General features: G+C 36.7%; 2 protein-coding genes and 2 long non-coding RNA genes across 8 annotated transcripts in view; 1 reads left to right on the top strand and 3 right to left on the bottom strand.

Annotated features, from left to right (window-relative positions):
- Positions 1 to 6939: 6939 nt before the first annotated feature.
- On the top strand, positions 6940 to 9444 carry LOC133296303 (protein FLOWERING LOCUS T-like). Its single transcript, XM_061495264.1, has 4 exons — positions 6940 to 7195; positions 7315 to 7376; positions 8419 to 8459; positions 9002 to 9444. Exons 1-4 carry the CDS (start codon positions 6989 to 6991, stop codon positions 9226 to 9228), a joined length of 537 nt encoding a protein of 178 aa, XP_061351248.1. The 5' UTR covers positions 6940 to 6988; the 3' UTR covers positions 9229 to 9444.
- Positions 9445 to 42062: 32618 nt separating this feature from the next.
- On the bottom strand, positions 42063 to 44588 carry LOC133296310 (uncharacterized). The gene is made up of 3 exons (XR_009749488.1): positions 44276 to 44588; positions 43163 to 43259; positions 42063 to 42325 (listed from the first exon to the last, which is right to left on the bottom strand). It is a non-coding gene; the product is annotated as an uncharacterized LOC133296310 (long non-coding RNA).
- A 1387-nt stretch (positions 44589 to 45975) lies between these two features.
- LOC133296309 (uncharacterized) lies at positions 45976 to 48351 on the bottom strand. 2 transcript variants are annotated; one of them, XR_009749487.1, is made up of 6 exons: positions 48188 to 48351; positions 48001 to 48084; positions 47475 to 47554; positions 47182 to 47225; positions 46461 to 46606; positions 45976 to 46370 (listed from the first exon to the last, which is right to left on the bottom strand). It is a non-coding gene; the product is annotated as an uncharacterized LOC133296309 (long non-coding RNA). The 2 variants fall into 2 exon arrangements; XR_009749486.1 differs by having other exon boundaries at positions 48001 to 48351.
- Positions 48352 to 68196: 19845 nt separating this feature from the next.
- Positions 68197 to 72089, bottom strand: part of LOC133296308 (uncharacterized) — a 9165-nt gene continuing 5272 nt past the window's right edge. The window contains exons 5-8 of one of the 4 annotated variants that reach the window (XM_061495269.1): positions 70307 to 70460; positions 70117 to 70206; positions 69970 to 70002; positions 68197 to 68570 (exon numbers count right to left, since the gene is read on the bottom strand). In XM_061495269.1, coding sequence (XP_061351253.1) covers positions 68454 to 68570; positions 69970 to 70002; positions 70117 to 70206; positions 70307 to 70460 — 394 coding nt within the window. In that variant the 3' untranslated portion in view covers positions 68197 to 68453. Of the gene's footprint in view, positions 68571 to 69969; positions 70207 to 70306; positions 70461 to 72089 lie in introns of all 4 variants that reach the window. The other 3 variants (XM_061495270.1, XM_061495268.1, XM_061495267.1) reach the window with 3 other exon arrangements.

The raw sequence follows: 72089 nt of genomic DNA, 5'->3' as shown, positions 1-72089 counted from the left end.
ACAAATCAAAGAAAAATTATAAAATGCAATTAGAAGTATCCAAGTGTCCAACAGGCATGGATACATGTTCAACACTAGTCTGCTGATTATTTTCAAGTGTTCATTCTTCCTTAGTATGGGATGACTGGGGCAAACAAACAACCTCAACAAAAATCTAAAATAAGAGTAAAAATGTTGGGATCAACCACTTCACTTCTTTCAATTTCTATATAAGCAGCAGAGAATCCATATTCTAAGATGAGTTGATAGTGTTGGGGACCCACCAAAGCTAATTTTCCTTTTAATATTCGAACATTAATATGCGGCCAAAGCTCTTCCGTTCTTACACGGAAAGGGAAGAAGTTAAGGGTGACAGGACGCGATAAAGTTTAAAAATTGATTCACACTAAAGTCACCTTCACATTCAATCTTCATTTCAGATTCCTCATGTCTACATAGATATTGGAGGAACCGAATGAGATAAACCAATTGAGGACACTATGTAAAGATAGTTTCAACCCAATAGTTAGTGCATGAGAACAGAAGTACTACAAGATACTTCAATTTTCATTGAGAACCAGCCGCTTGTTAAAATGGCATAGGATGTTCCAATATAAGTCATTTTCAATTTTAAAGCTTCATTTTTTGTGATTACTAACAAGTGATACTGTTGTAAATAATATTGATTTAGTTATTATTTAGTTTTTATTTAGTCATTTATTGTTGTATTGGGCCAAGCCCTTTGTTGTATTGGGCCAAGCCATTAGGTTAAAAGTAGGTCAAATATTCTCTATAAATAGAGAACCCTTTGTACAGATTATTTACAATTCTATAATATATTAGAATACCCTTTTTCAAGTTGGTATCAGAGCTCTCGATCTGAGGGCTTTGCTTCCGCACATATTATCTTCTTTTTTAACAAAACCCTAATTTCTTTGCCTCTTGCCGCCATTAGCCGCCACCGGAAAATTTTTCCGGGGACCTTTTGGACCAAGGGGACCATTGTTGACCTTATTTTTCCTCCGATCTATCATTCTACGCAGTGTTCCTCCGCCACAAACGACCGAAACACCTCCGACCGCCTCCAATCAGATATGTCTTCACCGTTTGGTCCACTTTCCGGCGACTTTTCAACCGCGACCACCCACAGACAGGTGCGCGCTCATCGGACGACCACACCAGAAAAATCTCAGCCGGCGAAGCCCATCCACGCGCTCTCACGCGCCGCCTCTTTCCCGGCGAGTGAATCCCACGCGCAGATCCTTTCTCCGGCGCGTGCGGCCGTGTTTTTGGACCGGACCACCACCATTCTTCTCGTCTTCTTGTCTTCTGTCTGGATCTGTAATTATTTTTCTGATCAGAGGTCATTTGATATTCTGTTTGGTTGATTTTATCGCTGGTTGTTAACTTTTTTTTGTTAAAGAATGGGCGAGCATGATAGTTCTTCTATCTTATCTGGTAAGAGCACACGTTCTATATCTCTTCTTGCTTCTTGCACTGATTTTAAAACCTCATGGATTTTGGATTCTGGTGCAACTGATCATATGGCTTGTCGTACTGAGTTGTTTTGTTCTTATCATCCTACTGTTGGTAGTCATACTATATCCGTAGCTGATGGATCCCATAAATCAGTTATTGGTTCTGGTAACATTCAAATTCAACCTTCCTTGTTTCTTAAAAATGTTCTTTATGTTCATCAGCTTTCTACTAATCTTATCTCCACTCAAAAACTTACAACTGATTTGAATTGTTCTATCACATTTTTTCCTTCTCATTGTCTTATTCAGGATCTTACCACGAAGAAGACAATTGGAGTTGCTAATGAACAGGATGGGTTGTATCATCTCCTTCCAGACCATGCTAGCAAAAATCAGTTATTAATGACACGTCATCCTTCTACTGCAGAGTCTATGATTTGGCTCCATCACAAGCGTCTCGGGCATCCACCATTTAGTCTTTTGAAGTCTATGTTCCCCTCTCTGTTTCTCAATAAGTCGGTTGAGACCTTTCATTGTGATGTTTGTGAATTTGCAAAACACCATCGAGTGTCATTTCCTTCTAGCACTATTAAAAGCAGGGAACCTTTTTCTCTTATCCATTCTGATGTTTGGGGCCCTTCTAAAGTGCACAGTGTTTCAGGTGCTAGGTGGTTTGTTTCTTTTATTGACGATTGTACTCGGATAACATGGATATACTTGATGAAAGACAAGTCTGAAGTACCAGAGATATTTATTCGGTTTCATCACATGGTTGAGACTCAGTTTGGTAAGGGTATTAAAAGACTCAGATCTGATAATGGTACTGAGTACGTCAATCAACGCCTGTCACAATTCATTTCAGACAGAGGTATGATTCACGAGCTCACATGTGTTTATACCCCTCAACAAAACAGGGTTGCTGAAAGGAAAAATCGTCACCTTCTTGAAGTTGCTAGAGCACTACTTTTTCAGACATCTGTTCCTAGTTCTTATTGAGGAGAAGCAGTATTAGCTGCAACTTTTTTGATCAACCGTTTACCTTCACGGGTCCTTAACAATATCCGTCCTATTCATTCCATGACTTCCTTCTTTCCTTCTGTTCCCATATTGCAGATCCTTCCACCAAGAGTGTTTGGATGTGTTGCCTTTGTCCATGTTCATAAACAACATCGGAGTAAGTTGGATCCTAGGGCTCTTAAGTGTGTCTTCCTTGGTTATAACCCTTATAAAAAAGGGTACAAGTGTTATCATCCACCAAGTCGGAAATTTTTTGTTTCTATGGATGTCACCTTTCAAGAATCTGAATCTTATTTCCTGGGTCCTCATCGTCAGGGGGAGAATAGTTCTTCAGAAGACTCGTCCCCTTCCTTCTTTGAGTCTGGATCAATCTTCTCTCTTCCTAGTGTGTCTGCTCCTGGTGTGTCAGAACCTTCAAATACACCTGAGATACAACCCATACTGTCTCACCAGCAACCTCAATCGTCTGAACCACTGGTAGGTCCTGAATCTCCTATTTCTTCTAAGTCTCCTGAATCTCCTGTTTCTGATTCTAATATTATTTCCTCTCATGATTTGTCTATTTCTTCTGATATCTCTAATGACTTACCCATTGCTTCTACTTCTGATGACTTACCTATTGCTCTTAGAAAAGGAAAAAGATCTTGTCACAAGAAAACTTGTTCCTCCTGTTCCTCTTGTACTCAATACCCTATCTCCCACTTTGTTTCCTCTGCTAATCTTTCTGTGCAGCACAAAAGCTTTGTTTCAGCACTAGATTCTATTGCAATCCCAAAATCAGTACATGAAGCCTTGAAAGATAGGAATTGGGCTCAAGCCATGCAAGAGGAGATGAATGCTTTGGAGAAAAATAAAACATGGGAGGTTATTGATAGACCCAACGGAAAGAAAGCAGTAGGGTGCAGATGGGTTTATGCCCTGAAATATAATTCTGATGGCACTCTTGAGAGATATAAGGCTCGATTAGTGGCCAAAGGTTACACTCAAACCTATGGCATTGATTATGAAGAAACCTTTACTCCAGTTGCAAAGATGAATACAGTGAGAATCTTGTTATCCCTTGCTGCCCATTACAATTGGGATATAAATCAATTTGATGTGAAAAATGCTTTCCTCAATGGTGAGTTAGAAGAAGAAGTCTACATGGAAATCCCGTCTGGTTTTGATTCTGTGAAGGGGGAAAATAAAGTTTGTAGATTAAAAAAGGCCTTGTATGGATTGAAGCAGTCACCTCGTGCTTGGTTTGGAAGATTTACTAAGGTTATGATGACCTTAGGATACAGACAGAGCCAAGGAGATCACACTCTTTTCTTCAAGCACTCCCAAAATGGGAAGCTTACTATGCTCCTTGTATATGTTGATGATATTATTATCACAGGTGATGATTTTGTGGAGAGACAGATTCTGCAAACACGGCTTGCCTCTGAGTTTGAAATCAAAGACCTTGGGAAACTGAGATATTTCCTAGGGATAGAAGTAGCTCATTCAAGCAAAGGAATTTTTATCAGCCAGAGGAAATATGTTCTTGATCTTCTCAAAGAAGCAGAAAAGCTCGGGTGCAAACCCTCTAATACTCCTATTGAGCAGAATCACAAGATGGGCTATGAAGAAGAGAGTCCTCCAGTTGATAAAGGACAATATCAACGGCTAGTTGGGAAATTGATATATCTGGCCCATACTAGACCAGACCTAGCTTATGCTGTTAGTGTTGTCAGTCAGTTTATGCACGATCCAAAAGAAAAACACATGCAGGCAGTAGAGAGAATTCTTCAGTATCTTAAAGGTACTCCTGGTAAAGGATTGTTATTCCGACGTGATGGCAATCTATCTTTAGAAGTCTACACAGATGCTGATTATGCTGGATCCGTGACTGACCGTCGTTCTACCACTGGTTATTGCATGTTTCTTTGCGGTAACTTGGTGACATGGAGAAGTAAGAAACAAGATGTGGTTGCCAGATCAAGTGCAGAAGCTGAATTTCGAGCTATGGCTCAAGGCATTTGTGAGTTACTGTGGCTGAAAATTGTTCTTGATGATCTCAAAATAAAATGTGAGGGACCTATGAAGCTGCTATGTGATAATAAGTCCGCTATTTGTATAGCTCATAATCCAGTTCAACATGATCGGACTAAACATATTGAGGTTGACCGCCATTTCATCAAAGAGAAACTTGATAGCGGGTTGATTACCACTCCATACATTCCCACTGGGCGTCAATTGGCTGATCTATTAACAAAGGGGCTTCCTTCAGACAGATTTCAAGAACTTACTAGCAAGCTGGGAATGATAAATATCTATTCCTCAGCTTGAGGGGGAGTGTTGTAAATAATATTGATTTAGTTATTATTTAGTTTTTATTTAGTCATTTATTGTTGTATTGGGCCAAGCCCTTTGTTGTATTGGGCCAAGCCCATTAGGTTAAAAGTAGGTCAAATATTCTCTATAAATAGAGAACCCTTTGTACAGATTATTTACAATTCTATAATATATTAGAATACCATTTTTCAAGTGATACGTTTATTGCAAAGGTTTGTTCAAAGGGTCACATTTTATATTAACCAATTATTAAACTCAATTAATTACTCTTTTAGCTACAAAGTAACAAAAAACTGAAGTAACTTGATTCAACTGAATTAACCATTTCTTAAACTGATACTCACATGCCTGAATTATAACATTCCACGTATCACATCTTATGAGGTATTTCAATTTTCAACCACACCACTTGTGAGTTGGATAGAATTTCCCTTTGTTGAGGAAGATCTTTCTTGGCAAGTAACTGTTAAGATATAAAAAAAATTTGTTTGGGAAAAAAAAATGTATGATTTTAATTTGAATAAATTTTTTTATTAGTAAATGCTTTGTTATCCAAATACAAATTTTAGTTGAAATTGATGGTTTGTTTAAGTTATAAATAACGCTAAACTTTCTTCTTCTTCTTTTCATTTTTTTTTTTTTTTTTTAAAAAAAAGAACTAGGGTCTTTATTGGAGACCAATAAAGAAGTGTTTTTTTTTTTTTTTTGGTACAATAAAGAAGTGGTTACAGATCATTGGAATTTTATCTAGTCTCTTTGTGTCACATTAGACCAAATGCATATAAGAAAATTACCAAGACTTTAAGGCTTTAGATCATTGGAATTAAATAATCTGTCTCCTATATAGTTTTCTGTAACATGAAATACTAGAAACGTAAAAAAAAGTATATTTCTATTTTGGTAAGCAGTATTATTTCTTGTTTTTTATTAACTATTCAACAGATTTATTGACTGACAAAAAATTAGTAATGAAGCATACCAAAAAAAAAAAAATTTAGAAATGAGATGTGAAAGGCGAATTTTTTTCTTTATCAATAATGATGGAAACTTTGTCTTATTCTAAATCAGCAAACATGTGGGAATGAATTGTCTCGTGTGTAATTGAATATGATCCCTTTTGTCATATTAGAAAATGTCGATTGTTTATAGACAAATTAATGATTTTTACTATTCAACTCTCTATCCCAATACTTTTTTTTAAAATTTCTAATCACCGATGTTTTTTTATAAATGGTTAAAATCTTCTCGCTGATTATGTTAAATCACACAAGACATAATTCCTTTCATGAGATGAATGAGGTTGAAGTGAAACCAGCGTCACCCAGCTGTAAAGCCCGGAAAAGCAAATTTTAAAAGATGTGTGTTAGATACGGACATGTTCTGATACGCGAGCAATATTTAGGGACACACGGTCAATGCTTCAACACACATTCGACACATTTTTTTTAGATCTAGATTTTATTTTATTAACTAAATATGAAAAAATAATTCATGAATTAATTTTTTTCTGTTATAAAATTTGACATGAAAAATTAACAAGTTACCAAAAATTATTTTTATTTATATTTATATTATGAAATTTGAATATTTGATTGATTATATTAATTAATATGGACTGTAATATATATTAAATATAACTTATATTATATATTAAGAATATTATTTAATATTAAAATATGTTCCAACATGTCAAAATATAATATTTTTTAAAATTAATATATTGACATCACTACAAGAAAAAAGTTTATTTGTGACAAAAATTTTCATCACAAATTTTGTCACAAATGACAATTTTCGACACAAATAATCAAATTTCGTCACAAATAAATTTGCGACTTAGAAATTTGTGACGAAATTTCATATGTAGTGACGAAATTTGTGACACTAATAAGATTTTTTCTTGTAGTGCATGTCATATCTAACATCCCATGTCATTGCAATATAGTCGGCCAGCACAAACTGAGGATAGTGAATTTGAATCATATTTGAAGAGATCGAAAGTGTCAATGAGCTAACATCCATTCACGTGGGGTCCTTGATATTTTAACGACAAGTGACACCATGCCCCATGTAACAGAAAGAAACAAAAGTAATTGACATGTATAAATAGCGCCGTTGCGGTAGGTCATGTAACCAAACAAACGAGTACTATAAAAGAAACCAAATTTTGGTAGGGTAGTGTCAATTGTCCCCCAGTCATGCCTAGTAGTAGTAGTACTAGGAACCCTCTTCTTGTTGGGCGTGTGATTGGAGGTGTATTGGACCCTTTTGAAAGTTCTATTCCTACGAGAGTCACCTACAACAATAGAGATGTGAGTAATGGCTGTGAATTCAAACCTTCCGAAGTTGTCAACCAACCAAGAGTAAGTATTGGTGGTGATGACCTCAGAAACTTCTATACTCTGGTAATTATGTCCCATGACTCATTCTACTGCTCTCTCTCTCTCTCTCTATATAGTAGATGTTAAAATTAATATAGTGGTTTCTAGCTTAATCCTATTTGATTTCATTTCTTTCACCACAGATTGCGGTGGACCCAGATGCACCTAGTCCAAGTGACCCCAATTTGAGGGAATACCTTCATTGGTGAGCGACAAATTGTGCTTCCAACATGCCTTATATATATAAGAAGAGGTAGGATCCTTTGACACCGGTGTCAAATTTGAAGTTTGACACCTCATCTGAGAGCCGTTAGATCAAAAAAGATCAATGGCATCACATGCTTACAAACCAGAGTCGTTGATCTTTTTTGATCTAACGACCCTCAGATGAGGTGTCAAACTTCAAATTTGACACCGGTGTCAAAGGATCCTACCTCATATAAGAATTCGTTTATAATTTTTTTTTACAAATTACACTAAGTATGACTGGTCAGACATAATATAGTTTGTAAAAAAAAATGTTTGTTAATATAACCCTACTTATATATATATATATATATATATATATATATATATATATATATATGATGATCCTCTGACATTAGTGTCAAATTTTAAATTTGACACCTCATTTGATAGCGGTTAGATAAAAAAAAAATCAACGACTCTGATTTGTAAGCATATGACACCATTGATCTTTTTTTATCTAACGGCTATCAGATGAGATGTCAAATTTGAAATTTGACACCAGTGTCAAGGGATCCTACCTCTATATATATATATATATAGGGAAAAATATTTCTATAGCCACTTTAGATAAGGTTATCTACAGCTACCCTTTTTAACTAAGTACGACCGGTCGTACTTAGTTATAACAATAAAACTGCTCTTTTTTTCTCTCTCCTCAGACATTGTCGGCTGACGTGGCGGAGAGAGAAAATGCACTTTTAATGTACGACCGGTCGTACTTAGTTAAAAAGGAGTAGCTGTAGACAACCTTATTTAAAGTGGCTGCAGAAAAGTTCGATATCTTATCCGAGTGTCGTTAGATCAAAAAAGATCAACGGCGTCACATACTTACAAATCAAAGTCGTTAGATCAAGACAAGATTAACGACTCTCAGGTGAGATGTAATAGGATCCTCTATATATATGTCTCTTGTGTGTGAACTGATTTTCTACCTTTATACTTCAGTTTTATACTTCAGTTTTGTAATATTATACCTCTCTTTTCTCAATGTATTTCAGGTTGGTAACTGATATTCCAGCAACTACTGGGCCTACTTTCGGTATGTATGAATTTTGTACTTGACAACTTTGATAGATTAATAGATCAAAAAATTCAATCATTTATTATTAAATTAATAGTCAACAATTAAATTGATTATTCTTTTCGTTTTACAAGTTGTCATTAAAATTATTACATTTGATCTGTCAATAAGAGATGGATGGAATTTTTACATGGCATTTTCACGTTAAAATAACACATTAGAGAATCAATTTCCTACTTAAGTATTAAACCTATCATTTTTGTGCTTAAAACTTTCCAGACCATTACAGAAAAAAAAAAAAAAATCTTAATGCTAAACTGAAATATATTATTACATGATTATATTTTGGGAAAATATTTTCTCCTTTTAAAGAAATTTTTTTTTCTCATGTTAGTGACTCATACCATAAGTGGGTCCCACCTTGAAACTTTTTCTCTCTCCACTATTTTGTGGGCCACACTTATATTATGAGTCAGTAACATGAGAACAGTTTTCTTCTTTAAAAGGAGAAAATGTTTTCCCTTATATATTATAATGACACGTTTGCATTATTTGCACAGGTCATGAGGCTGTAACTTACGAAAATCCACGACCCTTGATGGGGATTCATCGTATTATCTTTGTGTTATTTCGTCAACTGGGTAGGCAAACAGTATATGCTCCAGGATGGCGCCAGAATTTCAATACTAGAGAATTTGCTGAACTTTACAATCTTGGATTGCCAGTTGCTGCTGTCTATTATAACATTCAGAGGGAGGGTGGCTCTGGTGGAAGAAGGTTATATTGAAAAGCTTAATTTAGCTAAGAAAATTAGATAATTGAAGAAATAAACCAAGTCCGAAGCTTCCATAAGGGTTTTGGATTCAAAATCAACATATACCAAATCAATATGTTCAAAAGATATATTAATTGTTGCTTTGTAACTGAGTTTTGAACATATTTGGTTCATAATATGTATTAATTATCAATTGAGAAAAGTTAAAGATATATGTAAAAGTCGAACATGAGCTTAGCTCAAATTAAATGATAGAATATGTATACTTTGGCTTCCCATTTTAACCACTACGTTCCGATATATTATTTCATATGTACGTAGTTGCAATGAATATCTTATGTTATAATTTTACTCTTCCGAAAAAAAAATAAAAAAAAATCAACCAGAATCAGAAACGATCAAGGACCATGCATAAAGTTGAATATAAAAGCGCTTATAATTAGTAGATATATATATATATATATATATATATATATATATATATATATATATATATATATATTTTTTTTTGGAATATCTTAAACTTAGGCAAGTTGCTTTCTACGTAATAAGGTGGGCTTCGTGTCGTTTCTGGATTGGTGCAGATGTACAAAATGTTCCTTAAACGACAATTGGTCTAAATGAAATGAATGAACCGAATTTAACCTTAATGGCATGTAGGTTTTAACATATATAAGGTGGGCTTCCTGTCGTTTCTGGATTGATGTAGATGTACAAAATGTTCCTTAAACGACAATTGGTCTAAATGCAATGAATGAACCGAATATAACCTCAAAGCATCGTATTTAGATACGAAAGGTGAAGGTACAGATACTTTGAAGGTATTAACTTTTTTTGTGTGTGTCTGTTATGTTTCAATTTCATCGTACAACGTTGAATTTTGACGGAAATTGCCTATCACATTTAAGCATCTTACTTTTGTAAAACTTAATATCTGGTGTTTTTGTTAGATAGTTTTATCACTGGATCATTGGCCCAGATTCATGCTTCATTTATTAATAAAAGATAAAACTAGTTTATTATCCGTGTGTGATGGACGCAGAAAAAAAAAATCAATTTGTTTGTTTCGTAAGAGTTAACGTAAATTTTAAATAAATTTTACCAATAAAAGCTTTTAGGACATAATTATTAAACAAATAATTAAAAAATAAAATAGATAAGGGATTTGTAACTAAATATTGAATGATGTCTATAATAGACTCTAAGAATGTTATAGTGACTCTAAAACTCTGTAATAATAAATTTCTTGGAAGAGATTTCAGGGGTGTAACACCCCGCGTATACCCAGTTTGTTAACATGTGATCGTATTAAGCCACGCTTAATAAAATATGCGGAATAACTTTTTTTTCTTCAATTATGACGCCATTAACTTAGCCAAGTTGAATTACTTAACCATTTTCATAAAAACATTGTCTGTATGTAAATTGCAAGGACAATTAACTGAAATACCTCATAAAATAGATTAACTATGTGTATCTAAATCACGGAACTACGACACATAGTCCGAACCATAATCCTAATACATTAAAACAACCCAAGTCTAAAATAGCAAAGTCAAGTCAACGTGGCATGGACAATCCCATGCTCACCAAAATAAGACAACAAAGCCCAACGAGGGTCTCAACATCAATAATCATAAAGACTGTAAGCATAAACAACATCCAATAACCAGTCATGTCAGCATACAACATATATCAATCAACTAAGTTCTGGCATCCTGCCGCCAGAGGTCTCAATCCCAGCATTACCTGAACCTGAAATAGTGCCCCAAACGTGGGGTGAGATCTCTAAACAGAAATCTCAGTAAGACAAGGGTCCTCAAGGATCTTCCACCCCAAACTCACTTATATGTTCAATATAAGTTCAAAAGCAGATAATAAAATAAGTTCCAAAATAGTGCAATGCAGCAGATAATCATGTCATGTGTGTTCTAACAATTCTACTGATAAGAGAAGTGCAGGAATACGTCTATTACCCACACAGTACCAACCTATGTTGTACCCGCCTACAGGACCACCCCATGGCCTTCTGTATAGGCGTAACACCACATGCATATCATAAGCAATTGCACATAACAGCTCAATAGCATTTCAACAAAACAGTACATGAAAACACATCATGCATATAACCATACCCCCATGGGACATGGTGGAACCAACAATGGCTAAACCGAAGACACGAAAGCTTACCTGTAGTGCCAAAATCCTTATCCAAAGGCTTGGTATAAACAGACACACCGACAGTCACACAGTCCGACAGATGCAATCTGTTTTATGTACAAAATATCATTAATAAACAGATTCTACAATTTCATGACATTTAGACTACACTTTCTTTTTCGTTTAGCGTACTGCAGGCTTCTCCTAAAGCTCCCAAGCACAAACTGTCTTTACCATTTTTAAAATTTCAGTTGTAAATATTTACCAAATATCCTGAAATTTTAATATGTTAAACTAGACATCTCAAGCTTTCCAAAGACATATTTTATGTCTCAATCGAAGTTGTATAACTCTGGTTATGATTTTCGCAAAGTGACTGTTGCAAGCTGAATTTCCAGCAGCCAAGTCGCGAGTTAAAACTAACATTGAGATCAAACCACTTATCCAATGGTACTAAATGTTACAGGGTTGTAGCTCTATGTGTTAGCTACACATAGGTCCAAACGGAACCCAATTTGGAGCTCTGTAGCTCGAGATATTGAATTTTTAGCAAACTATGTTCACTGTCGATTCCTGTACTCAGGTACCAGGGTATGTACCCGGGTAAGTTGCTGAAGAACATCTACTAGGGTAAGGTTGAAGATCTACCCGGGTAGAACATCAGCAGAACCCAGATTTTGACCAAAAATGCCAATTTTCGCAAACCAAAACCACAATTTATCATTTTTAAGGTTCATAGAGGTTCAAGTTACCCTTTTAACGTATGTTCTACCTAGTAGTCCACTAAGTTATCATTTTTACTCCTTGTTCTGTCTGAAAGACAGAGATGTCCAACCGGTGGATGGTATATTTTATGTAGGATCTAGGTGTCCTCTCTCAAGTATCTATGAATGAGATACCCTTGAGCGTAGGCCGATCACTGTGCACAATAATAATCGACATAGTCAAGGAGTGAGGTGTGTGCACAGTGACAAGCTAAGAGAGAGAGTTTTGAGAGTGTGTACCTTATTGATTTAACCCCGTATTTATAGATGGGTTACCTGAAGGAGGGTACTTCTGGGCCTCTTAGGAATATTGGGGGCCCAAGTCCAACTACTTAGCTGTCTGGATAGGATCGTCATCAATAGGAGATTCCCTTCCCTTTGTGTTGTCCTTTGTTGGTCCTTCTAGAATATGGGCCTTTGTCAGGTCCATAACAGTTGCCCCCCAGCCCGGTAGTTTGGTTGTCCAGGCTGCCGGGATGTAATAATAGTAATCTCTTCATTTAATTCTGCAAGTCTGATTTCTTATCAAAACTTGGATGTGCTGCTTTCTTAACAATAATTTTGATTTATCCGCAAGAACTTGATAATCTAAGGGTGTCCCCCTATCTTCCAAGATTATTTACCTCGGCTAGAACTCACGTTCTTGCTATTTTTGCAAGACGGGTTCAATACCTTGGCATTATTGGCCGGGCTAGAACTCTCAATCTTGCCCGTAGGCAAGACGGGTTCAATACCTCGACGTTTTTGGGCCGGGCTAGAACTCTCAATCTTGCTCATTTTGGCAAGACGGGTTCAATACCTCGACATTATTGGCCGGGCTAGAACTCTCAATCTTGCTCATTTTGGCAAGACGGGTTCAATACCTCGACGTTTTTGGGCCGGACTAGAACTCTCAATCTTGCTCATTTTGGCAAGACGGGTTCAATATCTCGACGTTATTGGCCGGGCTAGAACTCTTGTAAGAACCCGCACCGTTAATTAAGGAATTTAATTAATAAATTACGAGAAAATAGGAAATGATTCCATAATTGACCCTAATAATTATTTATGAGGCTTAATAATCGTAATAAGTGATTAAGAATGCTGAAAGTTGATTTTCGGAATAAAAGTGCAGATACCGGTTCTGCTAGTCGGTATAAATGCGTGCCGAAAAAGTATCCCGGAAAATCAATGCAAGTGCATGATAATTACTAGAATAATATGTAGGACTTTTAAAACGAGTTTCAAGTCCAGATAATGAGAACTGGTGCTGGAAACTGGTACTGGCTTGGAAAAGCGCGTACTGGAAAAGTGCTCAGAAAATTATAAGAAAAATATGATAAATCTTAGAAAATTATTTAGTTTCATAATCCAAAGTTTGGGATTAAAATGCTAAGCGTAGCAATTAAAGTTAACATTGTGTGTTTAAGTGGCTTGGGCTATATATACCCTTTGTAAGGGCACAAAACCCTAGAAAACAGTTTCTCTACGTGAGTGTGTGAGGGTGGCTGATCAGCTTGGCTGACTTGTGGGGTTTCTTCTCCATTTTGGGTCCAAGACACTTCCTTTCTTGATTTTCTTCACACTTTCACTTGGGATACACTTGGTGAGGGTGAGAGCTAGGCTTGGGACTCTATTGCTGGTCTTTTCTGAGTTGAGAGAGCTGCTGTGTGTGAGGTTTTGAGGCTGACTTGGGTTGGTTGTGTGTGGAAGCCTTTGTTTTGGCATTGTGAGGTCCAAGAAGCTTCCTTTGTGTTGAAAGGTCCAAGCTTGTTGATCCATTTTCGTGCACCTTGTTGAGTCAATCTTGAAGGGCTGATTGTGAGCTCCAAAGAGCAGCCTCTTCTTCTGTTTTGGCCTTTGGTATGTATACCAACCTTTAATCATGAGTTTAATGCTTAAAAATGAAAGCTTGATGCATGTTAAGGTTAAAAGATGATAACTTGTTGTTGGGTGAGGCTTAACACATCTAGAAATGCATGATTAGGTGTTTAAAATCGGTAAAAAGGGAACCCTTGAGGGATATCTTCACGAAAATGCAGAAACTGCATTCTGTCGTGAGATATCCGGATATTTTTCGAACTGATATCCGTATATTGGATATCCGGATACGTGGTTTTGGGATATCCGAATATTGGATATCCGGATATGTGAATCTGTATATCCGGATATTCTGGGATTTCGCAGAACAGCAGCTGTGCTGTGTGTACAGTAGGCTATTGGGGGTTTGTGGACCCTAGTTTGATGAAGTTGAACTTCTGTATTTAATGGATTAAGCCTGAATCATGAGATTAAGGGCTTGTGGCTTTGTTAGAAGCTTTAAGACTTGAAAACGTAATGAAAAGGCGTTGTCTTAATATTGTATGCTTGTGGTGCATGTTGTTGATGTATTGTTGGTCCATAACAGATTGTGAATCTTCTGTGTTTGGACTTTGAGCTGTGGACTCTTGGCTTTTGGAGTTAGCTTGCAAGGTAGCTTTCGTGTCCTCGGTTTAGCCATGTTGTGGTTCCACCATATCCCATGGGGGTATGGTTTATGCATGCTGTGTACATGCTTTTGGATATTTGATATGTTGATTGAACTTTACATGTAATGGCTTTTAATATGCATGTGTTGTTTCATCTTGACGGGAAGCCTGAGTATGTAGCGCCATACAAGACGGTGTACTGGGGTGAATGCAAGTGGTACTTGCACGGTGTGTAGGTGATAGACGTATACCTGCACTGTCTCTGGCCAGTAGATTAGTATTGACACACATGGCATAATTATCTGCTGCATTGTATTGTTTTAGAAATGATAAATGATAAACTGTTTTTGAACTTATATTGCACATGTAAGTGAGCTTGGGGTGGAAGATCCTTGAGGACTCACTGACTTACTGAGATTTCTAGATTAGAGATCTTACCCCACGTTTGGGGAATGCTTATTTCAGGATCAGGTAGTATGGGTACTGATGCCTCAGGCGGCAGGAGGCCGGAGCTTAGCTGATTATGTTTTACTGCTTATGTTAGCATGACTGGATTTGGATGCTGTTTATGTTTTCCGCTATTTATGATATGTTGTTGAGACTGATGTTGGGCATGTTGCCTTATTTGAGTGAGCATGGGGATTGTCCATGACACTTTCTGTTAGTACTTGTAGTTTGGAGTTGTATAACTGTTAGATGGTCCGGTCTACGATGTTGTAGTTCCGTGACTAGAGCCACACTTATATTATCTATGATATGAGGTATTTCAGTTAGCTGTTTTATTGCAATTACTTACAGGCGATGTTTTATTAATTGTTTATTAAGCAAGTTGGTAATGTTAATGGCATCATAATTGAAAAGAAAAAGTAATTCCGCATTTTAATTAAGCGCAGCTTAATACGATATTATGATAACATTACCGGATATATACGGGGTGTTACAACTCTCAATCTTGCTCGTAGGCAAGACAGGTTCAATACCTCGACGTTTTTGGGCCGGGCTAGAACTCTCAATCTTGCTCGTAGGCAAGACGGGTTCAATACCTCGACGTTTTTGGGTCAGGCTAGAACTCTCAATCTTGCTCATATTGGCAAGACGGGTTCAATACCTCGACGTTATTGGCCAGGCTAGAACTCTCAATCTTGCTCGTAGGCAAGACGGGTTCAATACCTCGACGTTTTTGGGCCGGGCTAGAACTCTCAATCTTGCTCATTTTGGCAAGTCGGGTTCAAATCCTTGACTTCATAATATTTAACTCGGCTTCTTGCCAGAGTTTCATTTACCCCAATTTTTATCTTGGGTTTTTATTGCAGATTGGGGTGTCCCCCTATTCTCCAAACCAAAATTTTGTTCTGAAATGTTGATTCTTGGATGCCCATAATTAAGCTTCCACGTTCTTCGAGTTTGTTTTGTATGCTGGCATTCTTGAACTTAGTAGGTAAAGAAAGTTTGACCGCATTGTAAATGATTCTCAATTCAGCTATAATGCCTTTCTTCTAAAAAAAATGTGGCTTATTGTATACTGCAGCCTTCGACCACATCGAAACACACAATGTATATTCATGTTCGATTGGCTTCACAATGTATATTTAACTCGGCTTCCTTCATCGCTTTAAGATAGCCATCTGCTCATTATTTTTAACGTGAGGCAACCATCTGAGTTGAGTTGGTAGGAACTGGAGTTGATTTTGTATCTTTTGATGCAGACTTTTTCTTTTGTTCTTGCTCACTGGATTATATTTCTAGCCGTCCATCTTGTTTGTTCACTGCAGATCTGAGTTGGGTTCCCCTCAACTTTCTTTTCTTTAGAGCTTGTTGCATTAAAACTTTGTGAGACCCCTTCACTTACTCCATAGGCAATGCCACCAACATATCTTTTGATGTCCGAGGATTTCATTTACAAGCCGAGGTGCAAGAATTGTTGACCGGGTTGCAAGATTTTTTTAAGTAATTACTATTAATCCTAGTCAAGCTAGGTTAGGGTATCTCCTGCAAATATTGTCTGCACAGTAGCTCATTCACGGTTTGTTACATGCCATCACAATTTGTGCAGGTAAATTGGTGCAGAGAATTTTGTTATTGCAATATTTCATTTATAAGTACAAATAAAATTTTACTTATGCTACCATGAGCTTACTTGTGATCTCGGCCATATAAGTTGGGTTTATCTTCCATGTCGGCTCTATGATATTATTATGGCACAAGAATTATAGATACCTTTACTATCATGGAAATGAAACATAATAATTGACACATATAATAATTTCCACAGGTTTATCTAACTCATATGTGCAGATAATTTGGTAATCTGAATTTGGGAAAAATAATAATTGGCATAGGATGACTTATCTATTGCATTTGCATGGCGGGGTAATCAGCCTTGGAAGACCATAGTCGTGGAGATTATCTCCCCAAATTGATTTTAAACTGCTGTCACTTAACTTTAGCATTCCGGTATATTTCATCTTCTATAATTTGAGCATATGAGTTGGCATCCCCAATTTTTCCCAACCTCTTCTCAGTTTCTACAACCTTCAAAATTTCCACAGCTTCAATAAGGGCTTGATTACATGCAATAGTGGCTTCTTTGAGCCAACTCTATTTCCTTCTTGGCAATTGGTACTCAATAATGTCATTGCTACATAGCACGTGATTTCCTATCTCTTGGGAGTGATCAATTATTTACACAATGGATCGATGAACTCATTATGTGGTAGTAAGCATGCTCGCAGCCAAGCAAATTTTGCCATATTAACCATGTGGGACCCACTGGTGGTCCCACGGGATTGAAGATCAGACATCCTGAAATTACTGCCGGGGTTAAACACCGACATGCATTTCTCCATGAGTTGAGTTGGTGAGGTAATGAGCCCGATGTCGGTCAAGTAATTCACTTGGCAAAGAATTTCAACATACTGGTGGCCTTGGCCAAACACCAATTTACTGACGAATCAATTTGGTGTTAAATACCTCACAAAAAGTATCATTAGTTCATGTTGGAAATATATAAGTTTTTTCGGCAAGATATATAGACATTGCATATCTGCAGATATTTTCTTTCAAACTGATGGTCATGCTTTACTTTTGCAATAAAAGTAAAAATATCATTTGTATGCATCAGATATTTAATTCCTTCATCGCGCAATTTTAGACAAGTGTCAAGAATGGAAAATTACAGATGAATAGATATGTAAAGCGAGAAGCATATTATCTGCAATTGTGTATATAAAAAGAGTATGATATAAAAAGAGTAACCTTTCCTGGTTTGATTTTCCTTGAGGATGGTATATCTTGACTCTAATGGTATGCCGAGCTGCTAAATTACTGACAGCCTCATCCGATCATAACTCGGTAATAGAAAAGCTTTATCCACAAAACATGCATATTTGAACATAACAGTGATCATCTTTCTTTTGAGAAGCTAAGAGAGAGGCACGCTTGGTGATCGTAGATCACCGTTTCAAACAGAAATATTTTTATTTCTTCCTGCATTAAGACAAGAATTGTGGTGATCCTACTGGCCAGTTGTGGGAAGCCATCAATGCTTTTCCTTCTCCACGTGTAGATTTATTTGATAGAGGCATCTACCCATATCTTATTTGAAAGAATAAAGTATCCTCCATCAATGCTTTTCTCATATATTATGGCTTAACAAGCATATCTCCCGAATCAAGGCTTTTGTTATTGTCGACCCTGAAAACGGCCACCTGGATCTCGGTGATGAATATAGTAAGTTGGCGTCATTATTCTGCTAAGCTATCTATGTTCGATATCTTGATGTCTTTGATTTGGAAAACGGATGTCCATTCGGCAAATACTTTCCATCCCGTCACAATGTTCTGTTCGATCTTGACAGCCTGGTTGCCGGCGTTCCCTTGCTTGTATGTTATGTATGTTTTGTCCATATCAATAAAAGACATAGACAACCAATCAGTGTAGCAGTTATTTTTAATCAAATAATATGAAACAAAAGACTTGGAAAACACGGTAAATGAGCTGTTGTCTTTGACAGAGGTAGACTTGTCAACCTTCTGCCTTCAAGTGATTCAACAAGAACAAATGATAATATTCAATATTATAATAATAAATCATTGAAGATGCCGTCTGAAAGGCCATGGACTTCCTTCTTTAGTCTGAGGTTATTACTTCACCTCATGTTATCAGCTGTAAATTGCAAAGGATCTATTAGCTCCTAATCTCTTATAATGATCAAGCCTCATTTTGCATCTCTTACTGAACCAAAGGATTTATCATTTGTGTAGCAGTTGAGTTTAGGAAACTGCACCTCGAGGAAGCTTATTATGCTCCTCGCCGCCACACAACATTGATGATAATAATATGTAGGACCAAATATAGCAAAAATATGAGCACCAGATAGTGTGATTAATATCCTAGTATTTATTTCTTTTATCATTCCCACTGTGAATGTCGAGGTACTAAGCGTCACCAAACATCCTAGTTCTTGATATTTTCCTTTGTTTGACTTATCTTCTCAAACACATATTTTGCTTTATATTATAATTTTTAGAATCATAGAATGACATGTAAGATTGTATGCCATACCAATAAATAAGACAAAGAGAGAGATTAGGATAGAGGTAATTCAAACTGTGTAATTTGACTTGCTGTCGAAGTAGTATGTTTGCCAGTCAATGCTCCATCGCTCCTCATGTCAATTGACACCTCCATTCCTCGTCGTGTTGGGCTGACCACAAGCTATACGACCCTTCTTGAAAGTTGTTTGTCAAAGGAAGAAATCATGGCAAGAATTGGACCAGTAGAGCTTGAAGGTTGCCAACAATAGCAAGAATATTTTCATTATTAGAAATAAAATATATGAATGATTGCTGATGATTAGCTTCAAATTATTCTTTCCCAAAAGAGTGTGCAAAAATCATGCAAATGATGAAGGTGTAATTAGCATGCTGAGGCCTTTAAAATGACAATAATAGCATTGATGTCACTTTGCTGGTAGTCCCACAGATATAAGAATCTCACGATTCATCATTGTTGTTTTATATCATTTTTTTTTATTTATAAACTAAGATATTAAGTAAAAATATCAAGAAAAGAATAGCCTTGATATTACTTCCCTGGCCTTACGAGCTTGAAGATTGGTGACAAATGGTGACAAGTTACCATGAGACACAGAATATGCAGCATCACAACCGAAACTCGTCACCAGGTATAAACCCCAATTCTTATTAAGACTAATAAAAAATTTGCACGCTCTAGCCCATGTGCCATGGTGCCTCGTAGGTGCCATCTCGATCTCGGAGAATCTTGTCTTGTATGGCTTCGGGATGCCATTTTGATGTAGTTGTTGGTATTGTGATTGCAGTGCTAAACGTATCCATAACAATCAACTTTCCCAACCTGTTTCTGCATATCAATATTTTCTATAAAAAATAAAATGCTTAGTAGCTATATGCAATAAAGCAGTAATTTATGAGTTGGTTTCTATACGTCATATTGGGAAAATAATTATGTAAAGATAGCACACACAAAAAGTGATCTGCTTATCTCATCAAGTATCAAATACTGTGTTTTTGAACAAGAATACCAGCATCGTGCCTTTTAATGTTGAAGGAATCTAATCCTTTTAAATTTCAGTAAAACCGGAACCCGTGACTGAAGTTTACAGTTAATATTGGTTTTATTGAAGATAATTCCCAAATAATTCATTATTTTAATAATAGACCAGAGAGCCCATAAAAAGTATTGGAATAGCCAAAGGTTATAAGCCAATAAACATTGATTGGAAAGATCAAAAGATTTCCATACTTTACGTTGAATGACACAGTACATTGATGTCACATAGATATAATTCAATGAAATGCAAATTGAATTCATTTTTATGACAAATTAATGAATTGTCTTTTCCTTTAGTAGTCATGTAGATAAACGTTTTGGATCCCGACCATCAAAATTTGAAGATGTATTAAAATCAAAAATTTATTTATAATCAATTAATAATTTAATAGTACTAAATAAGACATTATTGTAATTTCTAACATTTTAGCAATCAGCAATTAATTTAGCAACTGATGCAATGAATAATTAAAAACATAATAATTGGCATAACATCATTCCAACCATTCAATCCCATTCAGATTGCAATCAAATATGGCTAAAAGCAAGGTTATTAATATAATGGATCATTTCCTTTATTTTAAAATATTTTGCAAATCGAGGAAAGATGACCCCCTTTTTTATTTATATATTAATATAATTTCACAAAGATGGATACTTTTCTCCAATATTTAAAAAGGTGGATCCTTTATTTGAAAAACAAATTTAGACAAAGGAGGAAAACTTAGCTTTTACTCCTTGCTTGATTTGCTCCTTTTTTTTTGTTAGCCATGATCTCGACCACAGTCACGATCACAGATCTCAATTTCGGCCATGATCCCGACAATGGTGGTGGTCATAATCTTGATCTCGGTTTCATCATGCTCGTTGAGATTGACTTTCATATCTCGGATTGCGAACTCTGATCCGCCTTGACCGGTTGATTGTTTTTGTTTTTGTACTTTTTGCCCATCGTATTAGGATTTGGATGCGGCGGCGGCTACTGCGCTTTCACCTTTATTGGGTGGGAATCGAAGTTTATCTTCCCCACAGACGGCGCCAATGTTCAGTCTGAAAGACAGAGATGTCCAACCGGTGGCTGGTATATTTTATGTAGGATCTAGGTGTCCTATCTCAAGTATCTATGAATGAGATACCCTTGAGGGTAGGCCGATCACTGTGCAATATAATAATCGACATAGTCAAGGCGTGGGGTGTGTGCACAGTGACAAGCTAAGAGAGAGAGTTTTGAGAGTGTGTACCTTATTGGTTTAAAAAGTGGAATTAAAATAAAAAAATCACAAAAAAGTAAACCAAAAATGGGCCTGTGCAATTTCCACGCTTCTAGCCTAAAGGGCTCTTGCGTGAGGAGGCGTGTTGAGATATATAGTCCCACATTGATTGGATGGACAACTAATATGGCCTATATAAGGCCTTGGGCACTCCCACCCCTTGAGCTAGTTTTAAAAAAAAAAACTCTCTCTTTTAGCTTGTCACTGTGCACACACCCCACGCCTTGACTATGTCGATTATTATTGTGCACAGTGATCGGCCTACCCTCAAGGGTATCTCATTCATAGATACTTGAGAGATGACACCTAGATCCTACATAAAATATACCAGCCACCAGTTGAACATCTCTGTCTTTGAGACAGAACACTCCTTAAACATGTTCAAAACTCAATCTTTTCAACAAAATTAAAGAGAAAGGGTTGAGAGGTATACCCAAGGCTTCTAATACAGAAAAAGAAGGATCTTTGGAGACTTTGATGCTACCATCAGCTACTGCCCAACCTCATCCACGAAAATGGTCTTCAAGTTTGATTTATTTTCCATCAAGAGTGCCTCTAGGTGGTCAATGGTGTGTTTGATGTTTCTTGAAGGAAAAACTATGGAGTTGTGAAGAGAGAAAAGGTGGCAGCCAAAATGCACCTACGTAGTGTTCCCAAAAATCTGCCTAGGGTTTTGTGTTTTTAGAATTTATAGGCTCATTAAACTAATCTCACTGTATTAGCATTAATAGCTACGCATCATCTGATTGACCTTTCCGGTACGTGCTTTTACTTAGCCAGTATCAGTTCTAGTACCAGTTCTCGTTATTTTGACCTGAAACTTGCTATGTCAGTCCTATATATTATTCTAGTAATATATACACACTTTTCATAATTTTATGAGATACTTCATCGGTACGCATTTATACCGTGGACCAGAACCGGTATCTGCACTTCTCGTCAGAAAAACGACTTTCAGCATTCTTAATTACTTTCTATAATTATTTAAGTCTTCTCATAATTATTAGTGTCAATTATGGAATTATCTCATTAATTTCATAATTATTTAATTAAATTCCTTAATTAACGGTGCGGGATCTTACATTCACCCCTCCTTTTTAAGGATTTTGTCCTCAAAATCATAAACATACCTGTCTAGGAAGTCGGGATACTTCCGGAGAAGCACGTCCTCTCGCTCCCAAGTACACTCATTAGGATTTCTTCTTATCCATTGCAATTTGACCATCGGAATGATCTTGCTCCTCAGCTGCTTCTCGCTATGATCGAGAATCTTGAGTGGTCCGACGGGAGTTTTCAAGTTCTCCCGACCTCCACATCATCTGGTTGCACCACGTGCGAAGGATCTGCTACATAGTTCTGAAGCTGAGACACGAGAAACACGTCGTGGATGTTGGCCAAGTTCGGAGGAAAGGCAAGCCGGTATGCAACAGGTCCTACTCTACCAAGTATCTGGTATGGCCCAATGAATCGTGGGCTCAGCTTCCTCACTCCGAGGGCACGACCAACACCAGTGACAAGTGAAAGTCTCACAAACACGTGCTCACCCTCACTGAACTCCAGTGGACGAGGTCTCACATCATAGTAACTCTTCTAGCGATTCTGCGCCTGCTTCAACTTTTCCGTGATCAACTGGATCTGCAGGGTAGTATCTTGGACAAAGTCCAAGCCAAACAACTCCTTATCTCCAACCTCAGACTAGCAGGTAGGAGTCCGATACCTCCTACCATACGCCTCGTAGGGTGCCATGCCCAGGCGAGCATGAAAACTATCGTTGTACGAAAACACTCAACTAATGGCAGGTACCTATCCCATGCTGAGCCCTGCTCTAAGGTGCAAACCCTCAACATGTCCTCCAATGTCTGGATAGTCCGCTCAGTCTGTCTGTCAGCCTGAGAGTGATAGGCTGTACTCAGTCTCAACTGTGTACCAAAAGCCTCCTGCAGCGCCTCCCAGAACCAAGATGTGAACTTTGGGTCCCTATCACTGATGATACTCTCGGGCACCCCGTGAAGCCTCACAATCTCGCGAACATTTAGTCTGGCCAACTGCTCAGTAGTGAAGCTCATCTTAACTGGAAGAAAATGGGCAGACTTGGTCAATCTGTCCACAATGACCAAAATAGAGTCAAAACCAGCCTGAGTCTTCGGCAATCCCACCACGAATTCCATGGAAATGCTCTCCCATTTCCATTCCGGAATCTCAAGAGGTTGAAGCTTACCAGACGGATTCTGGTGTTCTATCTTTACCTTCTGCAATTCAAACACTTGGACACATACACAACTATGTCCTTCTTCATACCCGGCCACCATAAACTTCTCCTCAAGTCCTGATACATCTTTGTAGCACCAGGGTGTACCGTGAACTGGCCCCTATGGGCCTCTGCCATAACCTCGTCGGTCAAAGGACCTCGAGGAACCACAATTCTCTTCTGGAACAACAAAAATCCACCCTCATTTCAAGACACACCGTCTTGGTTCTTCACGTAATCCAGGCACTCTCTCTGCATTTGCGCCTCTTGGATCTCCTCCATAAGCTCCTTCTTGACTCTCACAGTCTTCGTCTCGAGAAGTGCACCCTCATACAAGGGAGTCACCGTCAAGACTCGAAACTTCTCAATACAACAAACGTCATTCGATTCACTGGGGTTCCCAGTCACTCTATCAAAAGAGATGTCCTGACCCCTCATACTCAAAACCACACCACAAAACTTGAGTGAGTTTGGTCCCATTCCATGACTCTAGCCTCGTCTCAACTTATAATTTCTAAAATTCAACATTCTCAAACTAAAATAACATCCTTTATGCAGTATGAATTCATATCATGTTCTTTTCAATCAATACATGTTAATTAGTATTCTAATTCACAGGGTAACGTACCTTAGTTCCCGTACACCTGCAAAAGTTTTCAATTCCAATAACATAGTAAATAAATACTCTATGCAACAGTATACCTCAATCTCCAGGGCCTCTGCAAAACCAAAAGTCAATCACGGTGAAATAACATCGATACATTACCACGATTTATCATACTTATTTCATGTTTAGCACTATCCATGGTATCAACATGCCAACTACATAGGAAACATATCCATAATAACATGTGAACCTAGAGTCATGGAAACCACTCAACTCACCAAAACTACTTGTACATGCACAAGATCACGCGTGGCCTTGCCACGAAATCCAAGTGTTACACACTTAGTTTTCCTTGACGAGAATTTTACATTCTCAAACAAAGCACCATCATGATAAAGTAATAACGTAAGGCATCTTACCCATTAACCAAAAATGACCGGTGCTCCCCTTGGAGACACGCTCGGTCAGGTGAAGTCTTCCGCCGAAAGACCCACAAAAGCTTCTTCAGCTCTGCCAACCTTGATTGCGACATCCGGTATAGAGCTAATGAATTAAGCCCCACACCAGGCAACATTTCAATGGAGAACTCTATCTCCCGCTGTGGCGGAAACTCAGGAACCTCCTCAGGACATACCTCGAGGAATTTCCTTACCAAAGGGATGTCAGTGATATCCTCCTGTGCCCCACTCACCAAACCTCCCAACATGACATATCTGAATGCCCCTGCACTCAAGGCTCTCCTAGCCTGCAACAATGATATATACGGCGAAGAACTGGCTGTGGAGTCACACGGAGACATCACCACTTGCTAGGCACAACAGTCAACCCTCACATAATTTCTGGACAACCGATCCATGCCAAGAATAATCTCTGCGTTGGCCATCGGCAATCCTATCAGATCCACCGAGAAGTCACGGCTATGCCAATGAAACACGACATCTCGATGTACAGTGGTAGAATCACATCCTTCTCCGGTGGCGGTAGTCACCCGCAACGGTGGAGAAAGAACATACATGGGCAACTCAAGCCCCACAGCAATCGGGATTGCAATGCAAGAAAGCGTATCCCCGGAATCAGACAAAACAACAACCACAATTCCACACACAATTTCCCAACAGCCCGTCCGTACCAAAATGATTCCATGTTTGACCATGGGTAGACAATTAAGACTTGCTACACAGTCTCGTCCATCCGAAAAAATACCACATCCAATAAATAGATGAAGCATCGCATTTCTCTTCCGTAGTGGTAATAACCCTCAGAAATGGAGAAAGTTCACTTATGGGCAAGTCCAGCCCCACAACAATTAGACTCACAAAAATAAATGCGCCGTCCCTAATTCAAACAATACATCACCATAGTACCTCCCACAGGAATTATACCTCTCGCAAGGTACAGAGCTCGGTCCACTTGCTGATTATCCGACGTAAAAACTCGGTCGGTCTCTGGTGGTGCAGGAACCATCTGGAATGGCGTCACATGAGCAACAGCAGCACCGACGACATTTGTAACGCAGTATCTAGAGTAGTGGCCCTCCTTGCCACACTTGAAACATATCATCTCACCCGAAACACAGCGTCCCCAATGCTCCTTCCCGCAACCTATACACTTCGGGATAGTCGAAGGTCTAGAAAGGTTGTCTGTCAGAGTAGTAGACCTCTTGAATTTGTTGCACAATTGTTTTACCTGTAGCTGCTTCCCTTTACCCTTGCTTCCAAACTTTTTGTCCCTCCAGGAAGTGGAACCACTATTTCCCTTAGCCTCTGGTTTTTTGACTTTCTTTATCTCCTGGTTCACACGAATCTTCTCGGAGTCCTTAGATGTCGATCCAGCTATCCTTTCTATGCGACATACTGAGACATTCTGTATTCCTGCAGCTCGCTCCGCCTTGGAAGTGCATCTTTTGATAAGGTGACCTGGCTGGGCACATCTGAAACATACTTTTTGTTCTTGCCCGCTAGTACCCTTATGAGTCTTTCCACACGGGATGCACTCAAACAGCAAGAATACATTCCCAACTAGCATCCCTCTAGCTCCACTCCCACACTGGTGCGGGGACGGAGGTGGTGGCACCGGAGGATGTTGGCCGTCATGACAACCAATTCTCATCTCCTCCAATATAACTCGTACCATGGTCATATACGCCAGTCGGTTTGCCTGCAACACATCTTCCATGGCTCTCCGGTTCACCTCTCGAAAGGTGTCCATTATCGCCAGGTTGGCCAATCTAGTGGCCTCCTGATCGGCTAATTTAGCCGCCTGCATCTCTGCTAATGCAGTCAGGACCGGATCCGACAGATCCTCAGTGGTCTCATGGTTTCTCCTAGGCATTACCATGACTCTGCACAAGTTACACAAAGAATGAGTTTATCAGGACCACACAGTGTGATTACACATGCATCATCATAGCAAAACCCATAAGAGGAAACACACAAGACAGACTCGTAACAAAACACCCTAAGTTGTTGCAATACATACAGGCTTTTCCCTAGAAAGTGCTCTGATACCATAAAATGTAACACCCAGTGTATAGCCGGTTTGTTAACATGTCATCGTATTAAGCCACGCTTAATAAAATATGCGAAATAACTTTTTCTTTTCAATTATGATGTCATTAACTTAGCCAAGTTGAATTACTTAACCATTTTCATAAAAACATCGCCTGTATGTAAATTGCAAGGACAATTAACTGAAATACCTCATAAAATAGATTAATTGTGTGTATCTAAATCACGGAACTACAACACGTAGTCCGGACCATAATCCTGATACATTAATACAACCCAAGTCTAAAATAGCAAAGTCAAGTTAACGTGGCATGGACAATCCCCATGCTCACCAAAATAAGGCAACAAAGCCCAACAAGGGTCTCAACATCAATAATCATAAAGACTATAAACATAAACAACATCCAACAACCAGTCATGTCAGCATACAACATATATCAATCTATTAAGCTCTGGCCTCCTGCTGCCAGAGTCTCAACCCCAGCATTACCTGAACCTAAAATAGTACCCCAAACGTGGGGTGAGATCTCTAAACAGAAATCTCAGTAAGATAAGGGGTCCTCAAGGATCTTCCACACCAAGCTCACTTACATGTGCAATATAAGTTCAAAAGCAGATAATAGAATAAGTTCCAAAATAGTGCAATGCAGCAGATAATCATGTCATGTGTGTTCTAACAATTCTACTGATCAGAGAAGTGCGGGGATACGTCTATTACCCACACAGTACCAGCCCATGCTGTACCCGCCTACAGGACCACACCATGGCATCCTGTATAGGCGGAACACTACATACATATCATAAGCAATTGCCCATAACAGCTCAATAGCATTTCAACAAAACAGTACATGAAAACACATCATGCATATAACCATACCCCCATGGGACATGGTGGAACCAACAATGGCTAAACCGAGGACACGAAAGCTTACCTATAGTGCCAAAATCCTTATCCAAAGGCTCGGTATAAACAGACACACCAACAGTCACACAGTCCGAAAGATGCAATCTGTTTTATGTACAAAATATCATTAATAAACAGATTCTACATTTTCATGACATTTAGAATACACTTTCTTTTTCGTTTAGCGTATTGCAGGCTTCTCCCAAAGCCCCCAAGCACAAACTGTCTTTACCATTTTTAAAACTGCAGTTATAAATATTTACCAAATATTTTGAAATTTTAATATGTTAAACTAGACATCGCAACCTTTCCAACAACATATTTTATGTCTCAATCGGAGTTGTATAACTCCGGTTATGATTTTCGCAAAGTGACTGTTGCAAGCTGAATTTTCAGCAACCAAGTTGCGAATTAAAACTAACATTGAGATCAAACAACCAATCCAATGGCTACTAAATGTTGCAAGCTGTATCTCTATGTTTTAGCAAACTATATTCACTGCGGATTCCTGTACTACCAGGGTATGTACCCGGGTAAGTTGCTGAAGAACATCTACCCGGGTAGGGTTGAAGACATACCCGGGTAGAACATTAGCAGAACCCAGATTTTGACCAAAAATGCCAATTTTCGCAAACCAAAACCACAATTTATCATTTTTAAGGTTTATAGAGGTTCAAGTTACCCTTTTAACGTATGTTCTACCTAGTAGTTCACTAAGTTATCATTTTTACTCCTTAAACATGTTCAAAACTCAATCTTTTCAACAAAATTAAAGAGAAAGGGTTGAGAGGTATGCCCAAGGCTTCTAATACAGAAAATGAAGGATCTTTGGAGATTTTGATGCTACCATCAGCTACTGCCCAACCTCATCCACGAAAATGGTCTTCAAGTTTGATTTATTTTCCATCAAGAGTGCCTCTAGGTGGTCAATGGTGTGTTTGATGTTTCTTGAAGGCAAAACTATGGAGTTGTGAAGAGAGAAAAGGTGGCAGCCAAAATGCACCTACATAGTGTTCCCAAAAATCTGCCTAGGGTTTTGTGTTTTTAGAATTTATACGCTCATTAAACTAATCTCACTGTATTAGCATTAATAGCTACGCTTAGTATTTTAATCTCAAACTTGGGATTCTGAACCTAGCCATTTTTCTAGGAATTGTCATATTTTTATTTTATTTTTCGCAGCACCTTTCCGGTACGCGCTTTTACTTAGCCAGTATCAGTTTTAGTACCAGTTCTCATTATTTTGACCTGAAACTTGTTATGTCAGTCCTATATATTACTCTAGTAATATATACACACTTTTCATAATTTTCTAGGATACTTTATCGGTACGCATTTATACCGTGGAGCAGAACCGGTATCTGCACTTTTCGTCAGAAAAGCGACTTTCAACATTCTTAATTACTTTCTATAATTATTTAAGCCTTATCATAATTATTAGTGTCAATTATGGAATTATCTCATTAGTTTCATAATTATTTAATTAAATTCCTTAATTAACGGTGCGGGTTCTTACAAGGGGCATATGTCTTTGTTTCTCAATCGCTCCCTGCTTTGCAGAAGATGAAGAATAAACCATTGAAAGAAGGTTCGGGTAAAAAATTAAAAAGAATATAAGAAGATTTCAGAAAATCATCAGGATTAAGAGACTAACATTTAGTTTATAAAAGAACACAAAAATAAACTTCGTGATACATATAAATTAAAAGAAGTCAGTTGAAGTGTACCTGCATGAATAATAAAAAATTTAGGAAAAATTTCATTTTCACCCATTGTGGTTTTTTGATTTATCATTTGAACCCCTGTGGTTTTAAATTTATCACTTAGACCTATTGTGCTGAAATAATTTATCACTTAATCCCCGGTGATTTCATATTTTCACTTAGACTCCTTGTGGTTAAAAATATTCTCACTTAGACCTCTTGTGGTTTAAAAATAAAAAAAATTTAAAAAATAAATAAGAGGAAAATAAATTTTCCCTCTTTTTTATTTTATATCCTTGCATTTAAGGTTTAAAAAATAAAAATAATTCTAAAAAAAGTCACTTATTTTTATCAAGAAAATTAATTCAAATCAAATATTTTTATTTTATCTATTTAAAGAAAGTAAATATCTTATTTTGATAATACGTATTTAATTTACCATAAATAATATTTTTTAATTTCATCTTAAATAACCTTTTTAATTTCAAATATATATATATTTTTTAAAAATTTCAGATAATTTATAAATTCAATTCAGAATAAATAACTTAAAATATTTTTCAAACCCTAAATGCATTACATGAGGATATAGAATAAAAAAGAGAGAAAATTTATTTTAAATATGATTATTTTTTAAAGCACAAGAAGTTTAAGTGAAAATTTTTGTAACAACAAGGGGTCTAAGTAAATATTCGAAACCATAGGGGTTAAATGATAAATTATTTCAGCACAGTGGGTCTAAGTGATAAGTTTAAAACCACGGGGGTTAAATGATAGTCTACCATGCAGAATGTGTCTCTTTGTTTTTTTGTTGTTGAAGATAGTTTACCATAAATATATTTTATTAAACTTGTTTTTTCATAATCAAAACAAAGGAATAGATATTTTCAAATTTCAAGTAATAATTGAATTATTGTATATTAAATATTGCAGAAGATTAACTTCAGAAGTCGAAGAAGAAAAACAAACACACAAAATTATATATTAAATATCATAACGTCAAATAATTAATGTTTAATCTCATGTTAAACATTAGACAATCATCCACAATTGTTCAAACAAACGTTAAATAAATATTAAAATATTATATATTTCCTAACTATCTAATAATTCTCAAATATATAGTTCAACAACATCCAAAACAATGTTGATCCTACACAACTTCTCCCCAGTAGCTCTATCCGTACACAACTTCCCTTTCTCTAGCAAGGTGTCTCTGACTTCAGCAATAAAACTAATTAAAAAAAATTGTTGGGATCATTTTACTGTATTAATGATATAGAATATAGAAATAATAGTTTATTACCCCTGCGTTGCACTGAGAAAAAAATATGTTTGTTTGTCTTGCAAAAGTTAACGCAAATTTTCTTGTATCGCTAGTGACGACCCCCATATGTATGATTCAGATTTATTGCTTACAGTGGAACAGATGTGTCTAAATAGAACCAGAACAACTACCATTATCATTTGTAACACAACTTTGAAATAAATTTTACGAATAAAATTTTGTAGGAGATAACACACTGAATTGCATCACGTAAGGTATAAAAAGAAAATGCCCTTCTTCAGTCTCAAATTAAACAATGATGCTGAACATTACTTTAAAATAATATATTAATGCTTTCGCATATCTAGCTAACAAAGAAGGTATTATCAACACGACCATGATAAAATAGAAGAGAATAATTATTAAACAATTAATTGAAAGACAAAATAGGTAAGTGATTTGCAACTTCTTAATTTTAAATGTTGTCTGTATTCTAATCAGGCAATATGTGAAGAAAAAAATTTCTCGATATCAAGGTAATAATAAAGATGGTCCAACTTGCTTACCAAAAAAAAAGATGGTCCAACCTACACTTGCAAAAACGATAAAAACCCATTTCACAATGCACTTTTGATCCTTGCTCCTGTTGGAAATAAATGAAAAATAATCTATAAATAAAAGTATCAAATAAAAAAAAAGTGCAGTCCAGTCGTATAAAGATAGTAAAAAAAGAACTAATTGTGCATGAAATAGCGATTCTACATGACAATAAAAAAATGGAAGAAAAACAAACCAAACCACAATCGAAATGGCTATAAAAATAATAAAAAGTGACTCTTGCTATTTTTTTCCTTCTATTTTAACCTGTTCCAAACAACAATGTTATATCATTATAGACAGAACCAAATCAACTACACTAATCTTTGAAATACTTCCTTGTAGACTATGATAAATGTACTCTTTATAACACAACAATTATCACAAAGTATTAATATCTCCAATCCCTGTTTGCTCTTTACTCTTGATAATGCCATATATAATTGCCCATAAGTGAAAATAGGCCTAAGGAGATAAATTTCAATATGAGAGAGCGATTGTTCTTGACTCTTACTGATAGTCATAGAAAACGAAACGATAAGGGGGAATTGTCTTCTTTGAAAATTTATAGGAAATGTATGATTTAATGGGCTCATCGTCATCCTTGGGATTAACATGGTTTCTTCTATATTGCTTCCTGTAAGAATAGTTGCCTCAACAACATGATTTCCCAATCTTGTAATAAGGTATCTTGTATCGTTGTATAAACCTCTTGACTGATCAATATTACTCAACAGCATAATCGAAACTTTAACCTTTGAAATTAATTTAGGACTAGGAATCCCCGAACATGAGAAGGTATTTAAGATCTCAGGTGAAATATTAAGATTTAATTTGACACTTTACACGTCCCGTTTGATTGAGGATCGAATAAGTTATGGGCCTTCAAAGTTGGCCCTTACATTCTTGAGATGAACAAGATCTTATCCTAATGGACCATACCATTTTTTCCTTAGTTAAACCACAAATCATACTTATTATTCTGTTTAGCTAAATCTTATATATGAAAAAGTCTCTAAAACCCATTTCTCAACATCTAAATCTCCTTAAAATTCTGATATCATAGATATTTTAATCATAACGTACAGTGTTCTCACTACTAAAGATTTGTCTTGATCCTACAATATAACACCTCGTATTTCTAAATCATATATTAATATATTAAATGAGGATTAAAGGGAAGGATTAGTGAAAATCCTGGAAATTAAGCTAAAATACAAAGAAAGGGTAAAACAGTTATTAGCCAAACACACAACCCTAGGAAGGTAAAACTGAGTAGAAGGTCTCAAATGATGAAAATAACCTTGGAAATGGATTCAGAACGAAAAATTGAGTGGATAGGCAAGTTTCAGAAAAATTGGTGAATAGTGTTTTATCGGGTAAAAAATATGCGGTACGATTGCACCGTAAAACGTGTCAATTGAGTTTTGAGCTCTAGGTTTTGAATATAAGTTATAACTGGTGTATAGGACTAGGAAATATGATTTCTGGTGAAATTTGACGGAAATTAGTAAGTTTGGGGAAGCGTGCCTACGGCGCGCGTAACAGCTTAAAACTGCATTTTCTCCGAACGATCGGAAAACTCCGGATTCATCTGATCAAGGGTAATTAAAGGACAATGGTTGATGTTAAAAATAAGAGTTTCTAAATAAGTTATGAAATTATGTACGTTTAGTGGAATCGGAGGGAAATTCAAGTTAGTTTGAAATCGCGTGAGGTGGCGGTAGGGCCCACTTCACTTAAAATCACTTAAGACACATAAGCCTAGACACTATTCATAATCTTCTCTCCTCCCCTATTGAAGAACCCGCGACCCTCCCCCTCCCAAAACCCCATTTTCACTTCGATTTTCATTTCCCTTTAACTTCATCAATACCTAACCAAATCAAGTGATTTTTGACTTGAAATTTGTTGGAAACAACTTTCCAAACCCATGTTAGTATTTGGGTGTCCTAGAGACAATCTTATGATTAAATAAGGACATAGATGTAGACCTTTTTCAAACATTGTCGCAAATAAATAAAAGCACTCTTTATCTTGTTTCATAATTCTGTCTCGATATTAATGTTAATATATTATGAATAACTTGATAAATCCCGTGGAATAAAATAGGTATCTCTTGAATATCTGTGATGAGATCACGATCATGAGGATTCAAGAATACCGGATGCTTATTCCTAATATTATGTTCCTAGTCTAGAGATACTGAGAATGGGGTCAGTAATCTCGGATAAGACTAGCATGACTTATCTACTTGTATATGGATACAAGGTATAGACCTCATGTGCTACAGATATGGAGATGTCTTAGCTAAAGTCGTGGGTGGACCTATAAGAGTATAGCTCGCACTGAATGGACCCACAAAGAGACTCTCTGAGGAAATCTCACAGATAGTATCATTAGAGTAGTCTCTTTATATTTGGGTATGTCTTTCCTTAGACCAAAAGTTATCACTTAGACTGTGTTCTAGAAGGAATGCTTTGACTGTATACCTCGTCTGCCTGAAACATAGAGATTCATAGGTATGCTCTTGGGCTTGTCCTGATAGTGCACAGGGCTAGGGTGATAAGCTGAAGGAATTCGTCAAATCTCTGTGAGAGATTAGGTTATCCTTAAACCGGAGAAATCAGGATGACATTTACAGTGACTCGGGAATCTATGCATAGTAAAAGAGATCATAAGATGATCTGCCTTTAGAGTCAGTAAATTGAAGACTCCCTATTTCATAAAAAGCTAACCCTAAACCGCAAGGGATGATACGTTTCTTTACCCTAGGTTTTATGGGAAGGTAACCGAGACGAAGGGACAAACATACGGCAACCAAATATGTTTAATAGTATGATCAAATCATTAATCTAACTAGTTCTGGGGCAACAAAGCATTGCTAGTGCTCTGTGTTGTCATTAGATGGGTTGTGGGCTTATTGGGCTCAAGCCCATTTATGTCAGTGGCTACGTTGGACCTAGTGGGTCACACACAAACACCTAATTGTCTAGATGCTCTAGCATTAAAAGTATTGGGCCTTATAATAGTTATTAGCCCAAGAAGTAGTTTGGAACTCCACCTAAAGGGGTGGGGGGCGCATAGTTAATGTAATGAGCTTGGATAGTCCAAGTCATTACTAATTAATTTAATTAGTTAAATTAATTAATTATCAAACATTTAAATTTTGAATTTTGGAATTTAAAATTTGAATTTTGAAATTTAAATTTTGATTTGAATTTTGAAATTCGAATTTTGAATTTGAAATTTGAAATTTAAATTTTGAATTTTGAATTTTGAATTCGAAATTTTGAATTTTGAATTTTGAATTTTGAATTTGAATATTTGAAAGTTTAAATTTGAATATTTTAATATTTGAATTTAATAATTAAATTAGAATTGGCTATGAAAATTGTTTCATTACGAAAAAGGATAAGATAAGATCTTGTTTGAAAAAGACAAGATAAGATCTTGTTGGAACATAACAAGATTAGATCTTGTTGGAACATATCAAGAGAAAATCTCTTGGACATAATCCAAGGAGATATGGGGCGCTAATATGCCTGATGATTAGTCATCAGTATCAGCTCCAGAAGATACAATCTGTTGAGAGAATATTTGAGTGATTTGATTACTCAAATGTATCTGGTCATTATTTAGGCTATATGGGGCGCACCATATAACTGATTATATGATGATTTATGATCAGATATTTGATTAGGTTTTGAACCTAATATATCATAAAGATATGATAGGATGTTGTTGGCAAGATTTGATGAGATTTGATTTGCAACAAATCCTATTCTCTCTCTATTTGATGGAGCGCCCTTTTGGAAGGGATTTTTATTGATTAAAATTCTGATTTGTTTTTAACAAATAGGCTCCTCTTGTGCGCCTCTTTATATATGTTCTTTCTAGGGTTTTTAGAAAACCAACCAAGCCATTCTCTCCTAATTTCCTGCGCCAGTTTTGTGAGGTTTTCTCTCAGAAAACTTCACTCTTCCAAACACTTTTACATAGCCTCCTCTCATCACACATTGAGCGAATAGCAAGCCTCTTTGTGGTGATCAATTGGCGGCTTTACTGGAAGGAGTTCCTGTATCTAGACGCAGGTGGTGTGGATCAACGTTAGAGGGTCTGAACCCTTCAGACCTACCTTTGATCGTCTTGAGTTTTTCACGAACAAGGTATGACATACGTCTTAAAGTATGTATCTTGATATGCATGTGTATTCCGCTTGCGGAAAATTTTTGTTTTTCCCCTCTCACATGCTACGGCCTTCAAGGCCCTCTTTTTTACTTTCAAGTGGTATCAGATTGTTTACCTTCGAGCGTTACAGACTTCCACTGCATAGGTCTCCAAGAGGGAGTTCCAGTTGACCTGGGGTCGTGGTGTGTGATCCGGATAGGAGCACATTAGGAAGTCTTGGGTGGTTATGGATGGAGGGTGCCTTGGTTTGATGTTCTGGGAACACGCCTTGATTTGAAACCCGTAGGCTTATATATGCCGAGCCAATAGGCTAGATGTTGCGTGGTTTTGGCATTGACCATTCCAGCTTCGTCGTATTTTGTATCCCTATGCTCCCCTATTTCTCTAAATCCCTTGCTTTATCCCGTTTTCGGATGTTATGTTATGTTATTTATATACATCGAAGTGAACCATTTGGCGGAGTATTCACCAGAACCTCTGGGTTAAGGAGATATATTCATATATCTCACCTCGCTTTGGGGGCTTTATTTCAGGAGGTAGCAGTGGTGCTGGAGCGGTGGGCAAGAAGCCCGTAGGTTGAGCTGGAGGATTTACATGGGTTTTTGCATTTTCGTGGCCGTTGGGCCTAGGTTAGACTTAGGTCATGAACAATGCATATGATTAGGAGTATTATTATCATTTTGTTCATGATGTATATTTTGTCTAAGTTTAGTCTTGAGTACCATGTTTATTTTGGGGTATGTATTATGTTATTTGAAGGTTATGATTTGTAAAGTGTAATATGTCATTTGAAAGATTTGTAATTTGTACATGAATTGATGTCACCATGAAGTATGTAATATGATGAAAGGGCAATAGGCCTATTATAGGATGTGAATGATGCTTTATAATTCAATGAATGCATGCAAATGGATTATGGTGATTGAAATATGTTAAGTTTGAAAATATAAGTAAAGTGATGGAAATTGAGTAATTTGATATAAATTGTGATGGGTTGTAAGAACCCCAAGGCATTGCTGGTCCTTGTGTGTGCCACCCAATGATTATTAGATACAAATTAAGGTCATAGAAACTTTTGCAAACTTGGGGATTATTGGAAAAACAAAGGAAACTCTGACGAATTTTCTAGAAATTGGCAGAATTTAGGCAAACTTTGGGAGAGTATATCTCCCTCCACAGAGGTCTGATAGGGACATTCCATATGCCTTTTTGATGCTTGATATGTTATCTATCTTGTGTAAAATTTTGAGAAAATTCTGGGTTGGGAGTCGGCCTGTAAAAGGCAGAGACCACGGACTGCCCATGTTGCCACTGCACATGTGGCAGTTCTGGACGAAGTTTGGGAAAATTATTCCCGCTTCGTTTCTTGGTCCAATTAGGTGTATAAAATGTAAAATTGAAGCTTGAGGTGTCTAGTTTGTTGTGTAAAAAGTTTAGAGAAATTAGTTGATTGGAGTTTCCAGAATAATTGATTGAGTGAAGGATGTTTGGAGCTGTTTTGGGGTTGGCTGACAGATTTGCTTGTCCAACTTCAAACGGCGATATCCGGAGCAAACGAGAACTTTATGACTCGTGTGATAGCTTCTTAGAAAGGTAATTAAGTCTAGAATAACATACTAAAATATGGGAGGCTTGTCGTATGCGGTTTGTCCGCAGAAAATTAAAGACCGAACCATGTTCGGGTAGGTAGAAAACGTAAAAGTGAGATTTTAGCTAAGTGGGTTTATGGGAACCCCTTAGTGACTTGAGAGATGTAATATAGGTTATAAAAGTAGTTTAAATAATTATTTCGCAAAGATTTTACAGTTACGGTCACAACTTTTATTTATTACGCTTTTTATTGTTTTAAATGCTCACGTAATAAACGGAAAAATTTTACTCGCGTTTATATAAATGAATTGCTGTGATTGTAAGTGCGCTTAATATCATACTTAATGTTAATAATTCCGGTGTACAACGGGCTGTTACATATAACAGTTACTTACACTTGACCTGATGTCCAAACTGTTATAAAATCCTTTCTTAAACATGCTTTATCCTCTTCATGATACTGAATATCTCAGGAGAATTGTCAAAGTGTATCCCGATATTTATCATGATTCTATAATCATCATACTAAAGAATGAGTCAGTTAAACTCATACTCTGTATCTAGTAGTGCATCATCATGTCAAACACTAGAAACCACTAAGCAATAATCTTTCTTAATCAATCATACTAGATTTCTTCCCTAGAACTTTGCTCTGATACCATAATTGTAACACTCTGTTCCGAACCTGTTTGTTAAAATACATATGATACAAAAATGAAGCATAATTAAATTCCTAAATGGAAAACTTACACTTAATTATCACTATTACTTTATGTATTACGGTGAATTAACTTTTTACTTTTACTTTTCCTAACTCATTATCATGCGTAACTTAATTTTTTGTATTAACTTAAATTGTACAGTCTCATACCTGTACAAAACTCTTACTAAATAATCATGTGACCATAATTAACAGTCAATGACTATCCGAATGTGATAACGTACTATTCCGGATAGAATCTTATGGACAGTATAACCGCTGAAAACTGGACAATCCTGGGAAAAATCCCACTTCTTGACTAATCCTAAAACTAAAAAAAATCCAGCACAGACAATAACAAATAATCTAACTATAACACCTCACAATTTTAAATTAAGTAGTTAAAGTATTAAGTGAGTAATTAAGTGAAGAATTAGTGAAAATCCTAAAGATTAGGCCAAAATACAAAGAAAGGGCAAAATGGTAATTAGCCAACCGCAACCCTAGGAAGATAAAAATTGAGTAGAAGGTCTCAGATGATAAAAATAACCCTGGAAATGGATTCAGAACGAAAAATTGAGTGGATAGGCAAGTTTCAGAAAAAATCATAGAATAGTACTTTTACCGGGTAAAAATACCGCGGTACGATTGCACCGTAAAATGTGCCAGTTGAATTTTGAGCTCTAGGTTTCAAATATGAGTTATAAATGGTCTATAGAGCTAGGAAATATGATTTTTGATAATATTTGATGGAATTAAGTCAGTTTGGGGAAGTGTGCCAACGCCGCGCGCAACAGCTTAAAACAGTGTTTTCTCCGAACGACCGGAAAACTCCGGATTCATCTGATCAAGTATAATTAAAGGAGGATGGTTAATGTTAAAAATTAGAGTTTCTAAATAGGTTTTGAATTTATGGACGTTTAGTGGAAATCCGAGGAAAATTCGGATGAGTTTTAAATTGCGTGGGACCCACCCACTTAAGCTTCATTTAAGCCACCTCACCACTCCACTATTCATCATCATCTCACTCTCCTCTTTCCCACCAAATCACGCACACAGCCCCCTCCCCCCTCATTATTGTGCAAATTTTAATTTAATCATAACTTAGCCATTCCTTAACCAAATCCAACGATTTTTGTCTTGAATCTTGATGAAAAACACCTCCTAAACACATTGGTACCACTCTTGAGCCTTGAAATCGTTTGTGTGAGGAGATCCTGCCCATTTTCAGCCGCGGTTTTGGGGAGAAAATTCATGTTCTTGGAGCTTCCAAGTGCTCCAATGGTAGAGTATAGTTAGTAGAAGCCTTGTACCTTCCATTTGGGTGAGTGTTCTTGCATTTTAAACGATTGAATGTGATGATTTGATTTTGAACCCTAAACCTTTGATTGTTGATGTGTTATGTTAGAGAGCTCAAATGGAAGATATGTATTAGATGATAATGCCTTAGAATGATGTATTAAAGCTAGAAATGCCATGAAAAATTTAGGTGAAAAAAATGGATTTTTAACTTAGAGAAATTTTGGTGGTTATGACTTGGATTTTTGGAAATGTGTTAGGATGTATTGGTGAGTTGTTGAATGCTTGTATGTTGATGGTTAAAAATTGAAAGAAATCCTTTGGTATTACATAAGGCATAACTCGGCCACATTAGAGAAAGTGAGGAATTGTGTTGGAAAAATTATTGGGATGATGTGTTGTGTAATTAAATGGTAATTAGATGGGTTGTGTGGTGATTGGAAGGTTGGAAAACAAATAGAAAAATAATTGGAAGTGTTATGTGTTGAATTGACCTAGAGTGAATTATTAAACAAACCGATGCGTAAAAGACGTAAAACGGTGAAACGACACTTGAATTAGCCTCTTGGCAACCTAAGGATGAGTAATAAAATGAGAAAGAAAATTTAGAAAAATAAATCTCAAAATAACACCTATTTGGCCGAACCTTCAAAGAGGAAAGGGAGGATTTTGTGATTTTTTCGTTTTGATGGAATTTGACGTATACTGATGGTTGTACATGGTTGTATAGGTTTTCGTATGTCTACTTGAATTCCGAACAGTGAATCGGTGGATTGCCCTTGGTCCTGGACCAAGTGGATTGAGGTAAGTGATTGGATCAATGCGTGTATAATTGTGAATTAGCATGTGTTGTTTGAATTTTGAGTGATTGAGAATGTCCTCTGTGTAGTCTTTCTGTTGTGTACCAAGTTGTGAGATAAGCTGCTGCGGAGCTAAGTGAAAGAACGAATTAAGGTAACCTCTTGGTACTGGGGCTTGTTCCCCTTTTCTGTTCCACCATACCCGTTGAGGGTAATGGTAGGAAGTGTATATGAGTAGTGTAGAACAGCATGAGCATGCATGCATCATTACAGTGGGTACTTATGTACCGAGTCTCTGGCCAGTAGACAGTTAGCCTTCGGGAAGTTTCGGACTTCCACTGGATAGGTCTCCGAGAGGGAGTTCCAGTTGACCTAGGGTCGTGGTGTGTCATCCGGGTAGGAGCACATTAGGAATGTCTTGGGTGTATATGGATGGAAGGGATACCTTGGTTGTGGTTATTGGAACACACCTTGGATGATACCCGTAGGCTTATATGTCGAGGACGTTGCGTGGTATTGGTAGCTACCATTCCAGCTTCGTCGTATTTTATATCCTACTATTCCTCAGTTTCTCTAAATCCCTTGCTATGTCCCGTTTTGAAATTGGTTGTTTTATATTACTTATATGCATCGAAGTGAACCATTGGGCGGAGTTTTCTTCAGAACCTCTGGGTTACTGAGATATATGCATATATCTCACCCTGTCTCGGGGCACTATTTCAGGAGGTAGCAGTGGCAGTGGAGCGGCGGGCAAGAAGCCCGTGGGATGATTAGATAGAGTATTTCATTATTTTGCATTTTGTTGGCCATGTGGCCTAGGCTAGACTTAGGGCATGAACATCTCATATGTATGTAGGATGAGATCAGTAGCATATTTGTTCATGTCTTTTTGGCTAAGTCTAGTAGTTATGTCATTTAAGTTTATGTTTCGATTTGTAATTGAAATTGTAATATTTGGAAGATTGTAATTTAAAGTTGAAGTTGTAATTGTAAGTCGAATGTTGTAAATGTACCAGAAATGCATAATATACTATGATGAAAGGGCTTTAGGCCTATTGTAGGTTTATGATTCCTTGTATATTGAAAATATGCATGAAAAGGAACTTTGTTGATTGAAACCATTTAAGGATTTAAAGTGAGCTATGTTGTGTAATAAATATAAATTGAGTTGGGTTGTAAGTACCCCAAGGCATTGTTGGTCCTTGTGTGTGCCACCCATTAGATTATTAGGTACATTTGAGGTACTAGTGAGCTTGTGCAAATTTGGGGATTTTAGGAAAAACAAAGGAAACTCTGGCGAATTTTCTGTAGAATTTGCAGATTTTAGACGAAATTCGGGAGAACATATCTCCCTCCACAAGGGTCCGATAGGGACGTTCCATACGCCATTTTAAAGCTTGAGATGTCCCCTACATGGTGTTATAATATGAGAAAATTCTGGGTTGTAAGAAGCTCTGTAGGATGTATTGAATTCGGACTGTCCAGAACCCCCTAATGCAGGGGCTGTTTCTGGCAGTTTTTGGGAAATTAATTCCCGCTTCGTTTCTCAGTCAAATTAAGCGTATGATATATAAAATTTAATGTTGAGGTGTCTAGTTTGTAGCATAAATATTTGAGAGAAATTGGATGAGTGAAATTTCTGTAGTATTTCGTGGAGTGAGTGATGTTTTGAGCTGTTTTGGGGTTGGTTGGCTGTTTTGCTTATCCAACTTCAAACGGCGATAGCCGGAGCAAACGAGCTCCGATTAAAGCGTGTGATAGCTTTTTAGAAAGGGAATTAAGTAAGAAAAAAATATAACTAGAGAGGAAAGTCTGGTTTTCAGCGGTGTGTTTGCAGAAAAATAATTAGTGAACCATGTTCGGAAAGGTAAAAACGTAAAGTTGAGAAATTGGCTAAGTGGGTTTATGGGAACTCCTTAGTAACTTATAATAAGTAAAGTAAGACATAAAAATAGTTTAAATAAGTATTCCGCAAGATTTTACAGTTACAGTCACAACTTTTATTATTACGCTTTTTATAGTTTAAATGCTCGCGTAATAATCGGAAAAAGTTTATTCGCATTTTTATAAATGAATTGCTGTGATTGTAACTGCGCTTAATATCATAATTAATGTTAATAATACCGGTGTACAACGGGCTGTTACACTAACAAATTGACCTAGAATCTAATTTCATGGATTCATACAGAATTTGGCTCCATGCGAACTGTCTCATACTTAATCTTAACAGATATAATTACTTATACATAATAGAGTCCAAATTAAATAACTGAATACACCATACAAATACATATTTATCAAATACAGACATCAAAATATACATATGCATGATCATACGTCATGCTACAAAACATATGTACATAAATCCCATAATATCTCATCAAATCTCCCAAAGCTAAGCATACTTTAATCCTGAGCCATTCTCCTACTCTAGGATAACTATCTTGCCGCTGTCGGAGTACCTGAAATATATCCTCAAACGGGATGAAATTAACAATTTCAGCAAACTCTGGGTTTATGGAGCAGTCTCCATCCAAGAGTTCACTTCTTGCATGAAAGGTCAGATATAGAGTATAGAGGACATCATGTAAGCAGAAATAATAGATTGACATCCAGAAGTAATATTCCTCCATAAGATAGTCCAAACAAAATCTCCAAGAACATTAGTTTCTACAGAGAAGATCAGTACATAACAAACATAACAGAGCATATCGAGTATAATAGAGTATAACTAAGATAAGATATCCAATAGTTAAAATATCTACTCGGATAGTCCAGACAGATATCTCTGAGGACATAAGTCCCTCCAAAGTAACCAGAGTCAACCGAGGACTGGAGCACTCATGATAAATAACAAAATCTCCCGAGCATCATAGTACTAATTGGAAGAACAAGATCTCTGAGCGACAAAGTACTGACGGAGTAAAACTAGATCTCCAGGCATTATAATATTCATTGGAGTATCACAAATATATGTTCATTGGCCAAGAACTGGATACCATATATAATATATCATACAGAACATACATATCATATACTTTTATAACATAACTTTCATCTTCATGAATCAAGACATCAAGAATAAATATCATACGGAATCTTATCATCATAATACATATCATACGAGATATTGTCATCAGAAATACATATCGTACAGTCACATATCATTATCTACATAAATGCAACTATACTAAGTATCTAACAAAATCAAATATACAGACATACAGATATCCAAACCACAATCCATTAAACCATGATGGAACAAACATGATAGAAAAAAATTGAAACCAAGAGCTTACCTCTCGAAGCTCCCAAATCAAGCTTACTTGGTCTTCAAGAAATTACTTCCAAGTTCCCAACAACTAATCTTCCAACACTAGATTGCTCGTCTCCAACCTAGTTTACCAACCAAACCTAATCAATGCCAATTAAGGCTTATGGTCCAAGTATTAGGATCAAGTCCAACACTTGGCATAACCATTCAACATACAACATTCATAATTAGGTTGGTTCCTTCCATACCAAAAACTTTCTTATCATAATTGACAAGTCAATTCATGCCAAAACAAGTCCTAGTCAATTTAATTCATGTTCTTACAAAACATACATATAATTATCCAATCATAGATACTTATTCCAAGTAACATTTCCACACCTTATTTACCTTAACTTACCACTAGGAATAGCTCTTACCATTCAATAGAATTTACAAAGCTTCCTAGATCACTTTTCCATGAAATGGTTGAATTGTACATTGAAAGAAATCATCATGATTATAAACTTTCATACACCATTCAATTAACCTGATCATATTTATCATGCTTTAGGACATCATTCAACATCAAAGTCATATTGAACTAACTTCCACACACACACACATATGTATATATATGTGTGTATGTGTGATGGCCGAATGGCCTATTCAAATAAAATTCATGAAATTCTCAAACTTCATATAACTAATTCATGTTTCACATAATCCTATCATATACAAGAAACCTTAATCAACATATAAACATAATAAAACACAATTCCAAGGCCACTTCATTCATGTTGGCTGAATCGCCCATTTTGATGTCCATGAATTCTTTTACAACTTCTACTAATTTTCCATCACATCTTTCATCATAAATTTACATAATAATTATGATTTCATATTAACAAACAATCAAACATATGGTTTTCATGCTTTTTCATCCACATGGCTGAATGGCCCTTTAAATTTCCAACAATCCGACATGCTTTTCTTTAGCATTTAAACGCATCATTCAACTTTACATTATCAAACAATCAACATCCATCAACAAAACAAATCATATACTCATCATCAAATGCATCCCAAATCAGCCCCAAAACCATGAAAACCTAAAATTATAACTTGGATTTCAACCATTAGAAGTGATGTTTCTTACCTTAGATAACTTCCACGATAACAGGTAATCAATCTCCACACTTCAAACTACTCAAAAGCTCATTCCAAATACCCAAACTAGCATGTAGGTCAATGGAAAAGAGAAGGATAATCTCACTCAAAATAGCCCCTCTCAATAATCTAAAGACTAGGTGGTACTCACAAGATCAAAGGCTTCCAATTTTGTGTACAAAGCTAAGAGTTTTATGGCCTAGAAATTCATGCACAAAACTTGTTCTTCCTTAAAATTGTGGTTCGGCCAAGGCTACTCAAAGGAGAATAAAGACTCGTGGAAAAGAAGAAAGAAAGGAGTAAGAACCGACTTGGACAAGCTTGTGTGTAAAAACAGATGCATCTTTGACTTTTTAATTAAAATGCATCTTATTGGTTGATTTTTTTATGAACTTTGACTCATTTTAATTATTTTTTTTAATCATAATTGGAACAAACCAAGATTACTTTTCGCCCACCAAATTTGTTAAACAATTTAATTATACCATCAAAAATCAAGTTTAGGCCAAGTTTTACCTATTTGCAAAACAGTCTCTAAACTTATACATATTTATATTTTGACCCACAAACTTTTCTAATAATTTCTCTTAGGTCCTAATTGACTTGCTTGACATGAATTGTATTCTTATATTTATTATCATGTAAATTACATGATTAACTGATCACTAATGCCAATAGAAACTGACTTAATTAATAATTTACAAAACTTACTAATCAATCCATAATCATCTTATGTTTTCAAGACTTAAAAGTGTGGGTTAGTATACCAGCGTAATAACCTCATCTAATTAAGTTAAAAAAAGAGGGGAAGAATTGTTGGAGGTATTTTTTTCTCCTTAATTAAAGGGTGGCTACACATGGCTCAATGTGCATATTATGATAAATCAAATAATTATATTACACTAATTGGAGATTAATGCATAATTAGAGGGTTAATTAAGTGAAAATACTGATTTTTAGGTTTAAGGCTTCATCGAGGGCAAAATAATGATTTAGTAAAAAATACGCGAACTTAGAGTTAATTATGTGTAATATACTCCACATAAGCCCATTAGCCATCACTATAAAAGTTAGGTATTTTGTGGGGGTTAGATTTGCAAATCGTGGAGGTCTTTGACCCCCACAAAAGACATTTGTGGCATTCATAAAAATCTCCAATTTCGCATGCGCCACAACACATTTTGTGAAGTTTTTGTGTGCAACGTCATAATTTGTTTATTTATTTTCAGGAGGTTCCGAACCCCCACAAATATTGCATTTTCTGGGGGTTCCAAACTGCCACAAATGTAATATCATTTTCTGGAGGTTCCGAACCCCCACAAATGTCACTTATAGACCTCCACCACATTTATAACTTTCTGGAGGTCGTAGACCGCCACAATTTTTTTATCATTTTGGCAAATTTAAACCTCCACTATTTGTCACATTTTATGGCAACTTTAGACTGCTAGTATCTAAAAGTTAAAAGATTTATGCATCATAATTTTAAAATCGGGCACATCACTTGATTTGCTATCCAATTCATTATTTACTTGTTAAATCTCTTACGATTCCTTGAAAACAATTATTATATACTAGTTATCCAAAAACAACATTGTAGCTCCAAATGGAAGTGAGAACCACAATTAAGCAGATAGGACAGAATCAATATGGTTGAGAAAGCTGAATATTATTTTCAACAATTGGTGATAATATTGTTCGTCAACTGAATATAATGTCATTACAATCCACAAGAAGACTAAACTATAATAAACAGAAGGTATTCAGGGCACGAGCTAGGGTATTAAAATACATTCCCAAATATATAAACTCAAGTTTATGGATCTATACGTAATCAAGCTACTGTGTCCTCATTCTGCTACTTTTTGCTGCCCTTACCTGAGAGAAATATAGATGTGCCTGTAGGATATACACTGAGATTATATCCTACATAAACTGTGCATGATTTAACAAACCAAACATAAATGTGTAAGCTTCCATCAATTAACATATTCTTTTGTCAAATCATTTGAACATTACATAGAAAGCCGTTATAACACCAAAGTACCCGGATCGAAATGGACTAATTGACTTGAAGCCATTTCCTGTTAACCAGAAACAAAAAATGTGATACATTTCAATCATATATAGTAGATAAAACATGTAAAGTGAATTGAAACTAATTAGACTCAGACCTGAGGTTCTATCAAGCCAAATTGTTAATGCATTTTGGTCTAAGCTTTGGTGAGGGCCCCAAAGATTTCTAAACCCTTTGTAAAAGCTCATAGACCTGAATTTGGAACTTGGCCAGTAGCCAGGTGAAGGTCGCCAGTAGGCATTGCTTGAAGGGGCCATAAAGAACAAAATAGCAAAGAGAAATATCAGAGCCATAAAGAAAAGTGAGTAAGCTAAAGTGTTAGCAGAAAGCAGAATGATGCTGCTGTGTAAAAATGCAGGGTGTGGGAGTGAAAGAGAGAGGGACTGCTCAAAGAAAAGTGCATATGGAAAGAAGAGTATATTGCATCATCAACATATAGGCTTCTCTTTAATAACAGAAACAGAAAAGAAACATAAATGAAGCACAGGCTGTTCTGGAAGAATTCTAAATGAAAATATCTTATAGGAATGTAACAAGTCAAAGACTGCAACTCATATAGATCATGGTCATACTTCATAAACAAGAAAATATGAAGAACAAAGCCAAATGAATATAAACTCAGGAAATTCTAAGCGCAGTTTTTTTTTAAGTAATTTCTTCAAAAACTGACAAAAAATGTACTAAGAAATTAATTGAAAAAAACGAATGTTATATGATATATATTCATATTTATGTGCATATACTCTGTTATATAAAACTGAAGCCAAGGTAAGTTTCATTTCAGTTTAGCAAAAACTGACTTAGAATAACTTCCTAACCTCATTATAAGTTGTTCTTCCCTTGCTTTCCACCTTCTCACACACTGGACACAACCAACAATAAATGAGAAACAATACCAGTAAGAAAAGTATTACCATGATCCCAACAAAAATAATGTCAATCGGAGGAGCAGCAGCATCTAAAAATCACTTCTTCAAATATTGGATTTAGCTTCTCATATTCGGCAAACACATTAAGTGCAACTTTGAAAAGCAAAAGTTAATAACTAGAAAAGGTCAGTGAACCTTATTATTTAAATAACAAACTGGTCAAATTAGGATAGATTAAAGACCTTTCATACTAAATTGGCAGAGCCCTCTTCCACTCTTATCCCCTCCAACAGCACGTTGGCCTCTCTTTTTCTTCTTGCTTCTATTTGAAAATTCATAATGGGTAAGAACAACCAAAATAAAAAATAAAAAATAAAAGTGGCATTTAACAGAATTGTGAAACCGCAAGCAGATAATTGACACTTGCAAGTAATAGATAGCATTTCAATTATATATTTATATATATATATATATATATATATATATATATATATATATATATATATATATATATATTAAATTGAATAATTTTAAGCGAACCACGGGATCCTGGAAGAAACATTTATTTACTATGAGAAGAGACGCAAGAAATTCGACTGTATATTTCTCTTCCAATTTGAGTCAAATGAATTTAAACTTGCACAATTTATGTATAAAATTGAACCGTTGTCAAACAATCACACATGACATAGATGAACATCAAACCATAGCTTATAGCTATAAAATCAAAATCCTCAATTAATTGTAGGAACACAACTAAGGCCTTACCTCAAACCTCCATGAACTTCACCGTGCTGCACCTCACTTCTTCATTGGTTCCCCTCTTTGTATAACTGATATATACTAGCTTTGCTACAAAACGAATCAAACAAAACGCCCCTAATTTTAGCTAAGAAAATCGCCAAAATAATTTAAATTAAAAACAAAAAGAAATTGAGAAGAAAGAAAGAAATACAGAGCTTGAAGACGACGGTGAAGACGACGATCTCCTCAGAGCTTGAAGATCAGAGTGTTCTCGCCAGTAAGATATGATCTTCCTCATCATGGTGGTGGATGCTAGAAATACAGAGAAAAGAGAAAGACAGGGCACATTAAAAAAAATGAAGAGTGAACGAAGATTGTGACATTTGAGAAAAAAAATACATTGGGCATTATTTTTGTCTGACGGTGGCTATTTTTCATATATATATATATATATATATATATATATATATATATATATATATATATATATATATATATATATATAAAGAAATTCAAAATAGAAAAACATAATAAAAAATTATGGAGGCATAAAACCTGCCACAAATTACATTATTTAGTGGAGGTTTTCTTTTATTTTTTCTTTTTTGAATATCATCATAAACTAAAACAAAGCAAAATTTACATCACTTTGACCACTCTAGGCCAGGCAACACCCCTTAGGTCTCTACCCAGTAAATCTATACACCCATCAGGGGATCATAAAAAATAAAAGTATCCCAACCATTGTCATAAGCTAAACCAGCTAAATAATCAGCAACACTATTAGCTTCCCTACATACATGAGTTAATTTCACTTGCCAATCAAAACTCAGTAATTCTATAATTTTCTGAATCAAAAACACCAGAGGATGGCTTGGAGCACATCCCTCCTTAACAAGTTGAAATGCCACCTGGGAATCTCCTTCGAGCATCACCCTTCTATAAACTTTATTCCAAGTTAAAAGGAGGCTCGAATACAGACCCCACACTTTAGCTTTAATTGAACTTCCTCTACCCAAATTCTTAGCAAATCTCATAATCCACCTGCCTGTATCATCTCTCAACACCCCACCACATCCACTTTGACTGTTGTTCCTCCTGGATGAGCCATCAGTATTCACCTTGATCCAACCTGCCTGAGGAGGAGACCAGTGAATCAACACTTCAGATTTCTGACTTCTCACTATTCCTGCCTTCCTGTACATTATATTTGCTTCCATAAAATTAGACAAAAAAATGCAGGAATTCCTAGCCAGATTTTCCACACTTGTAATCTGATTTTCAAAAACCAGACAATTCCTATCTTTCCAAAGTGACCAGCATACAATACCAAATAAGATACAACCCCTATCACCACCCAAAAAATTCTTTTTGGGAAGCAGATTAGCCTGAATCCAATCTGTTAATGGCAGTTCGCAAAAACCATCCCATTTATCAGGCCCAACAAAAGCTTTCCAAAGAGATCGAGCCCAATTGCAATCTCTTAGGACATGAATACAGCTTTCAGAAAACATACTGCATCTAGGACATATTTCAGAATCTGATATGTCTTTGCTTCCTTCTCTGATTAGTGAGCAACTTCTCCTCAAGAGCAAGCCATAAAAAAGTTTTAATTCTGGGAGGCCCTCCCCAGTCCCAAATAATGTTCCACTGAAGGTTGTCATTCGTATTTGAATCTGGACAAATGTTACCAAATGCAGATTTTATAGAGAACCTTCCATCATGGGATAAGTCCCAAATAACCCTATCATCCCCATTCAATAAGCTTGGAGGGCAGGTTCCTACTACATAGCTTAAGGCATCTTCTGAGATTAAGTGACTAAACTTCAGCCAGTTCCATTCTCCATCTTTCCTCACCATATCCATCACCTCATCTCCAGAGACTCAATAGGAATATCCTGGGATGTATGCTCTTTAAGGGGACCAATCGGCAACCATTTGTCATTCCAGAATGAGGTACCCATCCCATTACCAATCATAACCCTGGAACCATCAAGTATTTGGGGCCAAACTCGAGTTATCCCCTGCCACAGGTTCGAAGAGCCTGGTCTCTTAACAATATTTGGGATCAAACAATCTTCCACCTTATATTTACTTCTTAACACTCTAGCCCAAAGTTGGTCCTTATTCGTAAGGAGACCATGAGCAGCCTTCATTATGCAAGCTTTATTAGTTTGCCTCAGGCTTCTGATGCCCAAGCCTCCATCCCTCTTTGGTTTACAAACAGTGTTCCAAGGCAAGGCATGCACCTTCTTTACATTCCTATCAAAACCCCACACAAAACCCCTCATTTTTTGCTCAATAAGATCACAAGTACCCACAGGAATGAGAGAAGTCTGCATGGAGTAAGTAGGAAGAGCCTCCAAAACAGATTTGGTTAATATTACTCTTCCTGCTAAAGATAAGGACCTCTGCTTCCAAGCATTGAGCTTGCTATTTGTAACAGCCCGTTGTACACTGGTATTGTTAACATTAATTATGATATTAAGCGCAGTTACAATCACAGCAATTCATTTATAAAAATGCGAATAAACTTTTTCTGTTATTATGCGAGTATTTAAAACAATAAAAAAGCGTTATAATTAATAGTTGTGACCATAACTGTAAACTCTTGCGGAATTCTTGTTTAAACTATTTTTATATCTTATTTTACTCAATACAAGACACTAAGGGGTTCCCATAAACCCACTTAGCTAATTTCTCGATTTTACGTTTTCCACTCATCAGAACATGGTTCGGTTATTATTTTTCTGCGGACAGACCACACAAAACTAGTCCTTCCCCTTTAGCTATCTTTTTTCTTACTTAAATACCTTTCCAATGAACTATCACATGAGTCATTTCGATTTCGTTTGCTCCGGATATCGCCGTTTGAAGTTGGACAAGCAAAACTGCCGACCAACCCCAAAACAGCTCCAAACATCCTTCACTCCAAGAATTAGTGCAGAAAAACCACTTACTCAATTGCTCTCAAAGTTTTATACCATGAACTAGACACCTCAAGCTTCAATTTGATATATCATAAACTTAATTTGACCAAGAAACGAAGCGGGAATAAAATTCCCAAAAACTGCCAGAAACAGCCCCTGCACAGGTGCGTTCTGGACAGTCCGTGTTCGCAGGTTTCTATAGGGCCGCGTACAATCCAAAAATTTCTCATATTTTAACACAATGTAGGGGACATCTTAAGCTTTGAAATTCCGTATGGCACGTCCCTATCAAACCTCTGTGGAGGGAGATATGCTCTCCCGAAGTTTGCCTAAATTCAGCCAATTCTACAGAAAATTCGCCAGAGTTTCCTTTGTTTTTACAAAAATCCCCAATTTGCAAATGTGATCTGAGGCCTCAAATGTACCTAATAACCAATGGGTGGCACACACAAGGACCAACAATGCCTTGGAGCACTTACAACCCAACTCAGTTTATAGTTATTACACAATTTATACCATATGGCTCACTTTATCAATCCTTAACTTGTTTCAATCACCAAGGTCCATTTACATGCAATTTCTCAACATACAATTAATTATAATTCTAAAATAGGCCTAAAGCCCTTCCATCATATTACATCATGTATCCATTGTACAATTACAACATTTCACTTACATATTACAACTTACAACTTCATACTTTAATTACAACTTGAAACATAAAGCTTAAAAGACATATACAACTAACTAGACTTGGGCAAAATGACATGAACAAATATGACTATGAAACTCCTCCTACGTACATATGGAATGTTCATGCCCTAAGTCTAGCCTAGGCCAAATGGCCATCAAAATGCAAAAGTGCAAGTCCTCCAATGAATCATCCTACGGGCTTCTTGTCCGCCGCTCTTGTGCCACTGCTACCTCCTGAAATAAAGCCCCTAAGACGAGGTGAGATATACGAATATATCTCAGTAACCCAGAGGTTCTGGAGAAAATTCTGCCCAATGACTCACTTCGATGCATATAAATAATATAAAATAACCACTTTTCAAAACGGGATAAAGCAAGAGATTTAGAGAAACTGGGGAATATAGGAATACAAAATACAACGAAGCGGGAATGGTAGCTACAATACCACGCAACATCCTCGGCATATAAGCCTGTGGGTCTCATCCAAGGCGTGTTCCTAGAACATCAACCAAGGTACCCCTCCCATCTGCATACACCCGAGACTTCCTAGTGTGCTCCTATCCGGATCACACACCACGACCTTGGGTCAACTGGAACTCCCTCTCAGAGACCTATCCAATGGAAGTCCAAAATGCCCGAAGGCAAAAACTGTCTACTGGCCAGAGACTCGGTACATCTAGTGTACCACTAACATACATAATAAATGCATGATCATTTTATTCTACACTACTTATATACATTTCCTACCATCACCCTCAACGGGTATGGTGGAACACACAAGGGGAACAAGCCCCAGTACCAAGAGGTTACCTGTTCGAAGCTCCCAAACTAGGTAGCTTCAAGAGTTAGTCCTCTACAATCGTGTCCGAGGGAGGCCACCTACAATGATCGCACACACATGATCATTAATTAACTTGTACAACAAGCACAACAAATAATATATTGCAATCCCTCCATCACACTATAGGTTCGGCCACAAGTCCCAAAATGTTACCCAATGTGTTTCAATCACACCCAATCAACTCCATGGTTACACAACCTTTCTCAACACCAATACAATTCTCATTTACCTTACATTATCACTTAGCATCACGTTCTCCTAATCGTTCCCTCTAGGCCGAAAATACATATAAAGGGAGACAAGATTTTCCACTCAATTCATATGCATTACACACTCTTTTTACCTTATTATTAATGATTCAAGGCATCCATAACTCATTTACACCGTTCCTCAACACCTTGTTTTACAAGAACTCCTAGTTTATCCATCAAAATTTGTCTAAGTTACCAAACTTTATCATAATAATTTTTATTGGATCAATCATCATCATTCACCATTGTGAACATTAAATTCCAAACGGACACTACCATTACATGCCTCTAACTGCTTCAATCAACTCACACATATTCAAGATTTATACCCATTTTTAATCCATCATCAAATCAAGTCAAGAGTTGGGGTACTTACCACAAATGATCTCAAAGGACTCTTAGGATGCGTTTTCAAGCATCAAAGCAAGTCAAGCCGCCTCTAATGGCCCACCAAAGCTTCAAAAACGTCACTTTCTAAAGGGAGGATCTCTTCACACAGTTCTCCCCACTTGAAAATAAGGGTAGAAATGTGTTCCTCTCAAAATTTTACACAAGTTTGGCTTTGGAATCGTTCGATTCCGTTGAGTGTAGCTTGAGTTATGAATTTATCAAGTTTTAACTCTTTTCTTCAATGGTGGAAGGGGGTTGCGGGTTTTGAAGGAGAAAGTGAGGAAGATGATGCACTCTCACTATTTATCATGTGCCCTAATATTCCATTTAAGTGAGGTAGGCCCCACAAGTGCCACCTCATTTAAAATCACTCAAAAACACCACTAATCTTTAATTAACTCTCAAATCATCCAATTAATTTTTGTTCTAATCACCAAAACATCATTTTAACATTCACCAAAGTGATTTAATAACTACTCTCAACATTATTTTTGGATTTCCGATAACTTTTTCCAAACTACATTTTTCTCCAAAAATAACTATATAATGTTCCCAACCTAAGAACGTCGTTCCACCATGAGAACTACGTTCCCCCTTTTGGAATAACCTACTCAATATTGTTCCTACCTTAGGAACGTCGTTCTCCCTTTGAGAACAACTTACTGAATACCGTTCCCACCATGGGAACGTCCTACTGAATGTCGTTCCCACTCCGGGAACGACCATTATTCAACAATTTTTTAAAAAAGTGTCTATCCACTCCAAATTTCGTTCTGAATCCATTTCCATCATTAGTTTCATCAAATCAAATGTAATTTTATCATCTCACAAACTAAGGTTGGGTATTTGCCAAATTATCATTTTACCCTTCGTGTGTATTTTTACCTGGATTTCAAGATTTTTCCTAAATAAATCCTCTAACTAACATTTTAACTATAATTAAATGTTTTAAAACTACGAGGTGTTATACTATTGGTCTTCTCCAAAATGTGCTTAAAAGTAATCTTGTTAACTCTTTTATGCAAAAGAGGCACACCCAAATACTTACCCAAGTCAACAGTAGAAGATAATCTCATTATCTGACAGAGTTCTTTCCTTCTAATATGATTCACATTTTTAGAAAAGAAAACTTTAGTCTTGCCATCACTCACTGTTTGACCCGAAGCCAAACAAAATTGGGCTAGAATCCTGGTCACCATTTCAGCTTGATTAGTTGCAGCCTCCATAAACAAAAGGAGATCATCCGCGAAGAACAGATGAGAAATGGTTGGACCTTTCCTTCCCAGCCTCACTGGACTCCAAGATTTCTGGTTAACAACATTCTGAATCATATTGCCCCAGTCTCTCAATACACAAAACAAATAGGTAAGGAGATAAGGGGTCTCCTTGCCTTATTCCTCTCATGGGTTTAAAATCCTCTGTTTTAGTCTCATTCCACAACAGATTCATTGTTGAGGTGGACACACACTTCATAATGAGCTTAATGAGTGACTCTGGGAAGCCAGCCACCAATAAGGTCTCTTGAAGAAAGTCCCAACTTATTATGTCATAGGCCTTCTCTAGATCCACCTTTATTGTCATCCATCCTTTAGCCCCCTTCTTATTCCTCATCGAATGAATACTCTCTTGTGTAATGATGATATTATCAGATGAATGCCAACCCTTGACAAAACTACACGGGTTAGGCATTATAAGCTCACACAAATGATTTCTCACCCTCCCTGCCACTATCTTGGTGACCACCTTGTACATCACATTACAAAGGGAGATGGGCCTAAATTGACTTATCAACTCAGGCCTGTCCACTTTAGGAATCAAACATATAAGAGTTTGATTAATCTTCTCCACCTTCCTAGGATCTTCAAAGATCTCTTTGATCAACTTGACTGCAGATTCCCCCACTTTTTCCCATTAAGACTGAAACAAAACCGCATGCAGCCCATCCAAACCAGGAGCTTTATAAGGCTTCATATTAAAGAAGGTACTCCTTATTTCCACAGCATCTGCGATTGCCCCCATATATCTCCAACTCTGACTGCCAAAAATAGGGAAGAGATTCCCTATGGTAATATTCGGACCAGAATGCAAATCCTCCATATAAAGCTTTTTGAAAAAATTTACAGCTAACCTTTTTAATTCCTCGGGCTCCTCCACCCAATCCCCAACATCATCCACCAGGGCTTTAATTTTGTTCCTCCTAGATCTTGCTATAGTGGCAGAGTGAAAAGACTTGGTATTCTTGTCACCAAAAGCAAGTCATTTACATCTAGATCTTTGAAACCAAGTCATCTCCTCCTGAACATAAATTGAGTTCATTTCCTGCAACAACTCCTTATGCAACCTCTCCATAGTCTCACTTGGTTACTTACTCAACTCCAGATCCAGACCTCTTAATCTGCCCTGTAACTTCTTCTTCTTTTTGTGCAAAGCTTTAAAAATATTTTGATGCCAGAGAACAGCTTCCTGATGAAACTTGTCTTTAGCTTCTACCCAATTGGAATTCTAAAGCCAGCAAGACTCCACCACCGAACTAAAATCTTCATTTGTCAACCAAGCTGCAAGAAATCTGAAGGGTTTGGTACCTTTATCTACCTTCACCCTGGTATCATCCTTAAGAAGAACTGGTCTGTGATCCGAACCAATAAACATCAGGTGATGAATGGACCTATTTGGGAAATTTAGGTGTCAGGATTCATTAACTAAAATTCTATCAATCCTCTCTTGAAGTTTTCCTTCCAAGTAAACTTTGGGCCAGAGAAGCCCAAATCCGAGAGATTGCAATCACTCATACAACTAGAAAAGTCTTGGACACTTCCCCAACACACCTCACTACCTCCATGCTTCTCATTATTCTCCAGGATAGCATTAAGTCCCCCATGACAGCCCAATCAGTTCCTATAGTCAACCTAATTTCTCTAAGACTCTCCCAAAGGCTTCTTCTCTCCATCCTTCTAGGACTTCCATAAACAAAAGTGAATAATTCTTCCTTACCATTTTCAGTCCAATATAATCTCGAATGAACAAATTGGTGCTCATCCAATAAAATAGACACATGAGTCACATTTTTATTCCAAAGTAATCAGATTCCACCAGAAAATCCAGTTGCCTCTCTTCTAAAATAACTATCAAAACCCAAACTCCGGTTAATTTTATCAGCCCTCCTGCCACTCACTATAGTTTCCAGCAAAGCTAGAACCTGAATGTTATTTTGATACACCATGTCTTTAATAAGCGAGGAAAAACCTTTTTTTCTTGCTCCATGACAGTTCCATGAGCAAACTATCATAACAAAACAATTAACAATTGAAACCAAGAGCCAAAGAAACCCCTGGATTAACCCAACACCTTAGGCTTTAGCACTCCACCAACATTGGTGATATCATCCAAGATCATAGGATCTTTGCTGACTATGTCTACCTTTCTCCCACCACTAAGGTTATCTGGTGGTTTATCTTTCAAAATAAAAACTTGTCCAGCCCTTTTATTTCCCTCCATCTTGACCCCCTGGCCCTTACCACCTCTGTCAGAAACTTTGTCAAAACCAGTAGCCTTGATAAGTATGGCTTCTCTCTGGTCTTTACTGTCTTCTTGCATCTTGCTAGTCCCATTAACTTGAACCACCGAAGTCATTCTCATGGCCTCCATATGAGCAGAAGACTCTTGGGTATTCGACTTCTCATTTCTCCCAGAGTTACCCTTTTCTCCTCCTTGCCTCAGAGCCTTTACTCCCTGAACCACTTCCCTTGTAATGACCTGAGCCCCCCTGCTTCAACTCATCTGATTGATCCACCAAACCAGCATTAACATTCTCCTTCAACTCTCCTAGCATGGAAAATCTAGAGCCAGAACTACCATTCCTAATCTCCTGGCCAGAATTACCACCCTCTTGTTTCCCTGTTCTTGGACTAACTGACTTTGTTTTCTGTTGCTGAGCACCTTTCCTATTCTTATTATTCCTCTGGACAGTCATCCAGTTCCCAAAGCCATATTCCTCCTGACTTCTCTCCACCCCCTCATTTTTATTCATCTCACCATTAATCTGGATCATGAGGGACCTGGCCCTCCTCACCTGCCCCCTCCTCAGATTTCCTCAGATTATCAGGATTAAACATACAATAATCCTTCCTGTGGCCATATTGCCCACAGCAAAAACATATGAGTTGTAGCCTCTCATATCCTATAAACAGTTGTCTACGCCCAATTCTGAATTTCGAAAGCAAACTTTTACTTAGATCAACTTCAACACAGATACGGGAAAACTTACCTCGATCAGTGATTTCCTTTTGCTGTTCCAGTCCACTATGCCTTAGAGAACTCTCGTCAATTCGTAAGGTCCTGCCCACCATGTTCCCCATCCTCCATAAATCCCTGTGTGTGTAGAACTCCCGAGGAACCCCTGGAATTCTAATCCCCACCACTAATTTCTTCACCCCATCATCATAAGGATCGAAATTAGGTCTCCATCTCCGCACAATTAGATAATGATCAGCTACAATTCAAGGCCCTTGCTGTTGGACGGACAAGTAGTCTTGCACTTTTTCAAACTCCACCATGTAGTGATCATTTTCCAAATCCAGCACTCTATATTCCCCTTCAAGATTCCACAACCTGTGAAATCTATTCCAAAGGAACCTTGCCCCCAGCCTCTTCCCCATCAATTTCACGATCAGAGCCATTCTCCATTGTCCAGAATATCAAATTGATAGTACGGGTTTGATGGGTCATCCTCTTGCGTTTGCTCGTACACTCTGATGGCCTCTTCATCATCCAATTTGCCTCTTCTACTTTGAGCTAGCCAATCGTCTTCCTCATCATCTTGTTGATTATCCCACACTCCGTTCACCCGGAGGAGCTGGTCCTTATACGAAACCAGTCTCCTGGGTTCTCTGTGGACTTCGTCATCCTTCACCATCTTCCCAGTTCCTTCGTTGCTTAGCTCCGTCAACATCTCCTTCTCCACCGTAGCGCCCGCTACCAGATTCGGATTTTGCATGTCCAGATCTACCATCCTATCACCTTTAGCCTTATTTGTATCTCTATCTCTCGGAACCTTCTCTACCGAATAAGGGGGTCTGCCCCCTTTCTCCATCATCGTCACCTAGAAAAAGAGATTTCACCAAAACCCTAGCAGAGCTGAAAATTTTCTCCCTCACGCGCCCACGCGCTAAAAACCGCCTGTTGTTATGGTATTTTTGTAATTCTTTTAGTGGAGGTTTTCTTGACCTACACTAAATAACCTTCACTAATCACCTATTTTTTTGTAGTGCATAAAGCTAAGAAGTCAAACGAAAAAAGGTTAATTAGATGAAATATCTAATTATGTGAGTAATGTAACAGCCTGTTGTACACCGGTATTGTTAACTTTGATTATGATATTAAGCGCAGTTACAATCACAACAGTTCATTTAAAAATGCGAGTTAACTTTTTTCTTTTCATTACGTAAGCATTTAAAACAATAATAAAACGTAATGAGTAAAAGCTGTGATCATAACTGAAATCAAAACGCGGAATAATTAAAATAATTGCTTAACTATCACATGTTTCTTATCTTAAGTCACAAAGGGGTTCCCATAAACCCACTTAGCAATATTCTCACTTTTACGATTTTTACCTATCTAAACATGGTTCAGTAATCTGGACATTGCAGAAAATCCGCATGCTATGAACCTCTCATCTTTTAATATGTTATTCTAGACTTAATTACCTTTCCAAAAAGCTATCACACGCTCCATAAAGTTCTTTTTTGCTCCAGTTATCACCGTTTGAAGTTGGACAAGCAAAGCTGCCAGCCAACCTCAAATAGGGCTCCAAACATCCTCTACCATTTCTGCGATTCTGGACAAACTACTCCACAAATTACTCTCCAGTTTTTATACAGTGAACTAGACACCTTAAGCTTCAATTTGACATATCATAGGCCTAATTTAACTAAGAATTGAGGGAGAAATAAATTTCCCAAAACCTGCTCTCGACAGCCCCCAAGTGCAGGGCAATCTGGACAGTCCTCGCTCTTCTGCATCTACAGGTCTACGTACAACTCCAATGGCTACCAAATTTTTAAACAATATAGTTGATATCTCAAGCTTCAAAATGGTGTATGTAACATCCCTATTGGACATCTATGGAGGGAGATATGCTCTCCCAAAGTTCACCTAAAAACTGCTATTTTATATAAAATTCGACGGCACCTTCTTTGTTTATTCAAGCAATCCCACTTTATCAAAAGTATGTTATTATCATCAAATGGTACCTAATAGACATGGGTGGAACTCAAGGACCAACAATGCCTTGGTGCTCTTACAACCCATTACAATTTGTATCAATTTCCTCAAGTTACAATTCAATACTTAAATTTATTTCAATCACATTGTTCTATTTGCATGCATTCTTCACATTAAACATGAATCATATCCTAGAATAGGCCTATTTCCCTTTCATCACATACTTGCTTTAAATGTTACACAAGGTCCATAATAATAATATTACAATTCTCCAAATGTTTAACATAATACAAATAAATCCTCAAAAGAATACATGAATAATCATCAACTAAACTTAGACAAAATATGGCATGAACAAAGACGACAATATGCATAATCCTAAATCAACATACAATGTTCATGCCCTAAGTCTAGCCTATGCCAAAATGGCCCCAAAATGCAAAAAGTCCTCCAATCACTAAGTGCTCATCCTATGGGCTTCTTGCCCACAGCTCCAGTCCCACTACAACTACCTGAAATAATGCCCCAAACACGAGGTGATATATACGAATATATCTCAGTAACCCAGAGGTTCTGAAGATCACTCTGTCGAATGGCTCACTCAGATGTAAATCAACAATGCACCATAACAACCGAAACAGGATAAAGCAAGGGATTTAGTGAAGTAGGGATGCATGGGGAGTAAAAATACGATGAAGCCGGAATGGTCGAAGCCAAAACCACGCAACATCTGACCCATTGGCCTTGGCATATAGCCTACGAGTTCTCATTCAAGGAAGTGTTTCCAGAACATCAACATGGGAACCCACCACCAATACACCCGAGACATTCCTAGAGTGCTCCTCAACGGATAACAACTCCATGACCCCAGGTCAACTGGAACTCCCTCATGGAGGCCTATCCAATGGAAGTCTGTAACGCCCGAAGACAACTATCTACTGGTCAGAGACACAGTACATCCTGTGCACCCAATATACAAGTATATATGCATGAGCATGTTATAACACATCATCAACATCCACCTCCAACCACTACCCCCAAGAGGCATGGTGGAGCACAAACGGGGATTAACCCCAGTACCAAAGGATTACCTTGTTGAAGCTCTCTCTCTAGGTAACTCCAATGCAAGGTACCACTGAGTTTGGTCCAACCAGAAATGCCTACACACACGTCAATCCCATATCAATTATAACCAAATAAAACCACACACTTGGCTATTCAAGTATTCATGCAATTGTCATAAACAATTACCACAATCCTTTTGGTCAAGGACCAAAGGCAATCCACCAAGCCCACCATTCAAAGTTCAAGTCCGCGTCCGTGGCAACCTACAATGACCACACAAGGATCATCAGTACCATGGTGCAACCAAGTCAAAATACAAAGCACCACACTCCCACACACACACACATAGGTTCGGCCTTTTGGCCTAAAATACGTAGCCATGTTCTTAATTTTATTTCAAGGTTGCAATAGCTTCTTAACTTACCACAACACCAAATCAATTCCTTAATTCCATTCCATTACCATTCAACATCATTTTTCCCAATTATCCTCCTTTAGGCTAATATCAACACTTAGACATACTCAATGGCTCCACTTCCAATCCACATGCATCAAACCAACATACAACCTATTTAAACATAATTCACAACCACAAAACACCAATTACATCATTTTTACATCATTTTTCCCTCACATCCCTTAGATGGCTGAATGGTGCATGTCCATATACCTAGGGGTATTCAATCCAATTTCACACTTCCAGACATCATACAATCCACTAATTAACTCATACAAATACTTCACAACTCAATTACACAATCTCACAACATTTCCATTTCACAAAGTCATGCATACCAATCATGAAATTGCCTAAATTACCAAAATTTTCACCAATAATTTTTATGAGTTTAATCAACATAAAACATCATTCTAAGACACTTTTATCTAATACACATTTTCAATTTGAGGTCCCCAACCATATCAATCCATACAAGCATGCTATAGGTTTTCAAAATGAAATCCAATGAATCAACCAATGAAATGTGTTGAAACTTACCCACAATCAAGGCTTGGGACTCCTCCACACAATACCCAAGCAATGGAGGATCAAATAACTCCAAGAACATCAAAACCCTCCACAAAAACGTGACAATGGGTATCACTTTTCTCCCAATCTAGCGAGTTTCATTCCTTGAAAGTACCATGGTTGGGTTTGGATTGTTGTTTACTTGAAGTTTCATGTAGTGGAAGTTGTGTTTTGGTTGAGTTTTGAATAAAAACTTGCACAATGAGAGGGGACGCTCGGGTTTGAGAGAGAGGAAGGGAGGAAAGGGATGATGTAATAGTGATTTGACCATGTGGCACAAGTCCACTTGATCATCTCTCATTTTCCATCTTCCCCATCGTGAAATAGCCCCCTTGGCCAAACCTTTATAAGTGAAAAGCTCAAAATCTCGTTTCTTGATTTAACTCTTAAAACAATTTGATTCTTTGATGAAAGTCGTTTAGAATCACACTAGGAAAAAATTATGTCTCTATATTTCCTTGGAGAAGCCTTGAGTGGAGAGAAAATCCTCTCTAAAGTTGGCGCCAACTTTTGAGGTACTTGATGTTGAAGGAGTTTTGGTTTCTTTTAAGCTTGGAAAAGCCTTCCATTGGTTCTTCTAAGGTATTTCATAAGAAACCTAACTTTCCTTAAGTTTTTATGGTGATTCAAATGATCTAGGTTCTCTTGATGAATAATGACTAGTATGGTGTATGACTTGAAATAGGTTTGAGTCTCTTTGGTAGAAATGTTAAGGAGTATATTTAATGAGTAAAAAGCATTGAAACCACCATTAGAAACATGATTGAAATTTAGCTTATGAACAAAGAGTAGGGTTTTTATGCTTTGAAGCTTGGAACGGAATTTTGATGGAGATGATTATGTTTTTTGTTTATGTAGTTTGAAACCAAGTGATACCTTGGTGGAGGAGCAACCATTCGATCAATCCATTGGTGAGGACATTAATCCTTGCGATTTCAAGGAGTTAGTTTTATTGGTGAAGTTGGCAAGTGTTGATTGGGTTGCTTGAGCTCGAAGAAAGCTTGGAAAGAAAGGAAGTCTACTAAAGATAAACTTCTGGATCTTGGGGTTAGTCCCCTTTGGTATTCCACTATACTCCACTAGAGTAATGGTTGATGTGATGTGTTGCACATAATAATATGAGTACATGGTATCATGCATTGATATGAAATGATGTGTTTAATGAATATGTGATTTATATAATTCTCTAACAAGTAGAAATGTATGATATAATGAGCTTCCCCATGGGAGAAGCCCTATGCGAATCTCTCTTGGAAGTTCCACGAAATATTTTAAATGATGTATTATATAATGGACTTTCCTTAGAAACAACCCTATGCGAATCTCCAGGTGGTAGAAACCTAAGAGAAATAGCCCTATGAGGATCTCTTTTGGAAGTTCCATGGGATATGAAATGATGTATGTTATGTTATTATTATTATGTATGCACACGAAGTGAACCTAAGGGTGGAGTGATCCTCCAAAGTCTCTTGGTTTATTGAGATTTTTAACTCACCATATATTAAGGGTTATATTTCAAGTACTTTCACTGATGGAGTTAGAGCTTCATAGGACAAGAAGCCCATGTGGACTTTTGAGGATTCCTATATTTTGGGATGTTATTATGATGATCTTTTGTATATAACTTGAGGGATATGATGTAGAGACATGCATTTTGTATAGTATTGAACATTTTGAAAGAGTTTATATAATGTTGATAAAGGCTTGTAAATATAGCATGTAAAGTAATTGCATATTTGAACACTTTTGATGTAAATATGATGTCCAAATGTTGTATGTATGTTATTTGTAATAATTTTCATGAAGATTTATGTATGATATTACAAATGATGTAATTCATTGGCATGGAGCCTTTGATGCAAAGATTCATTGAGGGATTAGATGATTCCTTAAAATGGCTAATATTGTGTATGAATATAAGGAATGGTCAATCAGGTGGTACTAAGCTTGGGAGACATCCCTAACTACCATAGAACAACCAAGTTTTGTCAATTTGAATCCTGTTAAGTATGGTCGACTTAGAACATCCATATCTTACTCAATTCTTAATCAAATGGAACATATTTTATATCATTTTAAAGCCCTAGAAGTCTAACTTATTTTACCCAAATATCAAAAAAAGTTGGCCAGCGAAGCATTCCCAATTTAATGTAGAATCGAAGCTTCCATAAACCATATTAAACTTGCTATCAAGAATTTAATAGTCTATTTGTAGGGAACATCACATGTACTGGGAACGCCTCATGTACTGGGAATTCCTCATGTATTGGGAACGCCACATGTTCCAAGCTTAGGAAAATAAAAGTTCATCCATATTCCTACTTGTGTATAATCCTTTAAGGTGCAAGTTTAATTAGCGACGTAAAGCAATACATAAGGATGAGGAAAAAGTTAGTTCACATATTTACCTAGGTGTAATGGTGATACTTTTAATCTAGTCTTCCACTTTATTATTAAATTATTTTGCGCTTAATACCATAAGTGATGCTAACAAATCGATCTAGAATGGGGTGCTACACACATGGCTCTAGGTTTGCACATAGCTCGAATTGTGCATATGGCTCAAGACAACTTTGGCTAAAAGTCATTTTCCTAGTTTATTTCCTAATCATCTAGACTTGGAAAAATTATTCCAAATGTGAGAGAGAAATCCTCCAAGTGAAAGCGTTCCTCCTAAAGAGAGAGAAAAATAGAGTTCCACCACAAAGGTGAGAGTGAAATTCTCCAAGTGAGAAAAAAAATTGTTGTAAACCATCCTTAGTGGGTGAATTATTTGTGTGCAAACCTCTAGTCTTGCACTAGAGAGATCATCTTTGTAATCCTACTCTCATAGTGGAAGTTTTCGTATACCTATTGGTCTCAAGGTTTTAACTCCTTATATTGAAAGTGGCTTTTCCATGTTGAAAATTATTTTGTGTTCTTTGTTTGTGTTTTTTATACTTATTTATTTTTCCCATATTCTGACACGTTTATTTCGTTTTCGCAAATAGGATTTGTTCCGAGTCAAGCTCCTTAACCCAACAAAACTATATGTAGAGATATATTAAAAATCCTAGAAGAGAAATTTAAAATATTATTGTTGGAGAAGACATCACCGATGTGAGTCATCGCTAATGCAATTAAGGTAAAATACAAAAAGATGAAGATGAATAAGAAGAGATTGGCAATTAACACTTGGTGGTTCTTTGCCAGAGTGGATTCCTCTTCTTCTTCCCCTTAGCCACCGCTCTTGTTCCCAAAGAAGCTTAGGAAATTAGGGTAGCATGTTGTTAAGTTTACATGAAATTCATCAACTTGTTACTAAAATTTCTAATCAACAACAAATAAAATAGTAATTGTTGTCAGAAAAAGATTTGTAGATCTTTTTTTATCTTTCCAACACCACGACAATCAGGTCAATTGCACTTTATAGAGAATGTTGTGCCTAATTTGCTAAAATAAGTATGATTGCCAACATTTTTTATTTTCTTTTTTATTTATTTTCCATAAATAATGAATCGAATCTCCAATAAAAATTGGTCTGACCTAGAAGTTTGATCCATATAAGGGTGTGTTAGACCTCATCCAAGTTTCAGACAAGTTGTGTCTGTTGGTCCACAGTTTGGACTCCTTCTTCTATGGATAGATGGTCAAATTTGAGGTATAAACCTCTAGGATTTCCTGTGGTGCATTAACCAAGGTAAGCTTGGGAATTATATGCCTGAGATTGTTTGTCTCCATTGCCGATGGGCACCAGTGCGTAGGTTCCTTGAAGGCTTCAACGAGCAAGGAGTGGTGCGCACCTGTAAGGACTTTAACGCTTGAGTAAATGTATAAGTGACATGCATTAGAGGAAGGTGAATACCTGAGGGCAAGAGCCCAATATTTGTAGGTAGGTTCAAGATTTTATGTTTTGGCATGTTAGCCTTTATTTTGAGAGCAAGGCTTAGCTTTTTCATGTAGCCTTTTGGCCAAGTCTTGCATAGTGTGATAGATGCAAACCTATTGTAAAGAACCAATTCAACAAAAAAGTTTAAGCTAGTGGGTGAAGTTACATTAATAGTTTTAAATATCTCTAACATGAGAGCCCATTAATCTTAAAGGATGGATGGTGCAGCAGGTCCTGCTTACCTGTGCTAAGAAATTTTACAAGAGAAAGTGCGAGGCGGTGAAGATAGAACCCGTGACACTGATGCTATGTAAAGAACTAATTCAACCCAAAAGCTTAAGCTGGTAGGTGAGACTACATTAATGGTTTTATATATCTCTAACATCTATGTTGAGATTGGTTAATGGGTTTACCTTTTGGGCTGTATAATCAGTCCATAAAAATTTCTCGTGGCTTAGTGTTTCATTTATCAAAGTGCTGATTTATAAATGCAGATTTTATTCTAGGGAAAAGTTCAAATATCTCCTTGTGTTAAGGAGGGACTTGGATGGAAAAAAAGCACAGGAGGATAAATGTTATAAAAAAAACATAGGGGGTAAGTGATTCAAAGGAAAAGGGATATTTATTTGAACTTTTCCCTTTATTCTAAGATGATGTACTCCGAGCTTGTAAGCCTTTCTTCGAGGTTTATAGCCAAATGTTTCAATTCCCTATTTTTAATATTATAGTTGTTCTGAGTTTCTTCATCGGGTTTTTGTTATTGCATCCGGAGGTTATACTCCACGAACTCTAAGTTCTAGCCAAGGTCGTATAGAGTATGCCCCACTTCAAAGGTTAAAAGTTTAGTTCCTCATATTTTAAAGTTTACTCATGGTTCATCTAGAGTGTGACATTCTTCAGGAATTACATCAGGAAGTTACGATCCTCATGTTTAATTTTAATGTTTGGCCGAGGCCCATTCAGGGTGTGTCTTTCTTCAGGGATTATGTATTGAGGTTTCATTACTTGGATTATGATTTTCAGGGGTTACGTCCTAAGGTTTTGATCCTTGGATTTTGAAGTTTCAGCAAAAATCATCTAGAGTGTGCCCCACTTTAGGGATCAAGTTCGGAGGTTTAAGTCTTCGAATTCAAAATTTTAGCCAAGGTCTATCCAAAGTGTCCCCATCTTCACGGATTACGTTTGAAGGTTTATCCCTAAGATGTTTAACATTTGAAGTGACTATACACATTTCACATTTTCTTCTTGATTGTTGAGAAAAAGTTGGTGCTTGTCGTTTGACCTGCCTTAATGACATGATCTTTGTGTTTTGGGTTTGTTTTCACGGCTAAATGGACTTGTGTCCAATTCTTCGTTTGCCTCAGTTTGTGGGTGAAAGTACTGCATCATACTTGTGTCCAAGGCATTTATTGCTCTCATCTCTAATGACCTCGTCGTTTTGTTTCCGCAGGGAATTCTTCAAAGAGATGATGCTTACTATGTGTAAGTAAAACTTGTTTCGCTGGATTTCTCGTCTTCTTCTAGCTTTTATTTCTTTTTTTACCCTTCCTCCCTTTTTTCCTCGTGTTCTTATAAAACAAAAAAGATCTGTTGAGGGACGGGAGAGTTTGTTGGAAGTGGTGATGACCTATTGAGGGTGGTTCTTGAAGCTAATGAATCAATTGAAGGTCTATTGGCTCATCTCTTAGTGCAATAGTCAAGGGAATTTTGGAGGCACAATTGTAATGCTTGCAATCGATTCATTGTGAAAAAATAAGATCAAATGATGATAGCTCAATTGATGCCAGGAAATTAAACAGGTGGAGATCAGAGCATGTATTTGATCCACCACAGTATCGTCTTTGGAACGAGTTTAAAGTCTTAATCCCGGGACTTGTCTCGAATTGGACTAGTCGGTAGTCGCAATGCGATCAACCGATTGAAATATCTCCAAAGAAAATCGTGAAAAAATAAGAAAAAGATTTTTACTGCATGCTACGAATGATCACAAAGATATTGGAGATATGAAGCGTCAAAATTGTTAAAAAGGCTATAAATAGGGATTCCTATATCATTAGAAAGAGCTTATATAGTTATTGTATTTTCTTTTTCCCTTTTGGAGCTTTTGCATAGAGTTCAGAGGTCTGGAGCTCCTTGAACTTGTTTGCTTCTTTTTTTTCAGGTCTTCTAAACTCATCCGATGTAGGAGTACATATAATTAAATGGGTTCGCTTTTTATCATGTCACAGAACAGGTATTGTGTTCTTGCATACACAAATCAAGTGTGGGTCTCATACTTTAAAAAAAACAGAATCCGTCAACGGATCCTAGTAAAAAAAGTCAGGATCCATCGACAAATCCTGTTACAAGAATGAACAGTATCATTCATGCAACATGACAAACTGATTTCTGTAATTAAATTTGACCTTGATACATTATTTACTTTCCTCTTCTGAGAAAATCTTACTCATTTCTTAAGGTTTTGGTCACCCATGAATCAATCTGAAGGTAGTATATTAAATGCTAGTGCTGTACATATAACCTCGATATGAGTAGGTTGCCATGCAAAAGAATGACTCCCGGTTCCTTGGGTCACCTGTGTGCAATCTTCACGAATTTTCATTCCTGAAGCTTGGTTTTCATTTATATTTTGATTTAGTGATGACGACTTCTTAGTTAATTTAAAAGGTTGTTCCACCAAGAAATCAAGTCGTAATTATTCAAGCAAATTCGATTGGCACCAAGAGATCGGCTTGGATCAAGTCAAGCATGAATTACATTTCGGTTATATCTTAAATGTTGCTTTTTAATAAAAAGGAAGATTGAGGGGAGTTGAAATCCCACAGGAAGACACATGCACTGTTAATTACCTCCAAATTACTAAAACTAAAAAACACTTTACGAGAGCAATAGTTCATTTGACATTTATGAAGCATTCATGTGTAGTACTGAACATTCTCATTGCTCTAGTTATATAGTTGGTAGATAGACTTCCATGTTTAGCAATAGTAAAATCATTCACACACCTTGCCACCTTTTATTTAGAAATATTGAATGTAGTCCAATTTGGCAGGCATGTAAACTATCATATATTTCACACAGATTAACAAAGTGTTTTTACCATCTATCTGTTCGTACCTTCGACGAAACTAGTACTACACAAATTAAATTTTGCTAAGCTAGGAGTAATTTCTTACAAGAACCTGTTTGTTTACTCTTGAAGTACTTTCGAACCTTCATAGGAGAATAAGCGGACTGCATTCTGGTAACTTAATTCAGCAAGTTCTTCTTTCGTAATCTCTAGCAAAGATGCAACATAATCAAGTACCTGGAAGTGGAATGATTTGAAAAATATAAATCTAACAAAACAGCTCCTTTTACATGCATGCGAGATATGCAATCTACAATACTTAACGGAGGTAGGATCATTTGACATCAGTGTTAAATTTAAATTTTGACACCTTACCTAAGAGCCCTTAGATAAAAAAAAATCAATGGTGTCACATACTTAGAAATCAGAGCCGTTGATTTTTCTTGATCTAATGGCTCTTAGATGTTTGACACCGGTGTCAAAGGATCCCACCGGTGTCAAAGGATCCTACCTCATATATATATATATATATATAGAAAAATATTTCTGCAGATAAGTTATTTGCATTTACTCCCAAAACGACGTCGTTTTAGGATTGAAATATTAAAAAATTATAATTATAATTATAAAGACTATAATAACCCTGAAATAAATTAAAATTACAAAAACATCATGATTTCCGCCCCAAAACAACGTCGTATTGGTCTTATTGCAGATAACTTATCTGCAGCAACTGCAAAAAAGGTGAACTCATATATATATAGGGCAAGTTCTTTTTACACTAGTATAAGACTAACAAGTCTTACACTACGTCTCAACCGTTGATGGACGAAAATCATCAGTTGGTATTTGTAGTGTAATTAATGATTAATTAATATTAATGAATTCATATAACTTCCTAAATTATAACCGTTAGATGCACGGAAATCAACGGTTGAGATGTGGTGTAAGACTAAACCAATGTAAAATGATCCTGATCCTATATATATTTGTATATATATATATATATATATATACGAGGCAGGATCCTTTGACACCAGTGTCAAATTTCAAATTTGACACCTCATCTGAAAGCCGTTAGATCAAAAAAGATCAATGGTGTCACATTCTTACAAATCAGAGTCGTTGATCTTTTTTGATCTAACGGCTCTCACATGAGGTGTCAAATTTGAAATTTGACACTAATGTCAAAGGATCTTACCTCTATATATATATATATATATATATACTGCTAGCTATTGTCCCTGCTTGTTTAATTTGAGGCTTTCCCACACGATTCATACTTATTGTTGCAATGTAAGAGGGAAGTTAACATTATACATGTAAGAGAGAATAATACATTTTCATCCCCAGAAGTTAAGTGTAACTTACATGCCCCTCTAATTTGAAATTATACAGTGTTATCATGGGAGAGATTTTTGTATAATTTGAAACTAGAGACAGGTGAGAGGTAGATTTTGAAAGCTTCAAGATATGTCAATGCTATTAATTCATACATTACCAAACAAATTATTATTTCACGAAAGCAAGCTCGAACTAGGATTTTTTTTGTATTCCATAATAAAAAAGACTAACATATATCTCCAATAGAATGATGTAGGTGACAAAAAAAAAGGTGATTAATTGAGCTACATACGTTATGAATATTTGCAGGATGATTGAGCGTTTCCTTTGGCAAAGTCGAAGTATCTGTGAAGACATGGGATGAATCACCGAGAGAAGAAGAACCAGAAGTTGAGGATGAAGTTGCTCTTTGGCCAATAAACTCTTCGGGCAGAGAAGGATCTCCTTCTACAAAAAGAAGAGAATCTATGTTTGAATTCGGTAGCGCATCAGGAGCATCTGTCTCCAACAAAATCCTATCAGAAGAGACCTGAATAGAATAAAAAAAAATTAAGAATGTCACTGTTTTGACATATATAGTGTAACATTACATTGAACATTAATCATATAACAGAAGTGATGAAAATCACCATCTTCAGCATTTTCTGTGCCTTATTTGCTTTTAGTGACATAAGAAACCCAGATAAGGAAAAATAAGCACCAAGCTTGGAAAATTCAGGAACCATCTCAGCAGAACCAAGGTAAGAATGAAGAATGACACCAGCAGGAAAAGGTCCCATAGACCTGGAAATATTGAAATATTTAAGGAGGACTGTATTTTTAAAGATGCCTCTTCATAATGATTAATGAGAACATCAATCACTATAACACTAATTCCATGGCATTCCATTATATAACAAGAATCTAACAATAGAGGCCAAGTTAACAATAAGAGGTTAAAGTTTCATAACATAGGTAAAAGCCTCCAGTATTCTTCTGCAAGAACCTAATGAATAATCACATTACATCAATTAAGCTCTAAGACAGTAGTCATGAAAAGGACAGACAAAACAATGTGATAGCCAGGGATGCTTACAGGGTTGAACGGCTTCTCAATTTCTTCAGAATTCTAACTTCCTTCTTAACAATTGTTGCTTATCAATGAAATTTCGTATTTTAGAGAAATAAAGCTTGAACCATTCATCAATTAAACCATGACCGGTTTGTGCAGTTCAAGATGGTTTGCCACCGGTTCAGTAATTGAATGACCGGTTTATAAATTACTGGTTTGAGAGGCTGGACTGAACCGCTCAACAGACGGGGTCCTGGTTGAACCAATTTTCTTAACTACGATGGTTATGATGTCTACACTATGGTGACAGTCCTCACATTATACAGATTCCTATATGGAAAAACATATCTGGCTTCCTCTGATTTTTGTGAAACTATATCCCGGTTGATCCGGTTTTCTTAACTATGTTGATTATGATGTCTACACTATGGTGACAGTCCTCACAGTATACAGGCTCCTATATGGAAAAACATATCTTGCTTCCTTTGATTTTCATTAAACTGTATCCTGGTTGAACCGGTTTTCTTAACTATGTTGGTTATGATGTCTACACTATGGTGACAGTCCTCACAGTATACAGACTCCTATATGGCAAAACATACCTGGCTTCCTCTGATTATCATGAAAGCATATCAGATAAGGCAAAAATGATTGCCAACAAGGCACTTGATGCAGCTTTGAATGCTTAATTTTTGGCCCAATTTGGCATTTTTTCTGCAGTACCAATGATAATGGATTTCATTACTTGAACTAGGACTACAGCAGACTCTAAAGTTCCTTCGTGTTTGCTTATCCTTTCTGCTCAACGTGCCTGGAATGGTTACAAATGTGGAAAATACATTCTGGAAGCAGTCTGCATTGTGATAAGAACTGAAATTTACTATAGAGGAGTATGTGAGGAGGAGACTAGCTCCTCAAATTAAGAGATGGCCTTCTGGACAGAACACAAACAGCAACACCAGTCACCAAATATGGAAAAGTTGCAGAATACAACAAAGAGATGACTCTAGTTACAGCTCCCAAACTCATCCATTTGGCATTTCCTCTGCAGCAAGCATGTTCCCATTTTATCCAATTCCCCTCTTGCATCTCCTACACACACAGCCCTTCACTCTTGTTCATCCCACAGCTTTTCAGCCTGATGGAACCCAAAACAGAAACTTATGGTATTGATAGAAAATACAATTACACCAGAGAAGAAATTACAAGAAGCAACCCAAAAGAACCTCTAAGAACTGACCCGGATTGTCAGATTCCCCTAGTTCCCTATAATAACCAGCGTTATTAAGTTGTGTAAATGAGAATTATTTAAGGATTTGATGAGATAAATGTGATAAAGAATTGAATTCTTGCCAATCAAG

Source organism: Gastrolobium bilobum, unplaced genomic scaffold (assembly GCF_033153095.1).
Source record: "Gastrolobium bilobum isolate Gb01-03AN ecotype WA unplaced genomic scaffold, APGP_CSIRO_Gbil_v1 utg1801, whole genome shotgun sequence".
Classification (NCBI taxonomy): Eukaryota; Viridiplantae; Streptophyta; class Magnoliopsida; order Fabales; family Fabaceae; genus Gastrolobium; species Gastrolobium bilobum.
This window is presented reverse-complemented; position numbering and strand designations above follow the sequence as displayed.

Coding starts and splice junctions, on each gene's coding strand:
- LOC133296303 (XM_061495264.1), top strand. CDS start 6,989: ATGCCTAGTAGTAGTAGTACTAGGAACCCTCTTCTTGTTGGGCGTGTG. Junction 7,196..7,314: donor TCAGAAACTTCTATACTCTG/GTAATTATGTCC, acceptor CTTTCACCACAG/ATTGCGGTGGACCCAGATGC. Junction 7,377..8,418: donor TTGAGGGAATACCTTCATTG/GTGAGCGACAAA, acceptor AATGTATTTCAG/GTTGGTAACTGATATTCCAG.